Source organism: Leopardus geoffroyi, chromosome B2 (genome assembly GCF_018350155.1).
Source record: "Leopardus geoffroyi isolate Oge1 chromosome B2, O.geoffroyi_Oge1_pat1.0, whole genome shotgun sequence".
NCBI classification, from domain to species: Eukaryota; Metazoa; Chordata; class Mammalia; order Carnivora; family Felidae; genus Leopardus; species Leopardus geoffroyi.
Genome location: NC_059332.1, coordinates 100,031,235 through 100,102,953, shown reverse-complemented (window position 1 = coordinate 100,102,953; position 71,719 = coordinate 100,031,235). Strand labels below are relative to the sequence as shown.

The window sequence follows — 71,719 nt, the reverse complement described above, 5'->3', positions numbered from 1 at the left end:
AAAGCCAGGAGCACAAAGCAAGAGCTGGCAAGAATCCTCATCAAAAATTGTGATTTTGCACTTTCAGCCACCAGAACTGTTTGTTTTTTAAGCTACCCAGCACATGGTATTTTTTACAGCAGCCCAAGCAGACTAACATGATTGCCTTTGTAAAGCTATAGAAAGAGTCAAACATCATAAATTACCTGACCTACATGATCCCACAGTTTTGGGATCGAGCCCCATGTCGGGCTCTGCTCTGACATCACGGAGTCTGCTTGGGATTCTCTTTCCCCCTCTCTCTCTACTCCTCTCTCTCAAAATTAAAAAAAAAAAAAAAAAAAAAAAAAAGATGCACTAAATCTAAAAATAGATATACTGATTTTCTATAAGGAAAAGCAATACCACTAAGATTAAATAGAAATCTAGATAGTATTTAAGAAAGCAAAACAGAAGCAAAAAAAATTTAGTTCAGCATGAACTAAATGCACACCTGGCATAAAAACACTGAAGTTAATAACTTCACTTTTCTTTCTGGCCAATTACCAAAAAAAGAGAACTTCCTAAAAGGATGGAAGCCCTTGATAACATTCTCTTTCCCCACCACTCTACTTTACTTCTTATGAACACAAAACATACACCATGGAGTCTGCAGCTGGCTTACTTCATATTTACATTGAAAACACAACTGCCCTTGGGACCTGACAATCTCACTTCACTCCTCTACCTTCCTTCTTTCCCCAGATTCCTTTTTTGGTTTTCACTCCCTCCCCATCACCACTGCATTATGTGGTTATTCTTGCCCTCTAGTGGAAGCACAAAATAATAAAGTTTTTATAAAAACCAATTATACAAAAGCAAATGAAAGCCTTCTGTTATAACAAATATATACTGACAATTAACAATTATTATGGAACAACTGGAGGGAAAAAGGCAGAAAATCTGGGCCAATGGAGTACAAGTAATCTTAGCTAAAAACCATCCTTGATATTTTGGGGTATGTAATTTTGAAAAAAGGAAATGTTGGTCATTGTCTTTCATGTATGATTTTCTTTTTTTAACTCATCAAAAATTCAGGTAAGAACCTATAGCAAAGATTGCAATAAGTCAATTGAACAGACATCCAGATGGCCAACCGACACATGAAAAAATGCTCAACATCACTCATCATCAGGGAAATACAAATCAAAACCACAATGAGATACCACCTCACACCTGTCAGAATGGCTAACATTGGGGCGCCTGGGTGGCGCAGTCGGTTAAGCGTCCGACTTCAGCCAGGTCACGATCTCGCGGTCCGTGAGTTCGAGCCCCGCGTCGGGCTCTGAACTGATGGCTCAGAGCCTGGAGCCTGTTTCCGATTCTGTGTCTCCCTCTCTCTCTGCCCCTCCCCTGTTCATACTCTGTCTCTCTCTGTCCCAAAAATAAATAAACGTTGAAAAAAAAAAAAAAATTAAAAAAAAAAAAAAAAAAAAGAATGGCTAACATTAACAACTCAGGCAACAACAGATGTTGGAAAGAAGGCAAAGAAAGAGGATCTCTTTTGCACTGCTGGTGGGTTTGCAAGCTGGTGCAGCCACTCTGGAAAACAGTATGGAGGTTCCTCAAAAAATTAAAAATAGAACTACCCTACTACCCAGCAATGGCACTACTAGGTACTTATCCAAGGGATACAGGTATGCTGCTTCGAAGAGGCACATGCACCCCAATATTTATAGCAGCCCTATGGACAATAGCCAAAGTATGGAAAGAGCTCAAATGTCCATGGACTGATGAATGGATAAAAAAGATGTGGTATATATATATACAATGGAGTATTACTCGGCAATCAAAAAGAATGAAATCTTGCCATTTGCAACTATGTGGATGGAACTAGAGGGTATTATGAGAAGCGAAATTAGTCAGAGAAAGACAAACACGATATGACTTCACTTATATGAGGACTTTAAGAGACAAAACAGGGGCGCCTGGGTGGCGCAGTCGGTTAAGCGTCCGACTTCAGCCAGGTCACGATCTCGCGGTCCGTGAGTTCGAGCCCCGCGTCGGGCTCTGGGCTGATGGCTCAGAGCCTGGAGCCTGTTTCTGATTCTGTGCCTCCCTCTCTCTCTGCCCCTCCCCCGTTCATGCTCTGTCTCTCTCTGTCCCAAAAATAAATAAACGTTGAAAAAAAAAATTAAAAAAAAAAAAAAAAGAGACAAAACAGATGAACGTAAGGGAAGCAAAAATAATATAAAAACATGGAGAGGAACAAAAGATAAGAGACTCCTAAATATGGACAACAAACAGGGTTACTGGAGGGGCTGGGAGAGGGGGGATGGGCTAAATGGGTAAGAGGCATTAAGGAATCTATTCCTGAAATCATTGTTGCATTCATATGCTAACTAACTTGGATGATAAACAGATAGATAGATAATTAATTAATTAATAGGGGCGCCTGGGTGGCTTGCTTAAACATCCGACTTTGGCTCAAGTCATGATATTGTGGTTCATGAGTTTGGGCCCCGCGTCAGGCTCTGTTATGACAGCTCAGAGCCTGGAGCCTGCCTCCGAATTCTGTGTCTCCCTCTCTTCCTGCCCCTTGCGCCCCCCTCAAAATTAAACATTAAAAAAAAAATGAAAAAAAAATGAAGGGGACTTGTGAACACATAGGAAAGGATGTAGTCATTACATAAGTCCTTAGGAACTAGTGTAGTTCACCAAGAATAACTCATCTATAAGACAACCTTACAAGGTTGTGAGAATAAAACAATACATATAAAGCACCTAGTATATGCTTGGCATTTAGGATCGATCATTAAGGATAATAAAAAAAAGCTGTTGGGAAGTCACTGAAAGTTTTCTGGGAAAGAAACTTGATCTGAAACTTGCAAGAATGGAAAAAACTAGGTAAACGAGAACAAAAATCAGAAAAGACAATAGGAATGTGTACAATGTATTTTTAATAAGCCACTTTAAATGGAAAAAAGAGGAAGGAAATTGGGAGAGATAAAAAAAAAAGTTATAAGGGGTTAGAGTCTAAAAAACCTTGCCTATCAAGACTAAGAAAAATAGAGGTTTTTGAGTTGGAAGTGGATGATGTACAACAATCTTGAAAATTTAAGTTCTTAATTTTCTAAATTTAATGATGCCAATAATGACATAAAATGGGTGGAAGCATTTTATAAAGTGTAAAATGTTTCATATATAGGTTGACAATAAAGTTACTAGAGCATCAAAAAATAAAAATGATCAATGCATTATAACATCCATTAACTCTCCCTTACTGCTAGTGGGGAATAAAGAAAATAATGAAAGGGTGCCTGGGTGGCTCAGTTGGTTAAACGTCCAACTTCGGCTCAGGTCATGATCTCGTGGTCCGTGAGTTCAAGCCACACATTGGGCTCTATGCTGACAGCTCAGAGCCTGGAGCCTGCTTTGGATTCTGTCTCCCTCTCTCTCTGTCCCCACCCCCACCTCAAAAAAAAAATTAAAAAAAAATTTTTTTTTAAAAAGAAAATAATGAAAAGGGGGGAAGAAAGGAAAGAGATCAAAAAGAAAAAGATGTATATATACAGTGAAGTGGCAAAGTGCCACCAATGACAGTCTTAGATTGCCTACTTGAGCAAACGTGTGGAGAAGTATTAAAATACTTACCAATAAGAAGATTTTTTAGCCTTCTGTAGTCTTCTGTTACATCAAAATCATCACCAGCAAATATTAACATGGGTTTTGTTCCCTCAGGACATTTACTATTCTATGAAACAGAAAAAAAAATTATAATTATAAAATTATCAATTCTAAACTATTTGTAAGTTGATTTTAAAGTAGTCAATTCTTACACAGTGATTAGTTTTCATATTTTAACTGTCCTAAAACTATATTTATGAATACTGATTAAAATCTAAAGATTTAAAACTACAGTTGCAACTTTTAAACTAAAAAAATATTTTTTGTTCCACTCCCTTCATATCACCAAATTAATAAGTGGTCAAAGAATGATGTAAGCTATTTTTTAAAGTTATTCTGTACAAAGAATAAAAAGCTAAAATTGCTGCAAAACATACACAGCCTTTTAACAACCGACATCTCAGAGTCTAAACAAATTTAATTTCTTTAAATCATTTACTACCACTGTGCCTTTCCTACTGTGTCACATAAACAGTATTTAAATGAAAGCTAGATTAAACTACCAACTCCACAGTAACATGGGAAACAAGAGAATTTTATACAAGCTATAGAAAGTATGGGCAATCCTTACTCAGCATGGTTGAGGCTCTCACTAAAAAAAGTATTTTGTCCAGTTCTGGATTTTCCATACAAAGAAGAATGTGATGTGAATAATAATAACCTTTAAAAGCCACCAAAATAAAAGAAAAAAATCTAATAGAACTCTTTAACTGAATGATTAATTTATGACAGTGAACAAGTGTTAGTCTGAGCTTCCCATTGATTCTAGCACCTCTATTTTGGTATCAATCAAGGACTGTACACATCTAGAAACAAACAAACAAACAAAAAACAGGACAAGAAAACAAATATCCTCTGCCCTAGGACCAGAGGTCACCTGTTGCCTCTTCCTGTTCACTCTTGTTGACAGTCTCTGCTTCCTAACTCTGAACCTTAACTGTCTCTACTTAGGAGGTGTACCTAAGATCTGTGCCTCTAGGGCCTGAATGGACCTTCCAGGACCCAATGACTCTTCCATGTTCCATCTGTGCCTCCCTGACCCTGCTGCTGCTACCCCTAGGTCTATGGAGGCTATTTAAGTATACAGAAGGTAATGGGGCACTGGGTGGCTCAGTTGGTTAAGCGCCAGACTTCAGTTCAGGTCATGATCTAATGGTTTGTGGATTCGAGCCCCACATCAGGCTCTGTGTGGACAGCTCAGAAGCTGGAGCCTGCTTCAGATTCTGTGTCTCCTTCTCTCTCTCTCTCTCTCTCTGCCCCTCCCCTGCTAACTTGTCTCTCCCTCTCTCAAAAAAAATAAATATTTTAAAAAAAGAAAGTACACAGAAGGTAAGAGAAAGTGAAGCAACATCCTGACCACAATGTATAATAAAAAATATTATGTTACGTCATGACCCAGTACACACATCATAAAAATATAAATGAACAATGGGGCGCCTGGGTGGCTCAGTCGGTTGAGCATCTGACTTCGGCTCAGGTCATGATCTCGCGGTCTGTGAGTTCGAGCCCCGCATCAGGCTCTGTGCTGACAGCTCAGAGTCTGGAGCCTGCTTCCGATTCTGTGTCTCCCTCTCTCTCTGCCCCTCCCCTGCTCATGCTCTGTCTCTCTCTCTTTGTCAAAAATAAATAAACATTAAAAAAAATTTTTTTTAAATATATATATATGTAACTGAACAAGTTACATGAAACAGTATTTAACACGTAGGTCACTGATATTTTTCACAATGTGTAAACCCAGAACTAGAAGAAACTACAACAGATGAGCTTTATTTGAATTATCTAAAAGGCACTAAAAATTCAAAATATTACATAAGTACTGTCATATAAGTATACTAAAAACATTATAATTATGTAATGTCCTTGAACTAAATTTCTGAATTAAGTTTTTTTTTAAACAAAGGGAAAGAAAGGAAATAATTCTTTTCTTTAAGTGTATTTATTTCTGAGAGAGAGAGAAAAAGGGAGTGGGGGGAGGGGCAAAGAAAGTGAGGGACAGAGGATGTGAAGCAGGCTCTGTGCTGACCACAGAGAGCCCGATGTGGGGCTCAAACTCATGAACCGTGAGATCATGACCTGAGCCAAAGGCAGACACTTAACCAACTGAGCCACCCAGACACCCCAGAAATGTCTTATAAATTATAAACAAACTTTCCAATAAAATACTCCAAGGCACCTGCAATGTATCTTTTCCTATCTAAAATAAAACCATTGGAAAAAGTAAATAAAAATTTAAAAAACAACAACATTGGCCTTAAATTTTAATCATTTCATCCATTAAGGCTTATTTTATGTAAAACAACCATCCTAAGAGTTTGGCCACATCTTAGAAAATAAGCTCCCAGAATAATCATTCAATTTCCTGGTAGAACTGAATCACTTCTCACTTAAGAGTAAACAGGAGGATGAGGCTTGGCTTGGCAATAAAAGTAGGCAAGTGAGAAAAGAAACATCTGGCGAAGAGGTCTTAAAAATAAGGAGGTAGACGCAGAAAAGAAATAAATATGAAGAGAAAGTATAACAGACATGCAATTCCAAAACAAACTAAAAACAAGTTGTAATGGAATAACGAGGTAAAAGTGAAGCTCTGGCTAACAGTGTAGGTAGGGACTGCCAATGTAAGCATATGGTCATCAATTAGTGATTATTATAGTTATGGATATGCTCCATGAGTGAAAATTTAGTATTCAATTTAAATGGTGCTTGTTAAGCGTGAGACCTGACAAACGATAATGGTCTTGTGACCTGGTGGTTATAGAAGCTACCGAGGGCTAGCATGCGTGCATCAACCAGTGCTCACACCCACTACCTGGTGACCAAGCCAGATATGCTGCTCCTCTCCAAGGATTCATACACTGCCCTAAAGACAAACTGTAATAAAATGATAGCTTCCACCATAACAAGGCATCACAGTTTATATACTTTACCAAACACCTTCCAAAACATTATCTTCGCTGATAAACATTTTCACATATATTATCTCATTTGATATTATTATACCTATTTAATACTTGATTGCAATCTGAAGGTCAGGCAAGTAATCTATCAGGTCACAAAAGTCATCTAAATGGCCAACACAGGCCTTCAATCCAATTGTTCTGTCTCGAAATCCAATCTCAGGCCACTGTTCTACCCTGTACCTGAAGAAGCTGGTGTAGCTAAGTAACATCTGGGAAGAGCCTTTTTACAAACACACAACAAACTTGGAAGGCATGTCCTCTTTTTAGGGGAGACTAGGAAAAGGAGTCATGACACATTTTACAATTCTTTCAACTATACCATGACCTTCAAAGACCCATAAACAAGAACAATTATGTAACTTTCCACTGCAAACTTCAATATCCTTTCTTTCTAAGTTCTATATGACTCCAGATCACCAATGGAATTCCCCTGGGCCTCAATCTCCAACTTTATCCAATAGGAAAAGTAATTTTAGCCTTACACAGGGTAGCAATGAAATCTAAATAAAATAATTACTTGATGGAACATTTGATGGAACAGATTCTGCTAAAGTAGAGTTCTGAGGGTGAAGGGAAAGACTGAACTAGCATTTTGGTGGCCAGCAGCCAAAATACTGTAGGACCAGCCAAAGTATCGTAGGTTTAGAACAAGGCTCGCTTTCAAACTCTGGTATTTATTTAAAAAAATTTTTTTGTAATGTTTATTTATTATTTTTGAGAAAGAGACAGAGTACCAGTGGGGGAGGAGCAGAGAGAGAGGAAGACAGAACCTGAAGCCAGCTCCAGGTTCCGAGCTGTCAGCACAGAGCCCGACGCGGGGCTCGAACCCATGGACAGCGAGACCATGACCTCAGCCAAAGTCAGACACTTAACTAACTAAGCCACCCAGATGCCCCAGAAAACTCCAGTATTTCTGAGGTTCCATAAAATAGGTGCTGTGACAATTGAGGGAGAGGATAGCATTTAAACTATGAGCCTAGACAAGAGTTAAAAACCACTCTGAATCTAACTGCCAGAAGATCCAAATATGTGTTATATGGTTATATCTCTTTTTAAAGTAAAAATAAAATGAGGGAGTTTCCACAGCATGAAAAGGAACAAAAAATTTTAAATATAGTGTATTTTCCAGCTTCCTGTCTTTACACCAAAATAAAGTAGTGACACTCAAAAACATAAAGATAAAATGAAATTTACTTTTATCTCAGAGCACACTAGAATAAAAACAAAGTTAAGCTACAAACTGTAATAGTACTCTTCACCACAAGATGTCACTATTGCCCAAGAACAACATTACAAAATGCTTTTATTTTTATGATTAGTATCGTACCTTGATGTCTTTTAGAGAGACAAACTTCTCAATTCCTAATTCGATCATATCGAGCACGTGGTAGTCATACATACGACCTAGAAGGAAAATACATTTTCTTTTAAACATTTATTTTTCCCAAAGTGCCACCTTATATGTACCCACTTAATTTGCATGTCCAAAATGTTATTATCTCCCTTTTTTTTTTTCTCCTTATACCCCACCAAACATGTCCCCTTCTTTCTTAAACTTTCAACTCTACCTAGAATACAGTGTTGCAATCTTGGCCCTGAAAGGATCTTGGAAATCGTTTAACCAAACTCCCTTATTATATAGAAGAGTAAATAAAGGCCCATAAGAAGTAAAAGGGGTTGCCTAAGCCAATGACGATACCAAATTAAACGTCAATTCTTACTGGTGAAGGGTTAATTTATGTGGGTAGGTATGCTACTGTTTTTTTCTCTAACACTGATTTAAGATACATATATTTTATATTAGAAAAATATTGGCAACTTTTGGTAAAGTAGTATTTTTACATGCCTATTCTCTACCTGCAGTCTGATAGATTAAAAATTTCATTCAAAGGCACAAGAAAAATTTTTAAAAACCAGCTTAGAGCTTACTTGTTACTCCTGAAATCTCAACACCATCAATTAATCTGAGTCACAAAACAGACTGTAAACACAAACATTAGGAAAGTAAATTATATTTACCTATTACTAGATTATTTGGCCGCTTCTTATTATGGGAGCCAAACATGAATAAAGAGCAATCTGACTTCTTTGAAAAGAATTCCTATAAAACCAAAGAAATCCCAATTAATGCATAAATATAAGAACTTTACAAACTGTATTCTGGGGGCACCTGGGTGGCTCAGTTGGTTAAATGTCCAACTCTTGCTTTTGGCTCAGGTCATGATCTCAGTTCATAGGACTGAGCCCCACATCCGGCTCAGCGCTGACAGTGAAGGAGCCTGTTTGGCATTTTCTCTCTCCTTCTCTCTCTGCCCCTCCCCTGCTCGTGCACACATGCACATGCTCTCTCCTCTCTCTCAAAATAAACTTTAAACTTTAGTCATAGTTTTAAAAGTATGAAAGTCTTACTTCAAAAATAAACAGGGGCGCCTGGGTGGCGCAGTCGGTTAAGCGTCCGACTTCAGCCAGGTCACGATCTCGCGGTCCGTGAGTTCGAGCCCTGCGTCAGGCTCTGGGCTGATGGCTCAGAGCCTGGAGCCTGTTTCCGATTCTGTGTCTCCCTCTCTCTCTGCCCCTCCCCCGTTCATGCTCTGTCTCTCTCTGTCCCAAAAATAAAATAAACGTTGAAAAAAAAAAAAATTTAAAATAGTTAAAAAATGTTTTTTAAAAAAAAATAAATAAATAAACAAACAGGGGCGCCTGGATGACTCAGTTGGTTAAGCATCTGACTTTGGCTCAAGTCATGACCTCCTGATTTGGGAGTTCCAGCCCTGCATCGGGCTCTGTGCTGACAGTGGGGAGCCTGCTTGGGACTCTCTCGCTCTCCTGCTCACTCTGCCCTTCCACCCTGCCCCCCAAAATAAATAAACTTTAAAAATTAAGTTAATAAATCTTACTTCACTTTCACTTTACATCAAAATTCCCTCATATAGGATGATTTCGAATTCAAAACATCACAAATTACTAAAGGAACAGTAATTAGTCCAATCATGTATATGCTGTCTTAAATCAGAGTTTCTTGTACTCACCAATGATGTCTGATCCTCAAATGGTCTTGTAATGTTTTTCCTAAAAATATTTTTAAAAGATTACCTTAATTTTAATAATCTTAATTAGCAATTCACCCATAACAATTAAGTAATATATTAAAAAAAGATAATTTTGTAGATGATCAAAAATAAAGTTAGAGGGATATTCATTCATTCAAATATGTATTTAGTGCCTATTATGTGTCACTCACTGTTTTTTTTGTTTGTTTGTTTGTTTTAATTTTTTTTTTCAACGTTTATTTATTTTTGGGACAGAGAGAGAGCATGAACGGGGGAGGGGCAGAGAGAGAGGGAGACACAGAATCGGAAACAGGCTCCAGGCTCTGAGCCATCGCCCAGAGTCCGATGCGGGGCTCGAACTCACGGACCGCGAGATCGTGACCTGGCTGAAGTCGGACGCTTAACCGACTGCGCCACCCAGGCGCCCCAGTCACTCACTGTTGTATGAGCTAAGGATACTAGGAAACAAACAAGATCTTTGCTTTCATACAGCCTACATTCTAGTGGAAAAATAAAAATTTCAAACAGTAATTAACTGCAGTGACAAAAATAAAATAGGGTATTGTGTTAGTTATGAACAGTGGAAAATGACTATTTGAGCTGAGATGTGATAGATAAGGAATAAGCCATTGAAAAGTTTTGAGGCTGAGGTGCCTGGGTGGCTCAGTCAGTTAAGCGTCTGACTCTTGATTTTGGCTCGGGTCATAATCTCATGGTTTGTGGGTTTGAGCCCCACTCAGCATAGAGCCTGCTTGGGATTCTCTCTCTCTCTTTCTGCCCCTCCCCTACTCACACTCACACTCTCTCTCTCAAAATAAATAAACACTTTTTTAAAAAAAAGTTTTGAGGCTAAGGGTATTCTAGGAAGAAGGAACACAATAAGCAAAGATTCTGAGATGGAAACAAGCTTAGACTATTCAAGAAATGGAAAGAAGGCAAGTATCACCGAAGCTTAGCATGCAAAGGGAAAATGGTGGGGCATGAGGTCAAAGATGTAGGCATGGCCCAGATTATGTTGGTCAAGGTAAGGCCTTGTTGGTCAAGGTAAGGAATGTAAATATTAATATAGTAACAGGAAGCACTAAAGAGTTTCAGGCAGGAGAGTGACATGACTGAACTCAAATTTTCTTTTTAGTACTACTTTTTTAAAATCATAATCGTTTTTAAATTTTTTTTATTTTAGAGAATCTCTACCAGGCTCCCCGCTCAGCACAGGGCCTGATGCAGGGCTCAATCCCACGACGCTGGGATCATGACCTGAGCCAAAATCAAGAGTTGGATGCTCAACTGACTGAGCCACTCAGGTGCCCCTCAAATTTTCTTTTTAAAGGACTATTCTGTCCACTATGTGAAAAGGGAATGTAGTTATGGCAAGAGAGAAAAGAATTAGCAAGAAGCTATCACAGTAATCCAGGAGAGAAAGAAATAAATGGTGTATTGGACCAAGAACACTAGTAGGGGAGCTGGAGTAGAACATGCTATCTTTCATGCAAAAGGGAGAGAAATACGTATATTTTTCTTTGCTTAAATATGCATAAAGAAATTCTGGTAAAACATAAGAAACTATATGTTTTCACTTATAATCTCTGATTTCTCATCATGTAAATGAAGTTTCCATAAAATAGTTCATAATTTTTATGAAGCAAAATCTATGTACATGATCTTAATTTTGTTCAAAGAATAAAATAAACATACAGACATGAAAATATCTGTACACATGTGAAAATGGGTGAAGGGAATGGGAGATACAGGCTTCCAGTTATGGAATCAATAAGTCATGGGAATAAAAGACACAGCATAAAGAATATAGACAATAACATAATAATGACAGATGGTAGCTACACCTATGATGAGCACAGCATAATGGAGACACTTGTCAAATCACTATGTTTTACACCTGAAACTAATGTAACATTGTGTGTCAACCATACTCAAATAAAACCAATTAAAATATGTATATACACAGGGAAAACATGTCAGAATGTACATAGTGCTATGGGTGATTATTCTATTATCCCAATTATCTAAGAGTAGCATGTATTACTTTTATAATCAGTAAAAAAAAGAATTTTTTTTTTATGTTTATTTATTTTTGAAGGAGAGAGAGACGGAGTGTGAGTGGCAGAGGGGCAGAGAGAGAGGGAGACACAGAATCTGAAGCAGGCTCCAGTCTCTGACCTGTCAGCACAGAGCCCGACGCAGGCCGAACTCACAAACCGCGAGACAGGACCTGACCCGAAGTCAGACGCTCAACTGACTAAGCCACCCAGGTGCCCCAAAAAGAGTATTATTTTTAAAGATGCAAGGCAAACAAACTAAGAAAAACTACTGCAGCATTTATGATTAACAACTATCAGCTAACTATAAATCACAAATAAGCAAATATGACCTGCTGAAAACATGGAAAATGCAAGTTAAACAAAGTATGATTTTGACTTCTTAGCTTTAAAAACATAAACAAAAAGTGGGTAATGGTCTATGAAATTTGTATATTGCACTCTGCTAAAAGGACAACCTTTCCAAAAAGCAGTAATTAATATGCTTTATTGGGCATGAAGTAATCTCATGTCTAGAAATCTCACATAGGAATTAATTCAAAAGGATAATTCATTTGCGTAAAAATGGCCATTTTAGCATAATTTATAAGAATAGCAAAAAAGAAAAACCTACATTTTTAGCAATAAAATTGCTAAAATTTATAAGAATAGCAAAAAACAAAAACCATAAAATTAAGGTAAGTTATAAATAAATTTTGGTATAACCATTTAATAGATATTATATTGGCAATGAAAATAATACCTAGGGCACCTGGGTGGCTCAGTCCGTTAAGTGTCCAACTTTGGCTCAGGTTATGATCTTAGGGTTCGTGAGTTCAAGCCCTAACATCAGGCTCTGAGCTGCCAGCACAGAACCTGTAATGAATCCTCTGTCTCCCTCTCTCTCTCTCTCTGTCCCTCCCCCATTTTTGCACGCTCTCTTTCTCTATCTCTCTCAAATATAAATATTAAAAAAAAAAAAGAATACCTAAAGGATCACCTACTAATAGAAAAATTTTAGGGGCGCCTGGGTGGCTCAGTGAGTTAAGCATCCGACTTCTGCTCAGCACATGATCTCACGGTTTGTGAGTTCGAGCCCCATGTTGGGCTCTGTGTTGACAACTCAGAGCCTGGAGCCTGTCGTCATATTCTGTGTCTCCATCTCTCTCTGCCCCTCCCCTGCTCGCACTCTCTCTCCATCTCTTTCAAAAACACATAAACATTTAAAAAAAAAATTTTTTTAAGAAAAATGTTTATAATATAAATGAAAAAGGCTTGATATAAAATGTAATGTATGTTGGGGCGCCTGCATGGCTCAGTCGGTTAAGCGTCTGACTTCAGCTCAGGTCATGATCTCACGGTTTGTGGGTTCAAGCCCCACGCTGGGCTCTGTGCTGACAGCTCAGAGCCTGGAGCCTGCTTCAGATTCTGTGTCTCTCCATCTCTCAGTCCCTCCCCTGCTCATGCTCTGTGTCTGTCTCTCAATACTAAATAAACGTTTAAAAAAAAAAAATTTTTTTTTTAAATGTAATGTATGGCAAAAACAGATAATATTTTACTATTTTGCTAAAGAAAGAAGATAGACTCTGAGGCTATGTGTTGTATGATTCCATTTATGTAACATTCTAAAAAAGGAAAAACTATAAGGATAGCAAACAGTTCACTGGTTACAGGGGGGAGGGGAAACGGTGGCCCTCAAGAGCACTGCACAAAGAAATTTTTAGGATGATGATACTGTTTCTGTATCATGACTGTTTCCATATCATGTGGCAGACACAGCTCAATGCATTTTTAAAAACTCATAAAACTGTACACCACAAAGAGTAAATTTTACATACTTAAATTCAAACAACAACCATGAGAAAAGTGGAGAAAAACTCAAAATAGAATACAATCTAATAAATGACCCTAACTGTAGTTTAAAGTAATAACACAATCGGGGCGCCTGGGTAGCTCAGTTGGTTAAGCGGCCGACTTCGGCTCAGGTCATGATCAGGTCAGGATCTCAGGTCCGTGAGTTCGAGCCCCGCGTCAGGCTCTGTGCTGACAGCTAAGAGCCTGGAGCCTGTTTCAGATTCTGTGTCTCCCTCTCTCTGACCCTCCCCTGTTCATGCTCTGTCTCTCCCTGTCTCAAAAATAAATAAAACATTAAAAAAAATTTTTTTTAAATAAAGTAATAATACAATCACATTAAAGAGGCAGAAAAAAACCCAACCTAAGTTACATTTGAAAACAATGTTTGAACTGGACACCCTAAGGCTAAAGACAAAGACCTGTACACACATTCTATACTTTAGTTAGTAATTTTGTTTCTCACAGGGTTAGACATTCTGAAAGTATGCACGTACTAGAAACCTACAAATCAATAAACATATTATCAATCATGAAAGCCAGGTTTCTTACTGTCAGAAGAAGCAAAGTTACAAATAAGAAAAGAAGAAAGGCTGGAATGAAGTCTGTGGCACTGGACTAGAATTGGAAGTAGTATTAAGACTCATGATTTTTTTAGGAAGTATCAGTATGAACTCAGAGTTTTTTAAATATAAAATTAAATTAGATGTACATGTATGCATGGGTTAACATGCATAATACTTATTTTCAAGGTCTGTCTGCTAAGAGGATCTAGAGACAATGACACTTCCGTAGCAACTAAGCATACTTTTGTGCCCAGATGTCTGTTTTCTAAATTACCAGCCCCCAATATATGGAAACAGGGCTCCACAGAGAAGGGATTGATTCCAGAGCTTTAAAATACAAGATGAGCTTGGAGCATCGTGTGGCACCAAAAAGGAGGACTTAAACACAAGGGGCATGTTGAAAGAACATAGGAGCCACCCTGAAAGAGATCTTAATGGCAAAAGGTATAATAATTTGAGCAACAAAACAGTGACAGCATTGGATTATAACTCAAAGAATATAATAAGTATCTGTAAGTCCACACTGATATAAATGAGTAATTCAACAGAGGAAAGATTTTCCTTACAAAATTCCAATTAATAAATGTAGAAGGAATAAGACAGAAAACCACCATTAGAACACCAAGAGTAATCCCCTATGTAGACAACAGTCACTGATGCATGCTAAAATTAATAAGCAAAAGTGTGAGGAGAAAGAGGATTGTTTGCACAGTGTCTGCACAGTCTCCAAATATTTCCTCCAAACATTTACTAGTTACAAAGGGAAAAATAGTAAATTTATAGTGGAGAAACCAAGCAGACATCACTTTAACCGAGGTTAATGCTACCAACATAAGACATCCTGTACTCCCTGGTATCATTTATTGAGAAAAGCACATCACTTTTGTGGTACCCTTGCCAAAAACACATAAGGCTCAATCTATTCATGAGAAATGTAAAACAAATACAAACTGAGGTATATTTTACAAAATAATTAACAAGTACTCATCAAAAACATCAAAGTCATCAAAAAGGGAAGGACTGAGGAACTGTCACAAATGGGAGAGTAAGGAGACATGACAACTAAATGCAATATAGGATCCTGGAAGAGAAAAAGGATATTATTGGAAAACTGGTGAAACAAGTCAAGTCTACAGTGCAGTTAAAACATTATTGTACCAATGTTCATTTCTTACTTTTGATAATTGTACTATGGTTACATAAAACATAACATTAAGAGAAGCTGGATGAAGGGTATATGAGAACTCTACTATTTCTGCAACTTTTCTTTAAATCTATAATCACTCAAAATAATATACATATGATAAGATTACAACCATGTAAGAATATTCAATACAAATGAAAACACAAACTAGAAAGAAATAAGTTTTAAAAATACTAATGATAAAAAATAAAAAAATAGGGGCTCCAGGGTGGCTCAATTAGGTATCCAATTCTTGATTTTGGCTCAGGTCATGATCTCACAACTCATTAGTTCAAGCCCCAAGTCAGGCCATGCTGATACTGAGGAGCCTGCTTGGGATGCATGCTCTCTCTCTCTTCCTCTCTCTGCCCGTACCCTGCTCACATGCATGTGTGCACATGCATGCGCTCTCTCTCAAATAATAAATGTTCAAAAATTTAAATAAAAACATAAATAGATAAAATAAATAAGTAATGTTAATAGCTGTATTTAAGGAACTGTCATTTTCTTTTTTTTTTTTTTTTAATGTTTATTCGTTTTGAGACAGAGAGGGAGACAGTGCCCATGAGTGGGGAGGGGCAAAGAGAGATAGAGAGAGAGAAGGAGGGGAGAGAGAGGAGGAAGGAGGGGGGGAGAGGTGAGGGGGAGAGAGAGGGGGGACGGGGGAAGAGAGAGAGAGAAAGAAAGAGAGAGAGAGAGAGAGAGAGAGAATATCCCAAGCAAGCTCAAACCGTGAGATCATGGCCTAAGCTGAAACCAAGAGTTGGTTGCTTAAACAAATGAGCCACCCAGGCGCCCCTGTCATATTTCTTAAACAAAGTATTTTTCTAAATCTCCCATAAAGTAATTATTACTTTTATAACAGAATAATAGGAGTTAAAATAAATCACTACTTACTTTTTATACAGAACGCCATATGGTTTTTTCAATGCATACTGTAAAACATAATTTAGTTTTCAAAATAAATTACATTCTGAAAAGCAGAGATAAAAATTAAATTGTATTATATCAGTCATTATACAAGATTACCTGGTCCCTGAATCCTATTCTGAGGTCTTCTGCTTGGCTCTCTTTTGATCACTTATCTAAACCTGTAACATAAGCTTAATATTCTGACTTAGACTACACTTTCCCAATTAAAAGTTTCTATGCCCTGAGCACCTGGGTGGCTCAGTCGATTAAGCATCTGACTTTGACTCAGGTCATGATCTCACAGTTCAGGAGTTCCAGTCCCACATCAGGTGAGCTCAAGCCCCCACTTGATGTGAACACAAGCCCCACTTCAGGTAAAAACATGAGCCCCACTTCTCTCTCTCTCTTTCCGTCTCTCTGCCCACCCCCCAGATTCTCTCTCTCTCTCTACCCCCTGCCCTTCATTCACTTGTGCCCTGTCTCTCAAAAAAAAAGAAAAAAAAAGTTTCTATGCCCTTTCAAAAATCTATCCAACTTAAATAATTTCTTTCATTTCTTTAAATTCTACCTATTCTATTCTTTCCAGGAAAACAATTTGAGAGTAGAAAGAAAAGCAAAAGAAAGCAGATAAAAACAAATCCTATCGGGGCACCTAGATGGCTCAGTCAGTTAAGTGTCTGACTTTGGCTCAGGTCATGATCTCATGGTTCGTGGGTTTGAGCCAGCCCCATGTCAGGCTTTGTGCGGACAGCTCAGAGCCTGGAGCCTGCTTCGGATTCTGTGCCTCCCTCTCTCTCTGCCCCTACCCTGCTCGAGTTCTGTCTCTCTCTCTCTCAAAAATAAATAAACATTAAAAACATTTTTTTAATAAATAAATAAAACCTATCAAGAAAAGCTGACAAAATTGAAATAATGTTATCTGGAGATGAGAGAGCTGAGAAACAGTTACAATGAGGACAATAAGAACTAGAGTTTTTAAATTCAGCCCTTTAAAAAATTCCTGTCGAGGCACTTGGTGACTCAGTTGGTTGAGTGTCCAACTTCAGCTCAGGTTATGATCTCACAGTTGGCGAGTTCGAGCCCCGTGCTGACAGCTCAGAGCCTGAAGCCTGTGTCAGATTCTGTGCCTCCCTCGCTGCCCCTCCCTCGCTCACGCTGTATCTCTCTCTCAAACATAAACATTAAAAAAAAATTGTTTTAAGTTCCTGTCGTTCAGCCCTCTTTTCTTTTTTGTCTTATTTCTTTCCACTCATCCACTAATAATCAGTTGTTACCAGTATGATCAGTTCTGCTCTACTATAAGGAATAACAAAGATCTAAGGCATTACCTTACATTAGGGAAAGGAGTGAATGAGGGAAACAATGAAAAGGAAAATGACTATCAGAGCTGATAGATAAAGGAAATCCAGCAGTAAAACCTATCTTTTAAGTACTAAAACTTTTTTTTTCTTTTTTTAAGTTTATTTATTTGTTTTAGTAATCTCTACACCCAAACTGGGGCTTGAATTCATGACCCTAAGATCAAGAGTCGCATGTTCTTCTGACCAAGCCTGCCAGGCACCCCTTCAGTAGGAAAACTTTTTGGTAATTCTTGACCAAATATTTCCCTGCCTTGGTGTAATGCACACTAGCACAGTGACAACTCAAGAATCATCAATATGAATGTTAACTACTGTAATAACCTGTAACATTGTGCTATTCTCGGAACTTACTTAAATACAGGGCCAGAATCCTATCAACACAATGACACTGAGAAGGATGAGCATGTATTAGATTATTCAGCTATCTGAACTGACTATTGTGTTTAACAAACGTCAACAGTTTAGTCAAGTTTAAAAATCAATTATTTAGTTGATTTAACTCAAAGAATCTATCTGCTGTATCCAAGGCCTAAATAATCAGCCACTTGCTAGGTATCTCCATGGACTACGCCTTTCATTCACTGATTAAATATTTACTGAGCACCTACTGTGTGTCACACAAAGGGCTAGACATGAGGCTACAGAGGTAGGAAAAACATAAAGCTTTTAACTTCATCACTTATATTATAGGCCCTGAACTGAACATATTACTTTTCTCTTCAAACCTGCTCCACATGATATATTCTCTACTTGCCATTATCACTTATCAAGAACCCAACCCAGAAACCTGGGAAGTTCATACTTCTTACTCATGCCCAAACTCTTCTACCCTGATCATCTAGTCTCTCTGATGATCTCTCATTTTCACTGGCACCACCACATTCCAGATACTCATTACCCGGCTGAAAACAATGGCTGAATCAGTTGCTACATTTGCTCTGTTTTCCCTGGTCAAACTGATTAAAAGGACTGATCATACCTGCCACCTCCAATCTTTCAGCGGTTCCTCAGATCTTTTACAACAAAGCTCCAACTCCGTGTTGCTACCTGATCCCTGCATGTTCTTCTAGCTCCATCAAGCCCACTTTCCTTTAGCCATCCCCAATTATTTGCAGTTCCCCAAACACATCATATGCTCCTTCACGTTCCCTTTTGCACAAGTTTTTTCCTCAACCTTGGAAGACTTTCTGCTTCTCTTCCTCTCCTCCTCCTTGTTCTGACTCCTCCTTCAAAATGAAATGTCTCCTCTGGGAAGCCCATTCTGTGTATGGCTACCCCTATGGGATTTTAACTGCCTCCTATCCTAGCCTCTACATGCCTCCAGCACAGCAGTTAATTCAGTGTTATAATTTCTTATTTGCCTGTCTCCCTCATTAAGCTCACTGAAGGGACAGACGTGTCTTATGTAACTCTTTTTTTTTTTTTTTTTCCAACGTTTATTCATTTTTGGGACAGAGAGAGACAGAGCATGAACGGGGGAGGGGCAGAGAGAGAGGGAGATGCAGAATCGGAAACAGGCTCCAGGCTCTGAGCCATCAGCCCAGAGCCTGATGCGGGGCTCGAACCCACGGACCGCGAGATCGCGACCTGGCTGAAGTCGGACGCCCAACCGACTGCGCCACCCAGGCGCCCTGTAACTCTTAATCCTCAGCACCTAGCGCAGTGCTTGGCGTTGCTGACGGAATAAACAGATAGTGATATGCAGTTATTTCACTTTACAAACTACAGATGTTCCTTAAATGTGGGTAAACCAAAGTCCAGTCATTGAAATCAGTTCAAATTTACAAAAGGAACAACAGTAGTTGCTTTAAGGAAAACTAGTGGATACTGTCTTGCCATGGCAAATTATCTCCAACTTGAGCTTTTTTCTAAGGCAAGGCAAACTTACCCACGTATCCAGCAGCCCAAACTTGTATGCTGAAAATTTCCTAAAATGATTCCAATACCATTTAAAAAATAAATGTATAGGAACATCTGACTAGCTCAGTCAGTAAAGTGTGCTACTCCTGATCTCAGGGTTGTAAGTTCGAGCCCCACAATGGGTGTAGAGATTACTTAAAAAATAAAATCTTTCAAAAATAAAAATAAAAAAATTATTATATACATACCACATCTCTAAGTACTTGTGTCACCAGTAAATTTGCATTTCCCCCTTTAATCAGCATAGCATTTTTAACATTTTCACTAAGTTTCGGTTCTCTCTTCTCAAGGAATCTCTTGGCTCGCTTCGTTTTTGGCTTTCTGTTTGGAAAATCACAATTTGTAACAACTTAAAACATTTTCCTCATAGTACAAAATCATGACTTTACTAACATGCAAATTCTTAAAAATCAACAAATATTACATAACATTTATCAGTTAGGATTCCACCACTAAACAAAAATCTCACTTTTTAGGGAGATATTAACAAAAGGTATTCAGCTATTACTATTAAGTAAGTGTTAACTTTATTAGCTTTTGATTTTTACTTTTGATTTTTTTAAAAGGGTTTCATTTTTTTAATATCACTAACATTCCTTCATTACTGTTTTTTCTCTAAACCTTTCATAAAAAAAAAAAAAAGACTCAATGAAGACTGTTGCTATTTTTACTCCATCATTTTTCCTTCAGCCTTAGAGCAAACAGCACTCTTACCCTAACACAAAGCATTGCACACCAACTAGTGATCAATCTGTGGGCAGTTACCAAACACAGGGAGGCTACTCATTGTCTATCTTTCCTATAGGTTGTAGACCTACCGGGAAGTATACACTATCCCACTCCAACATCACAGCTGAAAAAGTCAAACATTATTGCTGCCAACGGGGAATAATAATGACTGACACTTTTATAGAGTTACCTTACTAAGGCTTATCTTCACCAAGACCCTACCACACAGGTAAAATTATTATCTTCATTTTACAGATGAGGCAATTGAAGCCAGAGAGGTAATTTGGCCAAGGTCACACAACTTGCAAGTAAGCCAATCTTCAAAATGAGCAAAATTTAAAAACTCATCTCGACCACTGTGCAAAATATGAAGGGAAAACAAATTCATTATTCTGACTTTATGATGTGACAGCAGGAGTAGAATGGTTTTATACAATTCTGTTCAGAGAAATTCTGTTCTGCTTCCACTATATCTTGCTTTTCCAACAGTTCTTGGCCATCTACTGAAAGAATTCCTCCTCTCTTAAATAACTACGACCCACCATCCTCCTTTCAGTCCTGTGGACACTTTGAGCAGGAAAAGAAAAACGCAATATACACACACTTCATTTATCAAGCAGAGTTTAAAAATTCTCCTGCAGACAAAGTGTTAAGCAATATAAAGCTTCCAATCACTTAGTTTGATAAAGATACACATTATTTATTAAATCAAAAAATATTTAGTATGTCTTATGGCAAAAAACAGTGCTCTACATTTCAAGTGGTTTATTACTTCTCACTAACCAACTAATGCAAATAACATCTTCTATGTTGTATCAGCTGTTTGTTCCCCAATCAGATCATAGTCTTACTCATCTTTGCAGTCCCCATACCTAGAGGGATACATAGCAGATGCACAAAATTCTCTGAATTAATGACTAAAAAACGAATTTGTTTTGATTAGATGTTAATCCAGGCAAATCCCAAGAAATAACAGCAGGACTATTCAGAAGACCAATAAATATTTTCTGAACGCATTTAAAACAAACATCAACTCAAGGGAACAAAAAAACTAACGAACATTTCTACGTGCTGTAGCAAAGGCTTTACGTACATACATTCTCGCCAGTAATCTTCATAGTTCAACGAAGTACGATTATTACGAACGCTATTATACAAAGTAAACTGAGGTTTAGGGGGATTAAATGGCGTAAAGTCACAAAGTTTTGTGAACGCGCCCGAACTGTCACCTACATCTGTCAGATTCCGAGGCCTTGTGCTCGTAACCATTCATTCGACCACCTTCCTCACGCTTCTCGGGAAACCAGAACTTTTCTAACTGGCTAGAATAAAAGCGGCGAACACCTCCGTGTTACCGCCTGGCAGCTCCCACCAGTGGGCTTCCCGGCACTTCATCGCCCAGGCTAGCGGATGCATCGACCCACCACAAGCCAAACAGCGGAAGGAACGAGAGGAGTAGCCTACGCGGAGAGGAGGTTTTTTTCACTCGCCCCCACCACACGAGTCCCACTCCCCAACGTCCCCCAGAGAAGGGGCCCAGCGCACTTACACAACTCGATCCAAAGCGTCCATGGCTACCGCAACACGAACCCGCAGAACACACGTGCACAGCGCAGTTACGCGAGATACGCCAGTGGCCCGGAACAGGCGGAACCGGAACTTGAGCGTGGCGTCACTTCCTGGGACCGCCCCATCATGGATGCCTAGGCTTTTTTTTTTTTTTTTTTCCCCTTTTCCCTTTAATGAAATTGCGCCCCTTTCCCTTAGTAACAGATTTTTGCTTTGGCTTTTAGCCGGAAATTAACACTTTAGGTAACATCGTCTATAGCAGCTTGATGGACGCGCCTGTGTGTATACCTGGAATAAGGTATTCAGGGACCAGATGTTATTCTTCTGGGAATCTCCCAGAATGTCAGAAAGGTTCACATGGTAGGTACTCACACAGTGAGTGAAATCAATGTGAAATATGCACTGTTGACTGAACTGTAAGCTCAATGAGGCAGAATTTATAAATACTGCAGTGCCCGACACATAGAAGGTGTGCATTGAAAGTTAACACTATGGATCTTCATTTATAGCCCCAATTTTTAAATTGCTATATAATTCATATGCCATAAATTTTACCCCTGTAAAGTGTACATTTCACTGTTTTTTAGTATATTCACAAAGGTGCAACTATCACCACATCTAATATCAGAACATCTTTATCACCCCAAAAGGAAACACCCACCCTATCAACCCAATAGTAGTCACTACCCATTTTCCTGTGCAGTAACACACAGGCTGTCAGCTACCTAAGCTTGAAGTCAAGCATGCCATGCCCTCTTTTGCCTCCTACAGAATTGACACAAACTTGGTAAGAAATCCCAAGCTCTTCAAGAGCTGGCTTGGGGTGCCTAGGGGCATCAACGTCTGTGGCCTGGCCTCTGCCATCACACTGATTTGCTGACTTCCTCTGGCCAAGCCAGACCATTACCCTACACCTTCTTTTTCTTCAAAGAGTTTTATAATTTCAGCTCCAAATTTAGGCCTTTGGCCCATTTTGAATTAATCTTTGTATATCGTATAAGATAGGAGATCCAACTTCATTCTTTTGTATATGGATATCCAGTTGTCCCAGCATCATTTGTTGAATAGATTATCTTTGGGGTGCCTGGGTAGCTCAGTGGGTTAAGCAATGGGACTCAACTTCAGCTCAGATGGTAGTCTCATGGTTTGTGGGTTGGAACCCCACATCAGCATGGATCCTGCTTAGGATTCTCTCTCCCTCTGTCTCTGCCCTTCCCTGCATGTGCACGCGCAAACTCTCTCTCTCTCTCTCTCTCTCTCTCTCTCAAAATTAATTAATTAATTTTTTTTTTAAAGATTATCTTTGCTCCATTTTATTGCCTTTGCTCCTTGGTCTTAAATCAGTTGACTATATTTACATGGATTTATTTCTGGGCTCTGTATTCTGTCTATTAGGTATTATCTATTCTTTTGCCAATTCTCACTATCTCCATTATAGTAGCTTTATCACAAGTCTTGAAGTTGGGTAGTGTCAGTCTTCCTACTTTGTTTTTCAATATTGTGTTAGCCATTCTAGGCCTTCTGCCACTCCATATAAACTTTATTTTTGTTATGATTCTTTTTTACAAAAGTTTATTCTTAAATGTACAAACGGATCTAAGACAACACTTGATTCTAGCTATAGGTGGCAACAGATACTATGACAAGGAATCCAAATGTTTGAACAGGAATGGAATTAAGGATCACATTGTCTCGGGGCGCCTGGGTGGCTCAGTCGGTTAAGCAGCCGACTTTGGCTCAGATCATGATCTCGCGGTCCGTGAGTTCAAGCCCCGCGTCGGGCTCTGTGCTGACAGCTCAGAGCCTGGAGCCTGCTTCAGATTCTGTGTCTCCTTCTCTCTGACCCTCCCCCGTTCATGCTCTGTCTCTCTCTGTCTCAAAAATAAATAAACGTTAAAAAAAAAAAAAAAAAGGATCACATTGTCTCAGGCATAAAAAAACAGCTTACTTTTTGTCAGACTTCTTAATTCCACCTGTGGCCAGGAGGCCCATCCCCATAGCCTTTGCTTTTAGCTCCTTGAGTTTCTTCTGCTCCCCTTTCTGTTTCTGCTTGAGTGCCTTATCTTCCTCATCTGTGTCCTTGGCCTGCTTCATGGGCTGCTTCAGGGGCTCCTTCTTGCCACCTTCATGGTCAGACATGGCACCTGACACCCCTTCCCCAGACCCTGCCACCAAAAGTTCCTCCATATAAGCTTTAGAATCAGTTTGCCAATATCCACACAATAACTAGCTAGGATTTTGATTGATATTGCATTGAATCTATAGAGCAAGCTGGAAAGAACTGATATCTAGACAATGTTGAGTCTTCCTTTCCATGAATATGGAACATCTTTCCATTTAGTTCTTCTTTGATTTCTTTCATCAGAGTTTTTGTAGTTTTCCTCATATAGATCTTGGATGTGTTTTGTTACATTAATACCTAAACTTTTCATTTTGGGAATGCTAATATAAATAGTATTGTGCTTTGTTATAATGAGCACTGGGTGTTGTATATAAGTGATGAATCACTGAATTCTACTCCTGAAACCAATATTGCACTGTATATTAACTAACTAGAATTTGAATAAAAATTTAAAAAGAAAAAAATAAAGCTTGAATTATTTAAAATAGTAATAGTATAAAAAACAAATAAAAAATAAAATATTAATAGTATTGTGTTTTAAATTTCAAATCCTATTTGTTCATTGCTGGTATATAGGAAAGCAATTGCTTTTTGTGCATTAACTTTTACCCTGCATCCCTGCTATAATTGCTAATTAGTTCCAGGAGTTTTTGTTTGTTTGTACATGCTATTTTCCACATAGATGATCACGTTATCTGAGAACAAACAGTTTTATTTCCCTTTCTTCTTTATTTGCATTAGCTAGGACTTCCAGTGTAATGTTAAAAAGCTGTGGTGAAGGGGGACATTCTTGCCTTATTTCTGATCTTAGCGAGAAAGCTTCAAGTTTCTCACCATAAACAAGATGTTAACAGTAGAATTTTTGTAGATAGTCTTTATCAAGTTGAGGAAGTTCCCCTCTTTCATTCCTGATATTAATAATCTGTCTCCTCTCTTTTTAATTAGTCAGCCAGGCTTGAGGCTTATCAATTTCATTGATCTTCTCAAAGAACCAGCTTTTGGTTTCATTAATTTTCTCAATTGATTTCCTATTCTCGATTTCATTGGCTTTTTTGTTCTCATTTGTATTATTTCTTTTTTCTGCCTACTTTGAATTTAATTAGCTCTTTTTTTCTAGTTTCCTAGCATGGAAACTTAGATGATTGATTTTAAATCTTTCTTATTTTCTAACATATGCATTCCATGCTATAAATTTCCCTCTAAGCACTGCTTTCACTGTATCCCACAACTTTTGACAAATTGTGTTTTCATTTAGTTCAAAATATTTTTAAATTTCTTTTGAGAGTTTTACTTGCCCGGTGTGATATTTAGAAGGGTGTTTTTTAGGGGCACCTGGGTGGCTCAGTTGGTTCAGTGTCTGACTTCGGCTCAGGTCATGATCTCATGGTTCATGGGTTCAAGACCTGTGTCGGGTTCTGTGCTGACAGCTTAGAGCCTGGAGCCTGTTTTGGATTCTGTGTTCCCTCTCTCTCTGTCTCTCCCCCACTTGTGTACTCTCTCTCTCTCTCTTTCTCTCAGAAATAAACACCAAAAATTAAAAAAAAAAAAAAAAAAAAGAATGGTGTTCTTTAATCTCTGAGTATTTTGGAATTTTCTGTCTGTTTATTGGTTTCTAGTTTCATTGTGGTCTGAGAGCAGACATTGTATGATTTCTATTCTTTTAAATTTGATAAAGTGTTTTTTGTCCCCAAATGTGGTCTCTCTTGATGAATGTTCCATGTGAGCTTGAGAAGAATGTATGTTCTGTTGTTATATGAAGTAGTTTATAGATGTCCCTTATGTCCAGTTGACTGATGGGATTGTTGAGTTCAACCATGTCCTTACTGATTTTCTACCTGCTTGATCGCTCCATTTCTGATAGAGAGATGTTGAAGTCTCCAACTATGTTAGTGGATTCATCTATTTCTCCTTGAGGTTCTATCAGTTTTTGCCTCATGTATTTTGGTGCTCTGTTGTTAGACACATACATGTTAATGATTAGTATGTCTTCTAGGAGAATTGACCACCTTATCAATATGTAATGCCCCTCTTTATCCCTGATAAATTTCCTTGGTCTGAAGTTGGCTCTGTATGAATTAATATAGCTACTCCTATGTTGTTTTGATTAATGTTAGAATGATATATTTCTCCATCCATTTACTTTTAATCTTTATGTGTCTTTATATATAAAGTAGGTTCCAGGTAGACAACATTTAGTTGGGTCTTGTTTCTTGATCCAGTCTGACAATCTCTGTTTTAATTGGTGCATGTAGAACATTGACATTCAAAATTATTGTTTATATAGTTGGATTCATATCTACCATATATATTACTGTTTTCTATTTGTTGCCCTTGTTCTTTGTTCCTATTTTTGTCTTCTATTATTTTTCTGTCTTTTGTGGGTCTGTTTTTTTAAAGATTTTATTTTAATGTTTATTTTTGAGAGACAGACAGAGCACAAGCAGGGGAGGGGCAGAGAGAGAGGAAGACACAGAATTCGAAGCAGGGTCTAGGCTCTGGGCTGTCAGCACAAGACCTGATGTGGGGCTCAAACTCATGAACGTGAGATCATGACCTGAGCTGAAATTGGATGCTTAACCAACTGAGCCACCCAGGCGCGCCTTAAGATTTTATTTCTAGGTAATCTCTACACCCAAGGTGGGACTTGAATTTACAATCCCAAGATCAAGAGTTGCATGCTTGTTGTAGTCTCTGGGTCTGGAGTTCTCTCTTGTCCAGCAAGGGAGCGGATGCAGGATTGAAATGCAAGAGAGGATAATGTCCAAGAGGAGACAAGAATCCCAAGTAAGAGTCCTTGCTCCGTTTTTATTAGGATCAGAAGGCTTACAAGCATGATGGACATGCACAAAGAGACAATGAAACCATGAACATTAACATGTGGGTGTGAGGGAAAGGGGGTTTTGAAGATATGCGGTGTTAGGGGTTTGTGTCAATACAAAACTAAATCCTGGGCAGAAGGTTGTTTACAGCAGACATGAGGCACCACCTCTGTTTACCTAAACTGGTCTAGGGGACAAGAAAGAGTATGCTACCTCAGGGTCAACAAGACACCTTTCTTTTGCTAATTAGCTCCTCTCCAGGCAACTTCCTCCTGCTGCAGTCTATAGCCCTGTTTACCTGTTTTTGTCCTTCCTTCCAGTGAAAGAAGCTTTCTGCTATTGTACTAAATTGGGGGGTGTTTCTGCCCTGAATACCTAATCTTGTTTACTAATCTTGGATGTTTTCATCCTGAGATTTCCTATTCCTATACCTTTGTCCTATACTGGAGGCCTTTGCCCTGTTTACCTAATCTTGTTTGCCTAGTCTTGGATGTGTTCATCCCATGGCTTTCTATTTCTTTATGTCTTGTTAACCCATCGGTGCAAATTCAGGGAATTCCTAACCTTATTCCCCGCACACGCTCTACTGACTGAACCACTCAGGTGCCCCTGTATTTTGTGATTTTAATTAACCATTTTATATGATTCCATTTTCTCTCTTTTCTCAGTTTAGTTGGTTAAAATCTTTAAGATTTTAAAGTAACCTCTGCACCCAACCTATGCTCAAACTCACAACCCTGAGATTAAGAGTCACATGCTCTACCAACTGAGCCAGGCAGGAGCCCGTACACTTTTTTCCTTTAAGTTTATTTATTTTGAGAGAGAGAGAGAGGGAAAGAGAGAATCCCAAGCAGGCTCCTTGCTGTCACCGTGGAGTATAATGCAGGGCTTGATCCCACAAACCATGAGATCATGACCTGAGCCAAGACCAAGAGTCAGAAACAACCAACTGAGCCACTCAGGCACCCCTGCACACTTCTTTATAAACACTTTTTAGTGGTTTCCCTAGAGTTTGCAATATACATTTACAATTAATCCACATCCATTTTCAAATAACAATATACTACTTCATGGGGTGTACAAGTACAAAAAAAAACTCCAAATTTCTCCTGCCAGTCCCTTGTATCATTTCTGTCATTAATTTCACTTATACATAAGCACATATGTCTTAGTCCATTCAAGGGGCTATATACCAGAATACCATATACTGGGTGGCTTATAAACAACAGAAATGTATTTCCCACAGTTCTAGAAGCTTTAAAGTCTAAGATCAAGGCATCAGCAGATATGCTGTCTGATGAAGGCCCATTTCCTGATTCGTAGACAGCATCTTTTCACTGTGTCATCACGTGGAACAAGGAACAAAGGAGCACTCTAGGGTCTCTTTTATAAGGGTACTAATACCATTCAGGAGGCCTCTACTCTCATGACCTAATCACCTCCCAAAGGCCCTAACTTGTAATACCATCACATTGAGGGGTTAGGATTTCCACACATGAATTTGGGAAGGACACATTCTGTCTATAGGAATCCATATATACAAAGGCATACATAATCAAATATATTGTTGTCGTTATTATTTGAACAGATTTTTCTGGTAGACCAATTAAAAATAAAAATAGGGCGCCTGGATGGCTCAGTTGGTTAAGTGTCCAACTCTTGATTTCAGCTCGGGTCATGATCTAACAGTTCATGAGTTTGAGCCCCATGTTGGGCTCTGTGCCTGCAGTGCAGAGCCTGCTTGGGATTTTCTCTCTCTGTCTCTCTCTCTCTCTCACTCCCCCGCTTTATGCTCTCTCTCTCTCTCTCAAAATAAAGTTAAAAAAGTAAAAGTAGAAGTTTTTATTTTACCTTCACGTATTCCTTTTCTGATGATCATCCTCTCTTTATGCAGATTTGAGTTTCTGACTCATATAATTTTACTTCTCTCTAAAGAACTTCTAACATTTCTTGCAAGGCAGGTCTACTGGCAACAAATTCCCTCAATTTGTGTTTGTCTATCTTTTTGAAAGTCTTTCTTTCTCACTTTTAAGGGATAATTTTGCAAGATACTGAACTCTACTTTAGTGTGTTTTTTCTTTCCACATTTTAAATATTACATTCTGGGGCACCTGGCTGGCTCAGTCAGTTAAGCATCCAACTCTTGATTTCCGTTCAGGTAATGATCTCAGAGTTTGTGAGTTCAAGACCCTCGTTGGGCTCTGGGCTGACAGTGGGGAGCCTGCTTGGGATTGTCTCTTCTCCCTCTCTCCCTCTTCCCCTCCCCCACTCATGCACTTGCTCTCTCTCTCTCCCTCAAAATAAATAAACTTAAAAATAATAATAATTCATTCCATCTGTCTTCTTGCCTGCACAGTTATTGAAGAGAAATTAGATGTAATTTTTATCTTTGCTCCTCTATAGGTATGGTGATTTTCCCCGCTCTGGTTCCTTTCAGGATTTTAAATTAATTGTTGATTTTATGTAGTATGAAAATGATATCCTGGAGTGCCAGGGTGGCTCAGCCGGTTAATCCAGCAATGGATTCTTGATTTCGGCTCAGGTCATGGTCTCACAGTTCTTGAATTTGAGCCCCGTGTCAAGCTCTGCACTGAGCCTACTTGGGATTCTCTCTCTCCCTGTGCCCCTCCCCAACTTGCATGTTCTCTGTCTCTCTAAATAAATAAATAAAATGATATCCCTAGATTTAGGGTTTTTTTGGCATTTATCCACTTGGTGTTCTCTGTGCTTTAATGCCTGATATTAATTTGGGGAAATTCTCAGTCATTATTGTTTCAAATATTACTTGTTTCTTTCTCCCTTTTTTCACTTCTTGAATTTCCACTACATGTATGTTACATCTTTTGTAGTTGTGCCATATTTCCTGATATTTTTTTTTTCTTTCAGCCTTTTTTCTCCTTTTCCATTTCCATTTTGGCAGTTCCTATTGAAATATCCTCAAATTCAGAGATTCTTTGCTCAGCCGTGTCCAGTCTACTAATAAACCTATCAAAGACATTCTCCATTCCTGTTATGTTTTTGGTTTCTAGCATTTGTTCTTGGTTCTTTCTTAGACTCTGCTTACATTGCCCATCTAGACTTGCATGCTGTCTACTTTATCCATGAAAGCCCTTAGCACCTTAATCGTAGCTTTAAATTCCCATTCTGACAATTCCAACATCCCTGCCATACCTGAGTCTGGTTCTGATGCTTACTCTGCCTCTTCAAACTGTGCTTTTTGCGTTTTAGTATGTCTTGCAATATTTTTGGTAGCTGGACATAATGTGCTGGGCAAAAGGAACTGCTGTAAATAGGCCTTTAGTAATGTGGTGGTAAGGTGTGGGGAAGGGAAAATGTTCTATAATCCCATGAGTTGGTCTCAGTCTTCTATGTGACTCTCAGTTTTTCTTCTTCTGTTTGGTGGGACAGAATGACTAGAGTGGACTGGAGTTGGGTATCTCTTTTCCTCAGGTCAGTTACCCTCTGATAAAACCCCAGCAGGTTAGGCTCTGGTTACATACTTTCTCCTGAGGGTAGACCTTGTTAAGAAGACAGAATGCTCTGAGATATTTCAAAACCATTCCTTTTGTCTTCTTTGTGGAAGCACGAGGAGATTTTTCTCCAACACTCACTGTAAGAACCTAGTTGAGCTCTTGGAGGCAAAATTGAAAAGTGAATGAGGACTTCTGATAACTGGGTCTTCCTGGAGTTTTTAACATTCAAAGTTATCCACATTGAACCTCTAGCAATTTATCGATTACAGTTCAATTTTTCCTATCCCATAACTGGTTCTCATAGAGGTTTGTGCTCGTAGGCTTCTGCTCCATTAAGTTCTGATCCTCTGTATTCATCTGTCTGTGGTTTGTCCTGTGACTTCACTTGTCTAAAGTGAAGAGTTATTGATAGGTCTTTTCAGTTCAGCTTTTTATTGTTACACTGGAGTGGCAATTTCCACCTTCTCAGCATCAGACCAGAAACCAGAAGTGTCTTTGATAGTATTTTGAGTGCCAGACATTGTGAATTTTACTTTGCTGGGTGCTGGATATGTTATTCTACAGTGTTGTTCTGAGATGCAGCTACTTGGAAACCATCTGATCCTTTCAGGTCTTCCTTTTCAGTTTTGCTAGGTGTGGCAAGAGCCTTATTTAGGCTAATTATGCTCTAAGGCAAAACCCTTCGGAGTACTCTATCCATGCTCCATGAAATATGAGATTTTCTACTCTGGCTGAGAACAGCACGCTGCAGGGATTGTTCAGACAGCTCTTTTCCCTGCCTCCACTATTTTTCTGGCACATATGTGATCAGTATTCCACTGAAGACTCCGGGAGGATTCTATATAGATCATTGAAGCTTTCTCTCTCTGTACTCTCCCCTTTCTGATATTCTGCTGTGCAAACTCCAGCTCTCTTGATCTTCTTGGTCTTCCAGTCCCATCTTCTCAACTCAGAAAGCTGACTGAATTCCACCTGGACTCCTCCTCCTTACACTGTAACCTGGTAATTCTCTCTAGGCAGTATTCTAGGGAAATCATGAGGCTACCTCACTTGTTTCCTGACAAGTTATGCACCAAAGTGTAGAATGACAGTGTGGAAGACAGAACAAGTTCTCTCTAAAATGCTCAGGTCCTACTCCCCAGAACCTGGGAATGTTCTATGTAAAGGGGCTTTTGCAGACATGATTCAGTTCAGGATTTTTTTTTTTTTTTTGTAATCTTTTAATGTTTATTTTTGAGAGAGACAGAGACAGAGAGTTAGCAGGGAAGGGGCAGAGAGAGGGAGACGCAGAATCCGAAGTAGGCTCCAGGCTCTGAGCTGTCAGCACAGAGCCCAACATGAGGCTTGAACTAACGAACCATGAGATTGTGACTTGAGCCAAGGTCTGATGCTTAATAGACTGAGCCACCTAGTCACCCCTCAGGATCTTTAGATAGGAAGGTTATCCTAGATTTTCTGTATGAGACAAATCTAATAACAAGGGACCTTTTAAGACGGACACAGGAGTGTAAGAATCAGAGAAAATGTGATGACAGAAGCAGGAGAGAGAGATTTAAAGATGTTACATTACTGATTTTGAAGATGGAGGAAGGGGCCTCAGGCCAAGGAATGCAGGCAGCCTCTAGCAGCTGAAAAAGACAAGAAAATGGATTCTCCCGTGGTATGTCCAGAAGGAATGCAGCCCTATCAACATCTTGATTTTATCCCCGTAAGACTTATTCTTGGAATTTGACCTCCAGAACTATAAGATAATAAATTTAATCGTGTTTTAAGCCACTAAAATTGTGGTATTTTGTTACAGCAGCAGTAGCAACCTAATACAATCACCAAATGAAAGCATGGGATATGAAGAGAATACAAGAGTTTGTGAAGACATGATAGTGAAGGAAATCTTACTTGGGATCTGAAAAAAAAGTAGGACCTTTGCTATCTTGACATCCTTATTCATACGTTAAGTATGGCAACGTTAAACCCAAAACAAAGTACCAGTTGTCCCCACCACACACACACCCAAAGAAAAAAATTTTTAAAGAAAAAAATATATATACCAGTATCTAGAAACTACATATTGTCATTAACAAAGGCATATATTTACTCTGTATTGAATCAATAAAATGTACCTCTAGACAATTTTATAAACAGAATTCTCTTATTCCATAAGGAAAGAACGGTGGGCTCAGTCAACTGAGCCTCCAACTCTTGGTTTCAGCTCAGGTCATGATCTTGCCGTTTATGAGTTCGAGCCCCAGCATCAGGCTCCGTGCTGACAGTGTGGATCCTGCTTGGGATTCTCTCTCTCTCTCTCTCTCTCTCTCTCTCTCTCTCTCCCTCCCTCCCTCTCTCCCTGCCCCTCCCCTGCTTGTGCATGCACTCACTCTCAAAATAAAAACTTAAAAAAGGGGCGCATGGGTGGCGCATTCGGTTAAGCGTCCGACTTCAGCCAGGTCACGATCTCGCGGTCCGTGAGTTCGAGCCCCGCGTCGGGCTCTGGGCGGATGGCTCAGAGCCTGGAGCTGTTTCCGATTCTGTGTCTCCCTCTCTCTCTGCCCCTCCCCCGTTCATGCTCTGTCTCTCTCTGTCCCAAAAATAAATAAACGTTGAAAAAAAAAAATTTACAAAAAAAAAAAAAAAAAAAAAACCTTAAAAAAAAAAAAAGAATGGTGGAAGTCATAAAAGAGAGACAGCAAGTCCATTTCTAGAATCAATGACATTTCTGGAGAGAACTGTATGCAAGCCTAACACATTAGGAAGTTTTTTCGGTTTCACATAGGAACAACAAAAAAATGAAAACAGTAGATTCTGGAAAATTATTAGCTGCTGCTAAATAGCTAACCACATAATATCAATAATTTCAGCTGACTCTGTCAACAAATTTGTTATGATCAACTATATAGTACATAATGAACAAATGTGTGGATTTCCTAACATTTCTATAATGGCCTTAAGGAGTAATTCCCCATGATGAACCTTAGCCATATAAAATCCTATTAAATAGAATACCATCAGGGCGCCTGGGTGGCTCAGTCAGTTAGACGTCTGACTCTTGGTTTCAGCTCAGGCCATGATTTCATGACTTCGTGGGTTCGAGCCCCACATCAGGTTCTGCACTGACAGTTGGAGCCTGCCTGGGATTCTCTCTCCCTCTCTCTGCCTGTCCCCACTAGCACTGTCTCTCTCAAAAACAAATCAAAACAGGGGCGCCTGGGTGGCGCAGTCGGTTAAGCATCCGACTTCAGCCAGGTCAAGATCTCGCGGTCCATGAGTTCGAGCCCCGCGTCAGGCTCTGGGCTGATGGCTCAGAGCCTGGAGCCTGTTTCCGATTCTGTGTCTCCCTCTCTCTCTGCCCCTCCCCCGTTCATGCTCTGTCTCTCCCTGTCCCAAAAATAAATAAACGTTGAAAAAAAAATTTAAAAAAAAATCAAAACAAACAAAGCCATTTTAAATAGAATATCATTATTTGTTAAGCAAAAGCCACCTACTGCATTCAGTGTCAGAAGCAGTATTGTGACAGCTACAAAGAGACTGTAGTTCCAAGATTCGTTTGTAAGTGATAGCAGTTAAATCAGTAAGACAGACCAATGGTGGAGAAATTAATTTGTGAAGTTCTAGTCTGACAAAACATTTCATAATTGAAAAATAAGATTCATTTTACTAAATTCCCAACATTTATCCTCATATCCTCATTTACAGGCAAGGAACTAAAAACACGTTATGTTCTTTTCAGAATATAAGACTTTATTATCCTCTTCAACTTAAGGTAGAACTACATCACACATCAGATGAGTTTCTTTGCAAGATTACAGGTCTCAAGAATTTTCCATTCTACTTCCTTACCCTTTTCTCCAGTTTTCTAAATGCATAATGTATTAAATAGGATTACATGTGGCTATTACAGCATGACTTAAACAAGAGGAAAGGTATTTCTCCCTCACACAAAAGGCCGGAGGTAGGTAGTTGCAGTGCCTTCCCTGCCTGAACAGCAGCAGTCACAGGTTAGGAATGACGTTCACACTCAGGACCCAATAGGTCTTCTGGGACTGAACCCGGCACCGGCTCACTTCACTTCATTGGAAACAGCACAACAGCATGAGGTTTGTTTCAACAGGAGGCTTTACTCTGGCACCCAAGCGTCAGATCAGGTGTAAGGGAACAAGATCATCTGGGTGGGTGCAGAAGCCATGCTGGCTTAGAAACTTCAGGCTGCCCAAGAACCAGTATCTCTTGAAACAGCCATGAATGTAGCTTCCAGGGATCTTTGTAATAGGAACCACAGTGCTTGAAGCACCTGGCTGGCTCAGTCAGTAAAGGACATGACTCTTGATCTCAGGGTTGTGAATTCAAGCCCCACATTGGGCATGGAGCCTATTTTTAAAAAAAAGAAAGAAAGAAAGAAAGAAAGAAAAGAAAAGAAAAGAAAAGAAAAGAAAAAAAGAAAAAAAAAAAAGAAAAAGAAACAGTGCTTCAGGAGGCCCAGTCCATATTTTCCGATGGGTATTTACAGTTGTCATATAGTCTTCCTGATCTAGATACCATTTACCAATAAGGGGTCATTTTTAATCATAAGCAATATTGCCTGACATCACAGTTGACATTCTATTATTTCATCTTGTAGATTTCCAGGGAAAACAGTGCCAAAAGTTAAATTTGAAGTCATTCTACCATGGAGAAAAAGAAAGGGTTCTATTATTAACCTTCTTTATTCGTGGCAGTCCAGGGCAGCATATCAAGATCCAATCTTCTATCTTGTTGCTTTGCCACTCGTGACTTCTATTTCCAAGGTTCCTTTCTAGTCCCAAAAGCCTGCTGAAGCTCTAGCCACCACATCCATGTTCCAGCAGGAAGAAAGAGAAAATGAACTGGCCCACTTCCCTTTATGTCTTAAAATTTAAGGAAACTTTCCAGAAGCATCTATCACTCAACACTTATAATTCCATGTCACTGGCCAGAACTTAGTCATATGGCCACATATATGCATACACATGGGCAAATTGATAACCTGAATAATTCTGGGATTGTTACAAAATGAAAAAAGAAAAAACAGATACTGGGTCAGGTAATTAGCAAGATGAGTCAGAAATAGTATGATGGAAGAAGCAGGAGAGACTCAAAGAGTGAGAGGGACTTGACCATTACTGGCTTTAAAGAGAAGAGGACCATAGCCAAGCAATGTATGCACCCTCTAGAAGGTGGAAATGGCTCTCAGATGATAGTAAGAAAATGGGACATTGATCCTTCAATTGTAAAGAACTGAAATCTGCCAATAACTGAATGAACAAGGAAATAAGAGTCCCCAACCCCAACCTCCAGTAGAGAATGAGGTCCTGCCAACACTCTGATTTTAGCCTAGCCCATGTCAGCTAGCTGACCTACACTTGTGTCATTTTAAGCCACTACATTTGGAGTCATTTGTGACAGCTGCAATAAAAAATGATACACTTACCTTAATAAAACCTCCAATTTAAAAGACTTACCAGAGAAGGGTCCCTATAGTCATTTACATCATATTTTTAAAAATTCAATTCATATCTGGCCCTTAATGACTCTGGTATATTAAACTGTACTACAATTGGAAATGTGTGTAGAGTCAACAAAACTAGTAAAATAGTGAACTGAAAAGCTACACAGTCAATTATTTTATATAAAAGCTCCAAAAAGTTTGTTACTAGTTACTATGAGAAACATTTCATCTAGGAGTGATTTCTAAGGCAGTATCTTGAGTTTCCATAAAAACAGAACCTTCTGACTCAGAAGGGATATCAGTAAGAGAACCAGAATTCTCTATCTCCAAGTTCAGTGGTTTCCCCTGTTCATAACTCAGGTTTGAACTATCTTTCATTTGAATCTCTTGCTCTTCCAGCTCCAAAGGTTTCTCTGAGGCTGGAGCTACCACATCGTCATCTTCACTTTCATGCAGAAAGCTACAAATCATGTTGGGTCTATAGGAGAAATCATTGTCCTTGATCTGCAGCCATTCCACACCACCTGGTAAGGGAGGGTGAGGGATGGGAGGACAAACCAAGAAAGAAACATGAAAAAGGAATTTCAGGCACTGAAGTATATTTCTCTTTAATTTAAATTTTCATCCTATGGATACACGTCAAAATAAAATCCCAAGGTAAACCAATGAACATGGTGCCCATAACTACTGATAAATAATCATGGAATTTCCATCTTATCTGGAGATCTTAGAATGCCTATAGTGTATGCAACATCAAAATCACTAAAAACGGAATATAGTCAATAATATTTTAGTAACTTTATATGGTGACCAGTGGGAACTACACTATATGGTGAGCACTTTGTAATGTATATAATTATCAAGTCACTATGTTGTATGCCTGAAACTAATATAATATCGTATATCAACTATACTGCAATTAGAATTTTATTAAAATTCAGACTGAAAATAAATCTCTAAAAAAAATATCACTAAAAGTAATTAACTTTAGTTACCATTCCAACCTCCTTTTCCAGAGTCCAATTCCCAAATCATCCTGAGAGATCACTGAGTTCTCACTGCCACCTCACACCTTATAGAAAATTCTGTCACTTCCATACGATTTTCTCCTCAGTTTTCGTGGATGATACCACCCTATCGTCTTTCAAGTCAACAGTAACATGTCATTTTGAGTTGGAACATCCAATGATGAAATAAGACACCTCTCCAAAAAAAACAAACAATAAAAAACAAAAACTTGAAAAAAATTGTTTTCCTTCTCGTACTTACAAAGCCCTAACCCAACAATGAACCCTCCACAATCAAGAACTGTTTCTGGCACAAAAACAGACACATAGACCAATGGAATAGAATAGAAACCCCAGAACTAGACCCACAAACGTATGGCCAACTAATCTTTGACAAAGCAGGAAAGAACATCCAATGGAAAAAAGACAGTCTCTTTAACAAATGGTGCTGGGAGAACTGGACAGAACATGCAGAAGGTTGAAACTAGACCACTTTCTCACACCATTCACAAAAATAAACTCAAAATGGATAAAGGACCTGAATGTGAGACAGGAAACCATCAAAACCCTAGAGGAGAAAGCAGGAAAAGACCTCTTTGACCTCAGCCGTAGCAATCTCTTACTCGACACATCCCCAAAGGCAAGGGAATTAAAAGCAAAAATGAACTACGGGGACCTTATGAAGATAAAAAGCTTCTGCACAGCAAAGGAAACAACCAACAAAACTAAAAGGCAACCAACAGAATGGGAAAAGATATTTGCAAATGACATATCGGACAAAGGGCTAGTATCCAAAATCTATAAAGAGCTCACCAAACTCCACACCCGAAAAACAAATAACCCGGTGAAGAAATGGGCAGAAGACATGAATAGACACTTCTCTAAAGAAGACATCCAGATGGCCAACAGGCACATGAAAAGATGCTCAACGTCGCTCCTCATCAGGGAAATACAAATCAAAACCACACTCAGATATCACCTCACGCCAGTCAGAGTCGCCAAAATGAACAAATCAGGAGACTATAGATGCTGGAGAGGATGTGGAGAAACGGGAACCCTCTTGCACTGTTGGTGGGAATGCAAATTGGTGCAGCCACTCTGGAAAGCAGTGTGGAGGTTCCTCAGAAAATTAAAAATAGACCCACCCTATGACCCAGCAATAGCACTGCTAGGAATTTACCCAAGGGATACAGGAGTACTGATGCATAGGGGCACTTGTACCCCAATGTTTATAGCAGCACTCTCAACAATAGCCAAATTATGGAAAGAGCCTAAATGTCCATCAACTGATGAATGGATAAAGAAATTGTGGTTTATATACACAATGGAGTACTACAGGGCAATGAGAAAGAACGAAATATGGCCCTTTGTAGCAACGTGGATGGAACTGGAGAGTGTGATGCTAAGTGAAATAAGCCATACAGAGAAAGACAGATACCATGTTTTCACTCTTATGTGGATCCTGAGAAACTTAACAGAAACCCATGGGGGAGGGGAAGGAAAAAAAAAAGAGGTTAGAATGGGAGAGAGCCAAAGCATGAGAGACTCTTAAAATCTGAGAACAAACTGAGGGTTGATGGGGGGTGGGAGCAAGGGGGGGTGGGTGATGGGTACTGAGGAGGGCACCTTTTGGGATGAGCACTGGGTGTTGTATGGAAACCATTTTGACAATAAATTTCATATATTGAAAAAAAAAAAAAAAGAACTGCTTCAATGATGCTAATCATTTCTTTTATCCTTCTGACCCTTTCAGTCAAATATTTTCAGTGGTTCCTCATTAATTTCTATAGCAAGCCTTAGTTATACCTTCAAAATGCCATTAGATATCTCTAAGATACCACAACCCATCTTGTCACCCCGTTCACACTTCCATCTGCTCCTATTCACCACCAGAAGCTAACTCTTCTGTGACTGTTTGTTGAACCATCCTTATGGCTGATGCCATGTCTTCTCATATGTTACTACTATAAAATCTCCTTCTGGGGCGCCTGGGTGGCGCAGTCGGTTGAGTGTCCGACTTCAGCCAGGTCACGATCTCGCGGTCCGTGAGTTCGAGCCCCGCGTCGGGCTCTGGGCTGATGGCTCAGAGCCTGGAGCCTGTTTCCGATTCTGTGTCTCCCTCTCTCTCTGCCCCTCCCCCGTTCACGCTCTGTCTCTCTCTGTCCCCCAAAAAATAAATAAACGTTGAAAAAAAAATTTTTTTAAATCTCCTTCTATCAAAAGTTGATTAGTCCTTTTCCCTCCAGCCAGCTTCAACCATTCTTTCATTATTTTTTTTCCTGCAATACCATCATTCGCATAGTCACCAGGTTCAAAATCTTGAAGCCATCCATCCTATTGCCTATTCTGTTATTTAGCTTAAATACTTGGCACATAACAGAAACTTAAAATAAGTTGAATGAAACGGGTATTGAGTCCCATTCACACATGTCTGTTTCAGTGTGATTGACTTTAGAGTGCAAACTCCCAGAAGGCAGGGCCCACATCTCCTTTTCTTTTGTTCTGCCTGCAGCATATTGCCATGTTTGGTAGCCTCCAAGATGGTCCCCAAAGATCTTCACCTTCCTGGTATTCATGCCCCTGTGTCGTCCCTTCCCATAATAAATAAGATATGGCAGAAATGACAGAATGTGACTTCTAAGGCTAGTTCATAAAAGATATTGTGGCTTCTATGTTGTTCTCACAGATCACTTGATCTGGAAGAAGCCATCTGCCATTGTCAGGAGCGCACTTGAACAGTACTATGGGTAGGCAAGGTCCTGAGGCATCCTGCTAACAGTCAGCATAAACCAGCCAGGCATGTGAGTGAGCCAACTTATATTCAGATGTTCCACATTACTCAAGCCTTCAGATCCCTTCTTCAGTCCAGCCAACATATTGACGGTAACCTCAAGAGAGACATTGAGCCAGAACCACCTGGCTAAGCTGAACCACCTGGCCAAATGCCTGATTCACAGAAACTGTGTAAAATATTTTTGTTGTTGTTTTAAAACCATTAAGTTTAGAGGGAATTTTTTATGCAGCAATGCATAACCAATATAGCCTTGAGCTAACTAACGTATTTGATTAAACGAAACATGCAAATCTTCCCACGGTCGACCTGGTGGTTTATTAAAGACTCTAGGAAAGGAAATTCTACAACTTCCTGCTTTAAAAAAATATATCAAAATAATAGCTAAGCTATCTGATATGTATCTGCCTTTCAAGTCCATTCTAGAACTTCAAGTACCTCTTTCTTCCTGTTATTTTATTTTATTTTATTTTATATTTTGTTTTATTTTAGAGAGAGAGAGACAAAGTGTGAGTGGGGAAGGGGCAGAGAGAGAGGGAGACACAGAATGCAAAGCAGGCTCTAGGCTCCAAGCCGTAAGCACAGAACCTGACGCGGGGATTGAACCCATGAACCATGAGATAATGACCTGAGCCGAAGATGGACACTTAACCGACTGAGCCACCCAGGCACCCCTCTTCCTGTTACTTTCACGAAATGCTAAAAATGGGGATAGTTTTGGGATATACATGTTAAGAACAAAGATTTTTTATGTACTTATATGTAACTGGTATAATTAATTTCTACATGATTAATGTGCCTTCATATGTTTATTCCTCAAATATAATAAATCAAGCCACAAATATTCATCACTAGGGTCATGTTTATCAGAGTTTGAAATATGTCTTTGAGCAATGAGCTTTTTTTTCATTAGTAAATTTTTTAAAATGGAAGAATAGATGACACACAATGTGACATTAGTTTCAGGTGTACAATACAGTGATTTGAAAAGTCTATATATTATGCCATGCTCACAACTGCAGCTACCATCTGTCACCATATACCATATGACACTATTACCGTACCATTGACTATATTCCCCATGCTGTGTCTTTTATTCGAGTGACTTACTCATTCCATAACTGGAAGCCTGTATCTCCCACTCCCCTTCACCCATTCTGCCCATCCCACCACCCCCACCCCTCTGGCAACCACCAGTTTGTTCTCTGTATTTATGGGCCTGTTTCTGCTTTTTGTTATTAGTTTTTTTAATTTTTTTATATTTAGATAAATGTGTGATTTCTCTTACTTCACTTATGAGCAATGAGCTTTTAAACTTCCAAGTAATGATTTGCTCATCTCCACAAATATGTGCCTGCTATGGATGGGTTCAAGAAGCACTAGTTCAAAGTCTCTACTCTGGGATGACCAGCAATTGGGGAAGGCTCAGCGGATGCAAATTAAGAATGAGATTTAGGGGCACCTGGGTGGGTTCTGTCATTAAGCACCCGACTTCAGCTCAGGGCATAATCTCACCATTCATGAGTTCAAGTCCCACATCGGGTGAGCTTGAGCCCTGATTCAGGAGAACACAAGAGCTGCATCGGGTAAAACAAGAGCCCTGGATAAGCCTTGCTTCTCTCTCTCTCTGCAGCTCGCTCATTTGTGCTCCCCTCCAACTCAAAAAAAAAAAAAAGAGTCTTCGGTCTAAAACCTGTGAGTCCTTCCCTCACATATAGAGCCAGCTTCTTCCAATTGTGAGCTTCTTGGGAAAGGTTGCCACCGCTGCCACAAGTTTCCAGGAGATCCTCTGGGGTTACACCTTGACGACACAGATCCTGTCGTCTCCATTTACAAAGAAGTTTTAATTAAGGGGATGGGGTGGGTAGCAGCTGCTGAATTCCCTAGGGGCTGAAAATCTATCAAGTTTCTTGACAGACTCCTCACAATTGTTTCCACGCAAAGCAGATAAAAGATTTCTTATACGTCTCTAGTGCCCTCTGCCACACCAGAGTTCAAATAAATTTTAAATCTATGTTTGATACTTTTCATGGAACACCCTCAATTTTCTTTTTTAAACTTTTTTTTTTTTTTTCAACGTTTATTTATTTTTGGGACAGACAGAGACAGAGCATGAACGGGGGAGGGGCAGAGAGAGAGGGAGACACAGAATCGGAAACAGGCTCCAGGCTCTGAGCCATCAGCCCAGAGCCCGACGCGGGGCTCGAACTCACGGACCGTGAGATCGTGACCTGGCTGAAGTCGGACGCTTAACCGACTGCGCCACCCAGGCGCCCCTCAATTTTCATATTACATAGCTATTACTACAAAGTACAGAAATGTCCTGGCAGCAATGTGTCATTATCAAAGCCGATACTAAATCACCTACTTTCAGAGAACTAAGTGAACTAACCTATGTTTTCTTCTCCTTCCTTCTTTTCTGTCAGAAGAGTTCTTGTCATGCTGAGCTTCTTCATTGTATGGCACTTATATTTTAACACCGTTCTATTACTGCCTTCTGCATCACCTAGAACATAAAATGAACTCAATTATTTTATTGTTGATGCCATCAAATAGTCATGTTAAGCCCCAACAATTCCGGTTCAGAGTCGCCTGGGTGGCTCAGGTGGTTGAGCGTCCAACTTCAGCTCAGGTCATGATCCTGTGGTTCATGGGTTCGAGCCCTACATCTGGCTCTGCACTGGTGGTGCTGAGCCTGCTGGTGATTCTCTCTCTCCCTCTCTGCCCCTTCCCCACTTGTGCTCTCTTTCCCTCTCAAAATAATTAGTAAACTTAAAAAAAAATTTGTTTTTTTTTTATAAATTTTTTTTTTCAACGTTTATTTATTTTTGGGACACAGAGAGACAGAGCATGAACAGGGGAGGGGCAGAGAGAGAGGGAGACACAGAATCGGAAACAGGCTCCAGGCTCTGAGCCATCAGCCCAGAGCCTGACGCGGGGCTCGAACTCATGGACCGTGAGATCGTGACCTCGCTGAAGTCGGACGCTTAACCGACTGCGCCACCCAGGCGCCCCCCAAAAAATTTTTTTTAAATAATAATTCCAGTTAAAGAATTAGACTAAACTACTTCCTGTAGAAATAGTGTAGTAAGTTCAAAATTTAACTCATCCCTCCTGCTCCCAGCACAGAGAAGTAACAGATAAAATACATAACAACTGAAGGCAAAACTGGACTCAAAAACAGCAAACATCTCCAGAGGACTAAAACACAAAACTGTGAGTGAAATTAAAGCTATAGGCCTGTTAGGCTCCAGCCCTGAAGTACAGAAGTGGGGCCAGGAAGCTGGCCTTACAGGGTAATAAGGTCTCAAATTCTACCACTCAAAATGAAGGACCGAAGTCAGACCTACTACCTGCAGCCAGAGACTGGAGTGAGGACATTCCCAATCACAAAAGAAGGCTCAGAAAAAAAGTTGCTGCCTGGGAGCACAGCTTTATAGGAAACCGTGGGCACGGGCAAGAGGGAGGATGAGGCTCTAAGCTACAGGTGTGAAGCACAATGAAAATTTGCACATGCTGTTACATGAGTGTAACCGATACTACCCTTTAGAAAGGATCACAGTCATATCTGTTTGGTTGAACCACATGAAACGGTCCATATTCAGCCCAAGCTGGTCACTTCATATGGTTAAACCTAACACACACTCAGCAATCTAGTAATTCCATTTCTAAGCATATACGTTAGAGACATTTTTACATACATGCACAAGGAGACACACAAATACTCATGGCCGCATTTCTGCAATGAGTTAATATGTATAATTAAGATCAGAGGCTCTGGACCAGACAACCTGGGTTCAAATCCTGGCTGTCGCACTTCGTGTATGACCTTTGGAATGTTACCTACCTCTCTGTGCTTCAGTGTTTTCAAATATAAAATGAAGACAGCAATGGTATCTACCTCACAGATGTGATGAGGATTAAATGAGTTAATACATGTGGCGTTTAGAACAGTGTCTAACAAATAGAAGGCATTCAATAAATGTTCAGAGTTATCAATATTTAATGGTAAAAATAAAAGTGATCAACCTGTCTAGTAACTGGAGAATAAATTGCGGTACGGTCACAAATAGAATACTAAGCAACAGGGAAAATAGAATTATACATACCGATATGTATAAATCTCAAAACCTATCTATAACTGAAAAGGGTTATAGAATGATACATGTAATTTATATCAAGTTTGAAAATATACTAAAAGAAAAGCTATTTATTGTTTGTGGATGGATGGATGTGTGTATACATATACATATATATATACATATACATATATACATATATATACATGTATATATATATAACAAAATCAAATACGGGAAAGAAATACATCAAATTCAGAATAGTGATTATCAAGACAGAGGAAGGGACATATGTTTAGAGAGAGGTATACAAGAGGCTTCAAATGTATCTGGAATGGTTTTTAGCTATCTGGCAAAATGGTAGGATTTGATACAGCTAGACAATGGATACATGAGATGTTTAAGTTTAACATTCACTGTACATAAGTTTGTAATATTTCACAGTAAAAAGATCTGAGTCAGCACTGCAAGCACTTACCATGTTCAACATTTTCTTCAAAAATAACACAGGTCCCAAGAGTGTCTGCAGAAAAGTTGAAAGCAACTTGTTGAGAAATAACAATGACTTTCTGTGAGAAGCATATAAAAAAAGAAGTTTCATCTATCTGACATCCTCCTACCTTCATACTCTCCAGCAAAGACATAACTGTCCACTTGCAGAATGGGCCTCTCAGTGTCAATTCCCTACAACAGAACACAGGATCATAAAAAAATCATCACTAGAAAAAGCCTTGCAGGGTTGGGTGAAATGAGTGAAGGCAGTCAAAAGATATAGACTTTCAGTTATAAAATAAATAAGTCCTGGGAATGTAACGTACAGCATGGTGATTCTACTTAATAATACCATATTGTACACTTGAATGTTGCTGAGAGTAAATCTTAAAAGTTCTCGTTATGATGGGATGCCTGGCCAGCTCAGTCTGTAGAGCATGCAACTCTTCATCTCAGGGTCCTGACTTCAAGCCCCACAATGGGCACAGAACTTACTTCGACAAACAAACAAAAACTCTATAAGAAAAAATATTGTAACTGTGTGTAGTGACGGATGTTAACTAGACTTCTTGTGGTGATCATTTCCCACCACACATACAACTATTAAATCATTATGTTGTACTCCCGAAATATAATGTTATATATCAATTTTATCTCAATTAAAGCCACAAAAGAAAGAGCACTCAATACATAACCTTGCTACCAAGGAGAGTGATCTCCACAACTGGGGAACCTCTGGAGCTTGAACTAGCAAGTACAAGATAAGCTAAAAATGCTCTGAATACAGCAGCTAAGGGCCTGAAGAACACTTAATTCATACCCAAGGAGTAACGTGTATTTCAATCAACATCCTCCTCAAGTTAAGGTAAGAGCAGTGTTGTCCACAATAGCTGAAAGATTTTAAAGTAAAGTGATAAAACAGATGGTAACTTATGACACCATAGCTCAAGTCAACAGCAGAGCTTGAGGTCTTATAAGTTTAGTACGAATCTTTTCTCCCTTCTCTAGGTGGCGTCTGCGTGCACATCTGAGCTCTCTTCGCTGCGTTTTTTCTCCCGCACTCACTATCTAAAACAATGTGGGTTTTTTTCAAAATGTATTGTTCCATATCAAAATGCTACCCCCTCTAAATCTTAAACTCTCGCCAGCCACACATTCAGACCCTCAGGCCGAGTGTGGCATTTTCTCCCACAATCCCTTTGTACTTCTACCTAATTGTCCTTAGAATTCAATGCTTTGTAACGAGGAATAGATCTTCGGGGATACGTATTTCTTTCATTCTTGTTTAAATGTAAGAAAACCTACAGGGGCGCCTGGGTGGCGCAGTCGGTTAAGCGACCGACTTCAGCCAGGTCACGATCTCGCGGTCCGTGAGTTCGAGCCCCGCGTCGGGCTCTGGGCTGATGGCTCAGAGCCTGGAGCCTGTTTCCGATTCTGTGTCTCCCTCTCTCTCTGCCCCTCCCCCGTTCATGCTCTGTCTCTCTCTGTCCCAAAAAAATAAATAAACGTTGAAAAAAAAAAAATTAAAAAAAAAAAAAATAAATAAATGTAAGAAAACCTACAAATATCCTCTAACTCTAGAAGACTCACCAAAATCTTGCATTTATTTTCACATTTTGATAGAAAGTCTGAGTCAATAATTCCGGACAATTCCACCAGAACCAACTGCTCCTGGTGGAAGAAAGAGGAGTTAACATGCTAGCACCGCAGTGTGCAGAAAGAGGCAGTTAACAAGAGAAGCCAAAACTCCCCAATGCAACGACCCCAGCCTTTGTGAACACTAAGTCCTGCTTTCAACGAGAGGTAGCAAGCGACGTTACCGAAAGCGACTGCCTCTACTTCCCCATTCTAACGACCGTGTGGCAGCCAGGGCAGGGGCCCGCCCTCCTGGCCTTACGCGCTGGGGACTCTGCCTCCCGCCGGCCGCATCCCGACTCCCTGCCCCACACGCCGCCTCCGCCGCACAGGCCGCCGCAATACCACTCACTGCCTCCTCTTCTTCCTCTTCTTCTTCCTCTCGGCTCCGCTCCTCCGTCGCCGCCATGATACGGCACCTTTTCGGAACCTCCGAGTCACAGGCCACGCCCTCCATGGCCGCCATCTTGAGTACGGGCGGCAGCTCCCGGTCCGGCTGCCGCTCTGACCCCGCGGACTGCTCCTGCCAGGACGCGAGATGGCCGCCTCCGTGCCCACGTGGAAGTCCGGTCCGAGCCTTCTCCTTGTTCCTTTCTGGAGAGCAGGCGCTGGGCTCTAGTGGCTGCTGGCCGGGGACGGCCTACGACCGAAGACGCCTTCGGACTCTGGGCCCCGGGTTAGGGGAGAGAACTGGGGAGGGAGAGTTGATAAAGCAGGTGCTTGCAAAGAAACCACTTTGTGGGAGGGAAACGGAGAGGCCTCGCTTTGCCCCGAGCCTACATTTCTTGGAAAGAAATTCTTTATAGCGTGTGAGCACTACCCCTCAATTCAAGTTCTCCGTGAGCCGAGTTAAGGGCACATTTCTTTTTTTTTTTTTTTCAATATATGAAATTTATTGTCAAATTGGTGTCCATACAACAGCCAGTGCTCATCCCAAAAGAAGGGCACATTTCAATGTAACGCGTAAGGAGCTCGCGCTGCTCAAAAAAAAAAAAAAAAAAACCCGCTAGAAGGGGGGCTTGGGTTTCAGGCAGGCCGGCTGCGTGGGATCTAGGGTAGAGAAAGGGACTCAGCCAATTGTACGTTAATCAGATCGCCATAGGTGCTGTAAGACAAACATTGTCCTGGGAATACGGAGACCTGGGGAGGTGGAGTTTTGAACAGGATTTTCTCAAACTCATGGTTTCTCTGATTGTAAAATAAATGATCTTTGTACATGAGACAGGATGATCTAGCGCTGAAGAGCATGAGCTTTAGGGTCTAATACTTGTCCAGTTCAGCAGCATTTTTAGCAGCAAAATCTTAGGCAAGTTGGTTATTGTGAGGATTAAATGAGACAATACGTGTAAAACTTAGCCCATTAAAGAAATTTGGGCATATATTAAGCACTGAACTGTATTTTATCTGTTAGTAGTGACATACAAAATTTTAGAATATTGACTTTTTTTTTTTCCAAAAAATTTTTAATGTTTATTTATGTTTGATGGTGGAGAGAGGGAGACAGAATCTGAAGCAGGCTCCAGGCTCTGAGCTGTCAGCGCAGAGCCCCACATGGGGCTGGAATCCAGGAACCGGCAGATCATGACCTGAGCAGAAGTTGGGTGTTTAACCGAGCCACCCAGTTGACCCTATAGTATTGTCTTTTAAAAAACACTTTGGGGTGGGGAGTGGGGGGAGGGCTGGTAGCTCAGTGGGTTGAGCGGCTGACTCTGGACTTTGGCTCAGGTCATGATCTCAAGGTTTGTGGGTTGGAGCCCTACATTGGGCTCTTTGCTGTATGCATGGAGCCTGCTTAAGCTCCTCTGTTTCTCTATCTGCCCCTTCCTCATTCGCGCTCTCTCTCTAAAATTTATATTAAAATTATATATACGTACATATATACATACACACACACATATCCTTCCTTTTTTTTTTTTAATTATAAACACCTTTTTTGAGGTAATCAGTTTGTATGTTTTAAACTCGTTTTCTCACCATATGTAGTATCATGGATGTTTATTCCAAGTTTTCCATGGTAAATACTGATCTACATCATAATTTTTAGTAATGCGTAATGTTTATTGTGTAATATTGATATTACACAACGCTTGGGGCGCCTGGCTGGCTCAGTGGGTGGAGCATGCTACTCTTGATCTCCTAGTGGTAAATTTGAGCCCCGTGTTGGGTTAGAGATTAACGTCTTTAAAAAATATATTACACAACACTTTAGTAAACATCTTTGTACTTTTCTACCCAGTTGCCCCATTAAAGAAATAGGATATCATAGCTTTACAAAAAAAAGAGCACTTGGCCTGTTAGAAGTTGTAGATTTGGGGATGCCTGGGTGGCACAGTTGGTTAAGCGTCCAACTTCAGCTCAGGTCATGATCTCACGGTTTGGGGGTTTGGGGGTTCCAGCCCCATGTGGGGCTCTGTGCTGACAACTCAGTCTGGTGCCTCCTTGGGATTCTGTGTCTCCCTCTTTCTCTGCCCCTCCCCCGCTCATGCTCTGTCTCTCAAAAACAAATAAACTTAAAGCAAATTCGTTTTAAATTGTAGATTTGAATTCTAGCTCTGAAAGGTAATAATTGTGATCTAGGACAAACTGCTACACTTTCTAAACCTCAGTGTTCTTATTTATTAAATTAAGATTAAAATATTTTATACTTATTGTCTATTTTGTATTTGAAGATTAGATCATGTTGTAACTAAAAGTGCTTTGTTGGGGTGCTTGGGTGTCTCATTCGGTTAAGCGTCTGACATTTGGTTGTGGCCCAGGTCATGATCTCATGGTTCACGGGTTCAAGCCCCGCACTGGGCTCTGTGCTGATATTCTCTGTCTCCCTCTCTTTGCCCCTCGCCAGCTAGGGCTCTCCCTCTCTCTCTTTCAAAATGCATAAATAAACTAAAAAATAAATAAAAGTGCCTCGTAAATTGAAAAATTACAGAAAGTGTCAGATTTTATTGGAGTAAAAGAAAGGGAAGATAATGAGGAGAAGGACAATCCAAGCTGAGGGAACAGCAGCCACAAAGACTTGAGGAATGAGAAATGTGTGTTTTGCAAGGTCAGTGTAACAATTCAAGAAGTCCCTTTCAAATAAATAGCTTCATATTTCTAATAAAGGTTATTCCTGTTTACTATTTATGAAGTAATTATTATTTTTATTTATTTTGAACAACTTACAAGAGGATATGGAGTGAGAAGTTATCTTTCCATCCCTGTTCCCCAACATCCTCTTTCTGTAGGCAACCATTTTTACCCATTTCTTATATGTCATTTCAGAGATATTCTATGTATTTACAAAATCATGGATACAAAATCTATATAAAGTAATTTTAATATCATAACTTAGCACACAGACTAGAAATCCATTCCCTTGGGAGGACTGGAGTCATTATAGTATTGGCTTCATAGCCTAGAGCTCAAGCTCTTCGAAAATTAGCTTAAAGTTTGAAACATCTTGGACAGTAAAACAGATATTTATTGGGCAGAATAACCTATCAGCATCAGCTTTGAAAGAGGGAGAAAGAGAAGCCTTTTGGTGATTGGGAGGAATTTCAATGGTTTGTAATTGGAGTCCATTCTTTTTTTTTTTTTTAAGATTTTTTTTTTTTTCAGTAATCTCTACATCTAATGGGGGCTTCAAATTTACAATCCCGAGATCAAGAGTCTCATGCTGTACTGATTAAGCCAGGCAGATGCCCCTGGAATCCATCCTTTTTTTCTTTTTCTTAAGCTTATTTATGTATTTTGAGAGAGAAATTGTGAGAGTGGGGGTGGGGCACAGAGAGAGAGAGAGAGATTGAATCCCAAGTAGGCTCCGTGATGCCTTCGAGGAGCCGGACTCAGGGACTTGAACCCATGAACCATGAGATCATGACCTGAGCCGAAATCAAGAGTCGGATGCTCAACAGACTGAGCCACCCAGGTGTGTGCCCCTTACCCCCCGCCGCCCCCCTCCTCCACCGAGTTCACTCTTAATTCGTTCTATTCTCAGGGTGCCTAGCTGGTTCAGTCAGTAAAGCATGCCACTCTTGATCTGTAGGTTTTGTAGTTCAATCCCTATATTGGCCATAGAGCTTACTACAAACAAACAAACAAAAAAACATTCTATTCTCAATCCTAAAAAAGATAAAAAGTCTCAGATCCCAGCTTAAAAAGACTAAATTATCTTTACTTCAATATAGAAGAGGGGCATCTGGGTGGCTCAGTCGGTTGAGCGTCCGACTTCAGCTCAGGTCATGATCTCACAGTTCGTGAGTTCAAGCCCCGCATCGGGCTCTGTGCTGACAGCTGGGAGCATGGAGCCTGCTTCAGATTCTGTGTCTCCTCTCTCTGCCCCTCCCATGCTCATGCTCTGTCTCTCTCAAAAATAAACAAACATGAAAAAAAAAAAAAAAGAAGCCAATACCTGCCTGGCACAGTCGATAGAGCTAGAGCATCCCTTCTGACTCTTGACCTAGGGGAGGGGAACTCGAGTCCCACCCTGGGTGTAAAGGTTGCTTTAAAAAAACGGAAGTGGGGTGCCTGGATGGCTCTATCAGTTGAGTGTCTGACTCTTGGTTCCAGCTCAGGTCATGATCTCACAGTTTGTGGGATTGAGCCCCGTGCCAGGCTCTACACTGTCAACATGGAGCCTGCTTGGGATTCTTTCTCTCTCTCTCTTCCACTCACGTGTGCTCTCTCTCTCTGTCAAAAATAAGTGAGTAAACATTTAAAAAAATGGAAGTAATAAACCAAAGGTGGCAGATCTATATATGGAATCTTATTTGCCAACAAAAAGGAATGCAGTACAGATACATGCTACAACATGGATGAACTTGAAAGCGTTACACCAAGAAGGCAGACACAAAAAGCCACATATTGAATACTTCCATTTAGTTATTTTATTTTAAGTAATCTCTACACTCAGTGTGGGGTCTGAAACTCACAACCCTGAGATAAAGAGTTGCATGCTCCTCTGAGCCAGGCAGGAGCCCCTTGAATGCTTCCATTTATAGAGATGTCCGCTAGGCAAGCCTATAGAGAGAAGTAGATTAGTGGTTGCCAAGGCCTCGGGGGAAGGGGAATGACTGCGGCTGGGTGTGTGGTTTGTTTGGTGGGTGATGAAAGATTAGTGGTGATGGGTGCACAACTCTGTGAATATACTAAAAACCCTGAGTTGTATACTTTAAAATAGTGGATTTTATGGTATGTGAATTATAACTTCATATAGCCGTTTTTAAAAACAACAACGATAATAGAAGCTGCTCATTTTAAATGGAACAGGGAAAAGAAATTGCTTAGATGATTAAGGAAAAAGCCACCTCTTTGAAAGCCACCTCAGGGCCAAATACTATGGCAGCTGCAGAGCAGAAATATAATTTGGCCCCGGATCCAAGAAGATGGCCTAAGAACCCATGCTGGAGGAGGTTGGGGGGAGTTGGTAAGGGTCAGGTGTCATTAGCTTGTTTTAACACTTTAAGCCTCGTGACAGTCTCAAGAGGTAATTATTATCAAGAATGATGTTCAAAACATGTCACTTACTTAACAGGATGACAGGAAAATTTAGTCTCTGTCCATTTGCTTTCTTTTATACACCCAGATATTACACACTATTTGGAGAGAACTTTCCAGTCTTTAGCCCACATTGGTTACCGCTGAAATTCCCATGGTGGAAGTCACACGGGTCCTTGAAATGCAGGGACTCTGTTTCCCAGAGCCCCGGAATCCCTGCTGTGTTTGGAAACCGTGATGTTTAGAGGGCTAGCCTTTCTAAGCAGAGTACAGATCTTGGCACCTGTTCAGGGTGCTGTGAGGGGAATGAAGACACACAGGTTTACACTCCTTCCCAGACTCCAGTTTTGAATAAAGGCACCCTCTCCCCCTTCCTTTCCTTGTCAGACATCTAGTGTGATTTTTTTTTTTAATTTTTAATGTTTATTTACTTTTGAGAGACAGAGACAGAGAGAGTGCGAGCAGGGGAGGGGCAGAGAGAGAGGGAGGCACAGAATCGGAAGCAGGCTCCGGGCTCTGAGCTGTCAGCACAGAGCCCGACGCGGGGCTCAAACCCACGAGTCCTGAGATCATGACCTGAGCTGAAGTTGGACGCTCAACCGACTGAGCCACCCAGGCGCCCTCTATCGTGATTTCTTTAGGGAGCTCAGACTCTAACAATGGACAGGAAAAGGCATGGTCTTCAAGTAGCTTCAGCTTTACATTCGTTAGATATCCAGACGATGGAATACAAAAGGCCTGGCTACCTGCTTGGAAGGGATAAAGAGGAATATGTAGGGTGTTAGTATCTCCATAAACTATCCTGTCGTACCAATAACATCTTTTTGAAAAAATCAAATCTTGTCTTGTTGGTTTTAAGAGTCAAAGAAATTTGCTCACATAATTATAACCTGTGAGCTTCACAGCTCAAAGCGCTAACTGGAAAGAGATTTGGTGGCAGTGTCTGTTCCAGTACAGTAGTTACTGGGACATTGCAAGAAAGGGGATGGTATGGGGGAGGAAAGGGTAGAGAAAGGGAGAAAGGGTAATGGTCTGGTTTCCGGGGCGCCTGGGTGGCTCAGTCGGTTGAGCGTCCGACTTCGGCTCAGGTCACGATCTCGCCGTCTGTGAGTTCGAGCCCCGCGTCGGGCTCTGGGCTGATGGCTCAGAGCCTGGAGCCTGCTTCCGATTCTGTGTCTCCCTCTCTCTCTGCCCCTCCCCCGTTCATGCTCTGTCTCTCTCTGTCTCAAAAATAAATAAACGTTAAAAAAAAAAAATTAAAAAGGGTAATGGTCTGGTTTCCTTCAGTCCCACAAAGGAAGAAAACGCCTTTCTAAGTGTTCTAAATAATGAGGTTCTACTGCTAAGAAGTAACAAAATGAAGGAAAATTTGTAAGTTGGTTTAAAAAGAGCCGTGACAGAGACAATTTACCTGATTTTCTATAGCCACAGAGCAAAGAGAGAAAAAAATCTATGGAATTTGGTGGGGAGGGCCAATTGATTTTAACTGCAGTTAATAAGAGGAATCTTATGAAAAAATCAGAAATATAATTTTTAAAAAATATAAATAGGGCGTTGTGTTCAATATTTAAAAGCCTGCCACTAGGAGGAGACAAATGAATTAAAAATTGTTTAATTGACTCTTTTTCCTCTAGAACACATGTTCTTAATTGAGAAGAGCCTGTACAAAAAAATATATTTAGTAGCAGAATTCTAGTAAAAAAGACTTTAGCGGAGGGGCGCCTGGGTGGCTCAGTCGGTTGAGTGTCCAGCTCCTGGTTTGGGCTCGGGTGGTAATCTCACGGTTCATGAGTTTGAGCCCCACATTGTGCTCTACACTGATAGTGCAGAGTCTACTTGGGATTCTTCCTCTCCCCTCTCTCTCTTTGCCCCTATCCCAGTCACGCTCTCTCTCTCTCAAAATAAATAAACCTAAAAAAAAATGTTTTTTAAAATAAAATAAAATAAAATAAAATAAAATAAATTTTAGGGGCACCTGGGTGGCTCAGTTGGTTAAGTATCCAACTCTCGGTTTCGGCTCAGGTCATGATCTCGTGGTTTGTGGGTTCGAGTCCAGCGTTGGGCTCTGCATGGACAGTGCTGATTCTGCTTGGGATTCTTTCCCTTCCTCTCTCTTTGCCCCCCCCTTCCGCCCCCCCCCCCACTGGTGCTGTCTCTCAAATGAACTAAAACCATATATATAAATAAAATCTTTAAAAAAAGAACAATTTACACTTAAATAATAGTTTATATTCCATTAAGTTCTTTTTAAAAAATCTGTATCTTACCTTGTTTTCAATCTGAAAACTAATGCTAGGTCAGTGGTCCCCAGCTGCATCAGAATCACCTAGAGGGTGGGGTCCTGGGTGGCTCAGTGAAAGCATCTGACTCTCTATTTCATCTCAGGTCATGATCTCAGGGTTCGTGAATTGGAGCTCTGCATCCAGCTCCACACAGGATTCTGTGCACTTAGGATTCTCTCTCCTTCCTCCCTTTCTGCCTCTCTCTCTTCTCTGCCCTCCCCAACTCATGCTTTTGTGTGCTCTCTCTCAAAATAAATGAACTTAAAAAAAAAAAAAAAAAAAAAAAGAATCGTCTGGAGGGCTTTTTAAAATGCAAATTGCTCAGCCCCAAGCCCAGAGTTCCTGATTAAACCAGTCTGGTGTAGGACAGGACAGAATATATGCATTTCTTTGTTTTTTTTTATTTTTTTATTTTAGAGAGAGAGAGAGAACATGAGTGGGGGAGAGGGGCAGAGGGAGAGAGAGAGAGAGAGAGAGAGAGAATCTCCAGCAGGCTCCACGCTCAGCACAGTGCCTGAAGTGGGGCTCGATCCCACGACCCTAAAATCATGACCTGAGCCAAAGTCAAGAGTTGGACACTTAACCGACTGAGTCACCCAGGCACTCCAGAATATATGCATTTCTAACAAGTTCCCAGGTGATTCTGGTTCTTCTGGTCTGGGGGACACATTTTTGAGAACCAGTATGCTAGATGACTGTGGAAGTAAGCCATTTGCCAACAACCAGATTCAATTAAATATTGAGAACATACTAACTAAACTACTTCAATTTGCAAAAAAGTAAGTATCAGAAATAAGATTCAAATTATCATTTTTTGAGGGCTTTGAATTCTTTTTTTTAATGTTTATTTATTTATTTAGGGGTTTTTTTTGTAATTTAACTTTATTTTTTAAAATTTACATCCATGGGGCGCCTGGGTGGCTTGGTCGGTTAAGCGTCCGACTTCAGCTCAGGTCAGGACCTCACGGTCCGTGAGTTAGAGCCCCGCGTCGGGCTCTGTGCCGACAGCTCAGAGCCTGGAGCCTGCTTCGGATTCTGTGTCTTCCTCTCTCTCTGCTCCTCCCCTGTTCATGCTCTGTCTCTCTCTGTCTCAAAAATAAATAAACGTTAAAAAAATTTTTTTTTAAATAAAATAAAATTTACATCCAAATTAATTAGTATATAGTGAAGCAATGATTTCAGTAGATTCCTTAATGCCCCTTACCCATTGAGTCCATCCCCCTCCCACAACCCCTCCGGTAACCCTCAGTTTGTTCTCCATATTTGTGAATCTCTTCTGTTTTGTCCCCCTCCCTGTTTTTACATTATTTTTGTTTCCCTTCCCTTATGTTCCTCTGTTTTGTCTCTTAAAGTCCTCATATGAGTGAAGTCATAGGATTTTTGTCTTTCTCTGACTAATTTCACTTAGCAGAATACTGAGGGCTTTGAATTCTAAAGAAAGCAGTTTACACTTAATTTGGTAGCCGGGCGGCCCTTTTGGAAACTACTGAAGTGGGTTGTAGGCAGTAGTGAAATGAAACAGCCACATAGACTGAGGGCAGAGAGACTAGGTAGAGTCTGCCGAGTCCTTCTCAAACCAGGACCCAGGTCCCCTGAGAGAAGCTCCTGCTAAACCAAAGATGTTCTCTAAATATCCATTTGGCTCACTGGCAAATAACTAAAAGCTTCTTTTATTTTTATTTTTATTTTTTGAGAGAGAGAGAGAGAGAGAGAGAATCTTAAGCAGGTTCTATGCCCAGCACAGAGCCCAGTGCAGAGCCCGACATGGGGCTTGATCTCACAACCATGAAATCATGACCTGAGCCCAAATCAAGAGTCGGATGCTTAACCAACCGAGCCACGCAGATGCCCTAACCTGCCTGTTTTGAAGATAACAGGAGTCTACCGAGATAAGTCTCCAAAGTGGGCAGAGGAAGAGTTAAAAGCTGCTAAGGGCTATAATCCTGAAGGACACCCTTCTCCTCACCCTTTATATTTTCTCTGCTGTTAGAGGTACTTTTTGGAAAAGTTTGAGAATACTGGTGTAGGTCAAAAATAAATGACAGTTTGGAACACCATGATGAATTCTATGGTTGAAGAGCCAGCTTCAGCCACCCCTGTGATGGGTGGCAGAATCTGTAGAATATGGCTTCATATTCTACATAGGATATGTAGAGGGGATAGGATAGGATAGGATGAGGGGAAGGGAGAGAAGAACCAATAGAAACATCTAAATTAGTATGAGTAAGAGAAGAGCCTGGGTGACTGGGTTAAGTAGGAGTTGTTTTTTGTTTTGTTTTTGTTGTTGTTAAGACCCAAGAAAAATGTGAGGAGGAGCTTGTAGGAGGGACCTTATGTTGAGGTTGGCATTAGACACTGAGCTCCTTGGACCAGTAAGGTGGAGCTACTGCTAATAGTCGAAATGTAGTCATGGAACTCAAGAGGGCTTGGGTTCTAGAGGTCTTTTGGGGGGGGGGGGGGGCCGGGGTAAATTCTACAGGTATTTTTATTTGTTTATTCATTCATTCATTTTTAAAGATTTTCTTTTTTTAAGTATTCTCGTCACCCAACGAGGCTCTAACTCACAACCTTGAGATCAAGAGTCACGTGCTCCACAAACTGAGCCAGCCAGGCACCCCCAGAGGTGTTTTCATTAAACAAACAAACAATCAAAAAACCAAAAAAAACCCAACGTTACAGCTTTTCCCTAAAATCTGTTCCCAAGAAATTTCAGATAGGTGGGTTCCTCAAGGGAAAGGGTAAGAGGTCATGATAGAAAGGAAATATCAGTGTGGGGAAAACAAGCATTTAAATATTATTGACTTGGGGAGCCTGGGTGGCTCAGTCAGTTGAGCTTCCGACTTCGGCTCAGGTCATGATCTCATGGTCTATGAGTTTGAGCCCTGCGTCGGGCTCTGTGCTGACGGCTCAGAGCCTGGAGCCTGCTTCGGATTCTGTGTCTCCCTCTCTCTCTGCCCCTTCCCAGCTCATGCTCTGTCTTTCTGTCTCACTCTCAAAAAAAATAAACATTAAAAATTTTTTTTAAAAAGAGACCTGAGCAGAAATCAAGAGTCAGACACTCAACCGACGGAGCCATCCAGGTTCCCCAAGAAGAAAGTTTTTTAAAATCTGCATTTGAGTCAGAAAGTCTGTTCAGAAGACTGCTATTGTTGACACGAGGCAGAGCCCCAGCTGCTCTATCCAAACAGAGAAAAGGGTCCGTAGTAACCAGGCCAGTGGTTTTTGAGAGTGGCCCCCAGATGTAGACAGCATCACCTGGGATTCTGCTACAAATGCACATTCTCAGGCCCTACTCCAGATACTAAATCAGAAATGCGAGGAATGAAGCTCAGTACTTTGTGGTTTCACAAGCTCTCTGGGTGATCCTGATGCCCACTTAAGTTGAACACTGAGCTAATAGGCCAGGTGGATTTTTTTTTTTTTCCTTTCAAGAATTTGAAGTGAGCTATGCAGAGAGAATCAGTCGGTTGATTGTGGGGAGAGAAGCTGAAAGTCGGTTCTAGAAAGACTATGAGTCAGCTGGAATTATGAGTAAGCAGAAGCTATAACTAAACGGGGTAGTCAGCAGGTAGTCATAGAGACAGGAAGAATGGTGTCACTCCTGTGGTTGGAGAAGACTTCATTCCTGCTGCAGCCAAGAGTGACAAGCGAGCCCAGCCTCTGCAAGTGTGTGCAGTTTGTCCAATTCCCTGTTTGTTTTCCTTCCCAATTGAAGCCCGATCATATTGCTATTCTTAGGTTCCTTTGATATTCTTATCTCTTTCGTAGTCATGTGCATCCTTAAAATAGCCAGGCTGCCCATTACTTTAGGTGACCCAAGTGAATCTGCATTCCTGAACCATCAAAAGCTGATCTAGCTTCAAAGTAGATGGAACAAAAGTTTAAATTAAAAACAAAAAAACCCAAAAAACAAAAAACAAAAAAACTCATGAAAAAGAAAAATTATGGGGGCACTTATTTTTTTATTCTTTTTTAAAAATAAAATAATCAATCATCTTAACTATCTTCTAAGTAGACACTGCCATAGTTAAGTATATTCACATATTTGTGCTACCAATGTCCAGACCTTTTCATCTTGCAAAGAAATACTTTTTATTTTATTTAATTTTTTAATTTTTATTTTTTAATGTTTATTTATTTTTGAGAGAGAGAGAGACAGAATGCGAGTGGGTTAGGGGCAGAGAGAGAGGGAGACACAGAATCCTAAGCAGGCTCCAGGCTCTGAGCTGTCCGCACAGAGCCTGACGCGGGGCTCGAACTCACGAACCGTGAGATCATGACCTGAGCCGAAGTCGGACGCTCAACCGACTGAGCCACCCAGGTGCCCCTCAAAGAAATACCTTTTTAAATTTTTTTTTTTTTCCAACGTTTATTTATTTATTTTTTTTTTTGGGACAGAGAGAGACAGAGCATGAACGGGGGAGGGGCAGAGAGAGAGGGAGACACAGAATCGGAAACAGGCTCCAGGCTCTGAGCCATCAGCCCAGAGCCCGACGCGGGGCTCGAACTCACGGACCGCGAGATCGTGACCTGGCCGAAGTCGGACGCTTAACCGACTGCGCCACCCAGGCGCCCCAAAGAAATACCTTTTTAAAAAAAGTTCATTTTGAGAGAGAGAGGAAGAGAAGGAGAGCACAAGTGGGGAGGGGCAGAGAGAGAATCCCAAGCAGGCTCCAGGCTCTGAGCTGTCAGCACAGAGTCTGATGCAGGAAAGAACACAGGAGCAAACTGTAAATTAATGACCTGAGCCGAAGTCGGACACTTAACCGACTGAGCCACCCAGGTGCCCCTCTGTAATTTTTATGTTTCATATTTTTCATATTGATCTTCTAATTGCATCCTCATGCAACACAGGTAGATCTGTGAACAGTAAGGATTCCAGCAACTGTTGGTTAGTGAGGCAGCAACCTAGCCTGGCATTGTCAGTGCCTTAGGACCCCGCTCTGCCTGGATCTTTGATCTCTCTCTCATCTGGTAAAACAGGGGCTGAATTGCAATAGATAATCTGTAAATTTTTTCCATCCATGACATTGCCTGTACCATTATATTTTGCTTTATCATCTCGATGGCATTTCCCTTTAGCCTATTTACAACACAATACTTAAATAGCTTGGTCTTATAGAATTAATGTTTTACTATCAATACGTTTCAAGAAAGGAAGCCAAAGTTCTAAGAACAAAACTGTCATACTTAGGGTGTTACAAGTGTTTTAATTTGTTATGACAGCTGGTTTGGTATCAGAACGTACCATACCTTATCAAACCTCACACTCTTCCTTTCCACCCACCAACTAACCCTTTCGTTCCAACCAAACCAATCTGTTGAAACTCTTACATCCTGCCCTTTTTTTTTTTTTCTTTTTGCCACAGGGCCTTTGCTAATGCCATTTGCTCTGCCAGGCTACCCACTGCCCCTCAGTCCATGCCCATTACTCCTCTCACTCCGAGAAACTGGTCCTGACTAGCTTACTGTAATCTTACATTTATTCCTTAAACATACATTTACTGAGCGCTTAATGTTTGCCAGGTCCTCCTTCCACTTTTCCTATGAGTTTCTGTATGCAACTGTTAAATTTAATTAAACAAGGAGCCCATTAGATTCAGGTGGTTGTAATGAACCCACAACAAGCAAACCAAAATCTAAGCCTGTAAATGCTTCAAGTCTACAAAGTTGAAACCTAAGGACAAGGAAGCACAAAAGCCAAATAGGCTTTAAGCTACAGCCAATCATGGGGCGCCTGGGGGGCTCAGTTAAGCATCCGACTTCGGCTCAAGTCATGATCTAGGGGTTTAGGGGTTTGAGCCCCATGTTGGGCTCTGTGCAGACAGCTCAGAGCCTGGGGCCTGTTCCGGATTTGTGTTTCCCTCTCTCTCTCTCTTCCCCTCCCCCACTCACACTCTGTCTCTCTCAGTCTCTCAATAATAAATGAATGTTACAAAAAAAAAAAATCTTAAGCTGCAGCCAATCAGTGAGTTCCTTGTGGTTCTTCCACCTTCTCTCTCTCTCTCCCCAGTCCTTGTGGAGCACTCCTAACTACTTGTGGCTTGGTGTTGTTTGATTCAAATCACTTTTTGCTCAAATAAACACCTACAAACCTTTAAATGCCTCGGTTTAATATCTTTAAGTTTATTTATTTTTGAGAGAGAGACAGAGAGAACAAGTGGGGGAGGGGTAGAGAGAGAGACAGAGAGAGAGGATCCCAAGCAGGCTCTGCAGTGTCAGCAAGGAGCCCGATGTGGGGCTCGATCATGACCTGAGCCGAAACCAAGAGTCTGACGCTTAACAGACTGAGCCCCCCAGGCGCCCCCTCAGTTTAATCTTTTAACACAACTTTAAATCACGTTGTTCACGTTCTGCTTTGCATTTGTTTGTGTGGGTGGATTTTTTTTCTCCCTCAACGTGATTTTAATTTTGGGGGCTTTTTTGTACAGTATCGTGGGTTCATTAAGATTACTAAATAAATGGAGAGATGAATTAAATAATGTAAAACAGCTTTAACTGAGAGGAATTTGAAAGAAATACTTAATTAGAATTTAAAAAGCATTCTAAGTCCAAGCAGCTTTGAGGGTTACATTGTAGGTGATTCAGTTGAGTGACCTATCTTTAGACTGTGTCCTCCACCTTAAGCATTTTTTACAGGAATCACTCATTTTTGACTCTTCATCATTCACCATTTATATTATTTCTTCTCTGTCAAAGTAAGTTGAACCAGTGACTAACAAATGTTAAACATTCAGAAGATATTTTTAAAATTTCTTTTCTAATGTTTATTTTTGAGAGAGAGAGACAGAGCATGAGAGAGGGAGACACAGAATCTCAGCAGGCTCTAGGCTCTGAGCTCTCAGCACAGAGCCCAACGTGGGGCAAAATCCAGGAGCCATGAGCTCATGACCTGAGCTGAAGTTGGACGCTTAACCAACTGAGCCACCCAGGGGCCCCTGCTGTAAGGATTAAATGAGTCAATATATGTAAGGTGCTTGGGACAGAGCCTGACAGTAGGAATACTGTGTATATGTTGGCCATTATCAGAATTATAAGTATCCACTTTCCAACAAATAGTACATTTCTGTACAAAGCCTGTCTTATTTAAGAAAATCTAACCCACAGAGTTTTTCCTTTCTTTTTCCTGTTCTGTTTTAGGAAAGTAAACATTTCAGGGGCACCTTGGTGGCTCAGTCGGTTAAGCATCTGACTTCAGCTCAGGTCATGATCTCATGGTTCCTAGGTCTGAGCCCCGAGTCAGTCTGTGTGCTGACTGTGTGGACCCTGCCTGGGATTCTCTCTCTCTCTCTCTCTCTCTCTCTCTCTGCCCCTCCCCCACTCACACACACTCTCGCTCTCAAAATAAATAAATAAACTTAAAAAAGAAAAAGAAAAGTAAACACTTCAAGACAGAATATTGCCTTATTGCAAGGTAAACCTGGACAAAGAAAGCTTCGATCTTTTACCACAGGCTGATGAGCCAGAGATCAGTACTCAGTCTTCTGTCCAGCTTCCCCATAATTAAAATCACGTAAAAAGGGCAGGGATTCAAATGAGTCTGACATGTTTTCTCACTCACCAGAAAGCGTTTGGGTAGCTACAAAGGGCAGCAAAACACAAAGCCTGTTGTAGCAACAATCCCATGGCCAAATCACCTCCTGTCTCAGGTCTGTTTGGAGAGCACGTTGACTCCAAGGCTTCTTCTTCCTCTTGTCTCCAGGAGGTTTGCTAGTCTCTGATAGACAGAAAACATTCCCAAGACCGAACTGGAGATTTTATAATTCCCCATCCCCCTCCTTTTATAGAGTGAGATGAGCTTTGGCAACTGATCCCTTGAGGTTGGATCCCTGACAGCAGGTGTATCTGGGAAATTTAGGACCGCTTTCCACAATGGGCTCCTTGTTGGTGTATATCCAGACTGGATATGATTAATTGACTCGTTTTAAATTAGGCTTTCTTTTTCTCATGCGACTTCTGGAAAGTGAGTTAAGATTAAAATTTCTATTTTCCCATTTGTAAAAAGGAACTTTTTTTTTTTTTTTGAGGGAACTTACATTTAGAATCTTTGTGCTACAAGGACATATTTTTAAGACAACTAAATATAATTTTTAACTGTTTCTAAAAAAGCTTGATCCAGAGGGGTTGAGGGACTTAAGGTCAAAGAGCTGATAAGTGGTTGGGTCAGGAATAAAGCCTGTAGAAGGTAGATAATTTTGCTACTAACAAAGGGCTAAAATTGAGGAACCACTGAAATCTTTGCTTGAAGCCCAAAAATTTAAATGCCATTGGTATTTTATGTCTTGGTATTAATTATTTCTGACAATTTAGCTCATGAATAAAAACATAAAAAATTATTTTCTAATGTACCTAATGAGAATACAACAGAAGCTTTGCTGTTAAACATAAGATACAGAATTTTCAAAGTTTCTGTAGATACATATTTTTCATAATAATTTGGGATCATAATTTTAATTGATGTTTTAATGAATCAATTAAAAAATTATTTCATTATGGGGCACCTGGCTGGCTCAGTCAGTAGAGCATGCTACTCTTGCTTTCTGGTTGTGAATTCAAGCCCCATGTTGCGTGTAGAGCTCACTTAAAAAAAAAGAAGAAGTGGGGTGCCTGGGTGGCTCAGTCGGTTGAGCGTCCGACTTCGGCTCAGGTCATGATCTCACGGTTCGTGAGTTCGAGCCCCGCGTCGGGCTCTGTGCTGACAGCTCAGAGCCTGGAGCCTGCTTCAGATTCTGTGTCCCCTTCTCTCTCCGCCCCACCCCTGCTTGTGCTCTGTCTCTGTTTTTCAAAAATGAATAAACATAAAAAAAAATTTTTTTTAAAGAATAAATTGCAGACATGATGCCCTTCTAACCTTAATTCTTTAGTGGAAAAAAATATACCACACCCAGTAACTGTAGAGTCATCTCCAGTATCGGTCTTTTCAGCAACACCCACTCAGACAGATCATAATCATTGGTCATATAGCATCATTTTCAATTTGTAGCATCTTCTGACTTGAACAATGGTAGATAAAAATCTAGCTGTAAGAACAATTAATATAGTCTTTGCTCAATAGAAATTTACCAAAGAGTACATTAGCACCCTCGTGGATGAAAGAATAAAACACGTCATATTATGTTCATTTTAGAGATACTGAGCTCAACAAAGATTTCTCTTTCTCTTTGTCTCTCTGCTTTATTTTCCCCTTATACAAACTGAAGCATTTTCCTTCAGGGTGAGAAGACGATGTAAACTATAAAATTGCATTTGCTTATAGATGAAGGATCAAAACATCAAATCAGAAATCTAAAATGAGCAGTTCTGAACTCTCTAAGAATTAGGTGTTGTTTTCAGCAGTTTCATTATTGTGTTGGCTGTTTCTGTTTTTGTTGAAGTTGGAATGAAATTGAAGGGTGTCAAACAGGCTTTAAGAAGTTTCTGTTCTTGCTTCTATTGCACTGTTTTCCAAATTATGTTAACATTCAGTGGATGCTTGTAGTGCTAAGGAAACCTTTCACCAGTCACCTTGAACACACATTCTAGCCGCTTTCCACGTGAACCCCAATTCCCCTGGCATCAACAGCCATAGATTTTGTGAGATCATATTAAGGATACAATGGACAATACAGGTGCCCTTATGTTTAAAACTGCCATAGGTGGGGCGCCTGGGTGGCTCAGTTGGTTGAGCATCTGACTTCAGCTCAGGTCATGATCTCACAGTTTGTGAGTTCGAGTCCCGTATCGGGCTCTGTGATGACAACTCAGAGCCTGGAGCCTGCTTCCGAGTCTGTGTCTCCATCTCTCTCTACCCCTCTCCTGCTCATTCTCTCTCTCTCTCTCTCCCAAAAATAAATAAACATTAAAAAATAAAAATTAAAAATTAAAAAAATTAAAAAAATAAAAATAAAATAAATAAACATTAAAAAAATTGATGTGAAACTAGCTTCTTACCATATTGTGAAGACACGGTCATCTTTCTAGTGCCAGTGTAGATTTTGGTGCCAATGTGGATTTTATTAATTAAGTTGTGAAGAAAAATACTTTATAATGTGAACACAAATAAAATGCACTTTGGTCTTGTTGTACTGATAGTCAAGACTACTAGTAAAAATCCCAACTAATCTCATTGCCTGCTGTGGAAATGTAGTGTCAGTAAATATTTATCAAGCACCCTTAGTATATGATACTTCTCTATGTATTCATGTGTGTGGAAATAAAAGGTTGATGATGCAATTTTGATTAGATTGCACTATGATTTATGAGGCTGTGCTTTTTCCACCAAGATAACGTATTTTTTTCCTACTTTGAGTGACACAGGATAGCAATTAGTTAAGGATAAGAGTATCCAAGATCAAACAAAAATCTTTCAGGTTACTTTAAAAAAAGAACGTGATTAAGTAGTTGGCATTGGATCTTCCTCTTACTTTGTTTCACTTCATTCTTTGTTTTGTTTTGTTTTGTTTTTCCTTTTCATTCTTTGTTTAAATGATGTTTTTAGAAGTGCCCAGGTGGCTCAGCTGGTTAGGCGTCCGACTTTGGCTTGGGTCATGATCTCACGGCTCATGATTTCAAACCCCGTGTCGGGCTCTGTGCTGACAGCTCGGATTCTGTGTCTCCCTCTCTCTCTGCCCCGCCCCTGCTCACGCTCTGTATCTCTCTGTCTCTCAAAAATAAATAAATATAAAAAAAAAAATTTTAAATAAATAAATAAATGACATTTTTAGGGGCACCTGGCTGGCTCAGTTGGTAGAGCATGTGACCCTTGATCTCAGGGTCATGAGTTCAAGCCCCACATTGGGCATAGAGCTTTCTTTAAGAAAAAAATAAATGGGGGACCTGGGTGGCTCAGTCAGTTAAGTGTCCGACTTCGGTTCAGGTCATGATCCCATGGTTTGTGAGTTCGAGCCCAATGTCAGGCTCTGCACTGACATCTCAGAGCCTGGAGACTGCTTCGAATTCTGTGTCTCCCTCTTTCTCTTTTCCCTCCCCCGCTAGCACTCTGTCTCTGTCTCTCTCAAAAATGAATAAACATTAAAAAAAATTAATAAAAAATTAAAAAATAAATAATAAACATATTTTAAAAAATAATAAAATAGGGGCACCTTGGTGGCTCAGTCGGTTAAGCGTCCAACTTCGGCTCAGGTCATGATCTCACGGTTCGTGGGTTCGAGCCCCATGTCGGGCTCTGTGCTGACAGCTCAGAGCCTGGAGCCTGCTTCAGATTCTGTGTCTCCTTCTCTCTGCCCTTCCCCCTGCTAATGCTCTATCTCCCTCTGTCTCTCAAAAATAAATAAAAGTTAAAAAAAATATATGGCCATTTTATCTTCAAAACATGGGTCATGTCCTCTCTTTTGGAGTAAAAATGGTTCTCAGGATTTAAATGAAGATGCCTTATATTTTAAAATAAGGAGCAAGCAGACTTAAGTAAAAAGAACTGAATTTTAATGTTATTTAAGATTAAGTATACAGAAAGCATCCTGCTTTGAAACCGCTGTTCTTTTCTACAATGACAATTTCATAGAATTAAAAGGGGTCATTAGCAGCCTGAGAATAGTTGTTTGAAGTCCATGGAGTAATTTTTGTGCTGATGATCATAGGTCATAACAGATCAGCTGTTTTCTCAATCCTGTCCCAAGTATCAACTTCCTGAGCTTTCCTTATAGGAGTTGCAAAGGTTCATTAGAAGATAAGAGATCTGTGTTTATCGAGTTCACCACTGAATCCCTACTCTGTGACATACACAGGTACTAATAAATACCCGTTAAATACAAAAACTAAACAAAGAATTTTAAGGCCATCCATGATCTTATCTAACTTCTCACTTTTCCAAAGCAATATTGACCAAGGGTTTATATGCCCTGGAAATCTGAGGGGAATTAAAACATTTAGGAGTGACCTCATATACAATTTTACGATGTTCATGGGCTATAAACAGAAATACTTGAGCATAAGGATATGTTGCTGTCAGCAGAAAGCCCCAAACTAAAGTAGGTGCAAAACATAATCCAAGATGAATATCCAGTATCCATCTTAAAAAAATGTTAAGGAAAAACGAAATTATGTTCTAAGCATTTAATATGTGTATTAAATCGTCAGGAAGATCATGTCTCATGTTGTAACAGTTCAATGATTTTTTTTTTCTCAATAATTCCTAGTGTTTCCCCTCCCACTTAGAACTATCTAGTATCTTTGAACACTATTAAGGACTTTTAAAAACAGTTTTAGCTTTAAAAAAGGATTATGTCAAATAAAACACATGTGTAGAAAAGGCCTAGAAGGTAGACCCCACTCAGATAAAGAGGGAGGATGTGGCAAGCATTCTACAACCTCTTTCAGGTGCCCGGCCTCCCTTCTAAGAAGCCACCATTATCATGGTATTTAAAGTAATCATCTCCTTCCATTATAAAAAATAGTTTTAGGGGCGCCTGGGTGGCTCAGTCGGTTAGGCAGCCGACTTCAGCTCAGGTCATGATCTCGCGGTCCGTGAGTTTGAGCCCCGCGCCGGGCTCTGTGCTGACAGCTCAGAGCCTGGAGCCTGTTTCAGATTCTGTGTCGCCCTCTCTCTGACCCTCCCCTGTTCATGCTCTGTCTCTCCCTGTCTCAAAAATAAATAAAAAAGAGTAAAAAAAAATTTTTTAAAGTTTTATCACCCAAATATGCATTCCCTAGACACTTCAGTTCAGTCTTATGCATTTTAAAAACAGGAGGTCTTTTAAGTCTCTTTTTAAACTATGGGCTCCTCTTTTAGCCCTTCACTTTCTTATAATTTATTTGTGGAAGAATCCAGGCCATCTGACCTGTAGAGTTTCCCACAGTCTGGAACTTCTTATTGCACACTCACGGGGCAATTCCACATGCTGCTTTGTCTCTGTGTTCTCTCTCAATCTCCTTACAAGACTATAGATAGAGGCTAGCAAAATCGTAAGGGGCACATGTCTGGTTATTGCTCTTCTGAAGATCTTAGCAGTTACTTAATGGTGGTTGTAAAACAGCGATATTCTAATTCTTTTTTCATTTAGTAGTTGGAATACTACCATAAAGAAACATCTCCCCTCATATATAAATTTTGTTTATTCAGGTATACAGTTCATATAGGAAAGGTAAGACAAATAATTGTTTCTCCTTTACCAGTTTATAAAATAAATTACTTTCCTATCATTTCCCAAAGGTGACCATTTAAAAAATATATATTAAGTCATGTATCTGAAGGATTTTAATCCACTGTATAACTATTGTTGAAGCTAAAATTGTCACATCTTAGTGTCTTCAAGTTGGCTCCTATGTCTTTTTTTTTTTTTTTTTTTAATTTTTTTTTTTCAACGTTTATTTATTTTTGGGACAGAGAGAGACAGAGCATGAACGGGGGAGGGGCAGAGAGAGAGGGAGACACAGAATCGGAAACAGGCTCCAGGCCCTGAGCCATCAGCCCAGAGCCCGATGCGGGGCTCGAACTCACGGACCGCGAGATCGTGACCTGGCTGAAGTCGGACGCTTAACCGACTGCGCCACCCAGGCGCCCCATTTTAATCTTTATTTTTGAGAAAGAGCACACACACAAGCGGGGGAGGGGCAAAGTGAGAGGGGGACAGATGATCCAAAGCGGGCTCCCCACTGACAGCAGAGAACCTGATGCAGAACTTGAATGCGTGAACCGCATGATCATGACCTGAGCCAAAGTTGGATGCTTAACCAACTGAGCCCCCCAGGCACCTCAGCTCCCAAGTCTTTTTTGACACGACTCAAGTAGTTTTTGATAGTTTCTCTGCTATTTCATATATTCTAAACTCACTCTTGTACATTTCGTGTCCTAGATCTAGAATCTGCATTTCTCCAAGAAGTCCTGCATTATTTTCATGAGCAATGATCTATCAAGAGAGAGCTTTACATACACAAAGTATCTCTTGAGTTCCTATTGAGATCTCCAATTCAAATTCAGGACTACAAAGCTCCTACTTAACTGCTTTCCTGTTCTACCTGTATCTCCTTTCTTCCACACATAAAATCCTGGCTGTCAAAGACACAGGCGCGACAATTAAAATATACCATAAATACCTGGTTTGGTTTTTTTTTTTTACTGTACATTATACGCATAACAGTCTTTGAGTACTAACGTTATTTATTATTACTAACACTAATGACCTGATTAATGAAAGCATTACAATTTTAATATATGCTCTTCCAGTTTTCCCCCTTTTAAAAAAGAGTTGTGCTGTATTTGCCTCATCAGAGCATATGACTTTTACACAATGCACTCTTTCTAAGCCCTTAGTTTTACTTCTACAGATACATTTACATTTAACATTTCCCACCAGTCCTTAATTTGACGTCTCACCAGTCATTTCAGTTGTCAGAAGTTCATGCTCTAGATTTCTCCGAAAGGGGTAAGAACATATTCTCCAAGTTCTTAAAAGTTATTAATAGTTCCTATGTGATCTTTTTACATGAAGGCCAGTTTGGCTGTATATAAAGTTAGTATAGTCTGGGGTGCCCGGGTGGCTCAGCCAGTCAAGTGTCCAGTTTCGGCTCAGGTCATGATCTCATGCTTCATGAGTTTGAGCCCCACATCGGGCTCTGTGCTGACAGCTCAGAGCCTGGAGCCTGCTTCCGATTCTGTCTCCCTCTCTCTCTGCCCCTCCCCCACTCATGATCATTTTCTCTCTCTCTTAAAAATAAACATTAAAAAAAAAAAGTTAGTATAGTCTGAAGACACGCAAGCAAGGGTATACTAAACACGTTATGCCATCCTTCCCCCGGCACTACAACATTGCTGTCAAAAAGTCTGATGCTAATCTAATTTTTACCTCTCAGAAGTAAAAAATTTCACAGAAGTGACTTTTTTTTAAAGGTGTCCCTGTCCCAAGGTTTTTTGTTGTTTTTTTTCTTTAGAAGCCAGTAATTCTACTAGGATTTTCCTTGATATTGCTCATTCTAGGACCCTGTCCTTAGAGAAGTGCTGTGGTCATGTAATATATAGTTTCAAATAATCTAATTTCAGGAAAATAAAGAAGTTTCTTGAATTACAGATTTTAGTATTTGTTCGATTCCCTTGTTTTGGTTTTCCTCTTCACAGATTCCTACTGTCCACATATCAGTCGCCTTTCCTCTCTTCAATATTTGACACTAGCTCTTGAATTTGTTTTACTTGTTTTCTTTTGGGTTTTAAACTTTTTCCTATTTGCACATTCTATTTCTATTTACGGCAGCATTATGGATTGTGTTTGATGCTACTGAATTCCTTCTAGTTTAGTCTTCATTGTTAAATAATTTTTTGGTTTATTTTTACATTTTTTCCCCAAGTTTTTTCCAAGTCTGTTTTGTTTGTTTGTTTTTTCGTGTCTTGTATATTTTTAATTTTTTAAACCTGTTTTGAAATTGTAGGCTATATTTGGGGGCACTTGGCTGGCACAGTTTGGTAGAGCATAGGACTCTTAATCTCAGGGTTGTGAGTTCAAGTCCCACATTAGATGTGGAGTCTACTTAAAAAAAAAAAATTAGAAATCATAGGTTACATTTGATCTGTCCTGTGGGCATATTTTCTGATGTGCTGTTATCATCTGCAGATATGTTCTTCTATTCCTTATTCTCATAATAACTTTGTATGAGATCAAACCTTGATACTTTCCTATTACTGTTTTTATTTAATTAAAATTTTTTTGTTATGGGGCGCCTAGGTGCCTCAGTCGGTTAAGCATGCTACTTCAGCTCAGGTCATGACTTCATAGTTTGTGGGTTCAAGCCCCGCCTCAGATTCTGTGCTGACAGCTCAGAGCCTGGAGCCTGCTTCAGATTCTGTGTCACCCTCTCTCTCTGCCCCGCCCCTGCTCACGCTCTGTATCTCTCTGTCTCTCAAAAATAAATAAATATAAACATTTTTTTTTAAATAAATAAACAAATGACATTTTTAGGGGCACCTGGCTGGCTCAGTTGGTAGAGCATGTGACCCTTGATCTCAGGGTCATGAGTTCAAGCCCCACATTGGGCATAGAGCTTTCTTTAAGAAAAAGACTAAATGGGGGACCTGGGTGGCTCAGTCAGTTAAGTGTCCGACTTTGGTTCAGGTCATGATCTCATGGTTTGTGAGTTGGAGCCCAACGTCAGGCTCTGTACTGACATCTCAGAGCCTGGAGCCTGCTTCGAATTCTGTGTCTCCCTCTCTCTCTTTTCCCTCCCCTGCTAGCACTCTGTCTCTGTCTCTCTCAAAAATGAATAAACATTAAAAAAATTTTAATAAAAAATTAAAAAATAAATAATAAACATATTTAAAAAATAATAAAATAGGGGTGCCTGGGTGGCTCAGTCAGTTAAGTGTCAGACTTTGGCTCAGGTCATGATCTCACGGTTTGTGGGTTCGAGCCCCGCATCAGGTGTGCTGACAGCTCAGAGCCTGGAGATTGCTTTGAAGTCTGCATCTCCCTCTCTCTCTGCCCCTCCTTGGCTCGTGCTCTGTCTCTCTTTCTCAAAAATAAATAAACATTGAAAAAATAAAAGATTTAAAAAAATAAAATGATAAAATAAATAAAATAAAATGACACCTTGGGGAGCCTAGGTGACTCAGTTGGTTAAACATCTGACTCTTGATTTTGGCTCAGGTCATGATCTCAGGGTTCATGAGATTGACTCCCATGCTGGGCTCTGTGCTGACAGCACAGAGGCTGCTTGGGATTCTCTTTCTCTCTCTGCCCCTCCTCTCTGCTCTCTCTCTCAAAATAAATAAGTAAACTTAAAAAAATAAAAATAATGACATGTTTACTATAAGCAAGGAACACCACTAAATACTGTCTTAACCTTTTTTTTTTTTAGTTCGCTTGTTTGTTTTAGAGAGAGAGCATGAGCAGGGGAGAGGGGCAGAAGGAGAGAGAGAGATTCTTTAGCAGGCACTATGCTCAGCATTGAGCCTGACTCAGGGCTCAATCCCACGACTCTGAGATCATGACCTGAGCCAAAATTAAGTCGGTCAGCGGATGCTCAACCGACTTAGCCACCTAGGTGCCCCGTACTGTCTTACCCTCTTAAGTGAATTCTCTCATGCTCTGTTTTTCAGTTTATATTTATTTTCTCAGATGTTATACACCTGGGTTTTTTCTTTTTTCTAAATCATTTGTTATTTTTAAGGAGGGAGGTGCTTGCTTCAATACTATAGAACTCCTACAATGATTCCTCACATAATTTTCTATGTAGAGGTCACTCTAGTAGGTTGGGATTGAGCATCACCAGTGGCTTTTCAGATGTCCTTGATAACTTTAGACAGAGCTTTAGGAAGAAGAAAGAATACTGCACTCACATTACGCCAAGTTAACAGCATCTCTTTATCCTTCATGAACTTGTGTTCCATGAAACACTGTCCAGAAGCTGGTAAACGATTTGAGAGTAAGAGGGCATGTGTCACTTACTATCATGTCCTTCCGTGTCAAGCTTAAAACAGCATACAGTGTAGGATATTGATATACACTTGATGAAATGAAGCAATTCATCATAAAATGCTGGTGTGTACATAAAAATTCAGTACATGAGGGCAAAAAAGGATTAACTTGGGGAAACAAAGTGACCTTAGTTATTCTAATGTTCCTAACATAAAAACCACATAGATTTCTGTTCAGAAATATGTTACCAAATCCAACTGGGTGTCATCTAAAGTTGAAGTTTGGGGAAAAAAATATAAAAATAGAATAAAAACTGAGCCTGGGTGGCTTGGTCAGTTAAACATCAGACTCTTGATCTTGGCTCAGGTCATGATCTCTTGGCTCCTGGAATCAAGCCCCTTGTAAGGCTCCGTGTGTTGACAGAGAGGAGCCTGCTTAGGATTCTCTCTCTCTCTCTCTCTCTCTCTCTTTCTCTCTCTCTCTCTCAAAATAAATAAATAAACTTAAAAACATACATATATATATATGGGTGCCTGGGTGGTTCAGTTGGTTAAGCATCCAACTTTGGCGCAGATCATGATCTCGTGGTCCGTGGGGTCGAGCCCTGCGTTGAGCTCTGTGCTGACAGCTCAGAGCCCGAGCCTGTTTCAGATTCTGTGTCTCCCTCTCTCTGACCCTCCCCCGTTCATGCTCTGTCTCTCTCTGTCTCAAAAATAAATAAACATTAAAAAAAATAATAAAATAAACATTAAAAAATTTTTAAAAATATATAACAAAAACTAATTTCAAATTTCTTGTGTATTGTTGTGTTTGATATTGTTGATGTTCTCTTGGAGGGATAACAAAGGTTCTTTTCTGACTGGCAGGGAAAGAAAGTATTGCAATGCTTGTAGGGACCCAAGGATGGGCAGCAGAAGTTGCTTAGAGCACTTAATCATGTTGGTGCTAACTTCCTTTTTGCCTTTTTT

General features: G+C 40.1%; 3 protein-coding genes across 5 annotated transcripts in view; all 3 read right to left on the bottom strand.

The window, feature by feature from the left end:
* The window catches only part of RPF2 (ribosome production factor 2 homolog), a 35,647-nt gene extending 13,772 nt beyond the window's left edge, over positions 1-21,875 (bottom strand). The window contains exons 1-7 of one of the 2 annotated variants that reach the window (XM_045499295.1): positions 21,760-21,875; positions 19,670-19,802; positions 16,186-16,223; positions 9,632-9,671; positions 8,622-8,703; positions 7,930-8,006; positions 3,613-3,712 (exon numbers count right to left, since the gene is read on the bottom strand). In XM_045499295.1, coding sequence (XP_045355251.1) covers positions 3,613-3,712; positions 7,930-8,006; positions 8,622-8,703; positions 9,632-9,671; positions 16,186-16,223; positions 19,670-19,802; positions 21,760-21,782 — 493 coding nt within the window. In that variant the 5' untranslated portion in view covers positions 21,783-21,875. Of the gene's footprint in view, positions 1-3,612; positions 3,713-7,929; positions 8,007-8,621; positions 8,704-9,631; positions 9,672-16,185; positions 16,224-19,669; positions 19,803-21,443; positions 21,549-21,759 lie in introns of those variants that run through there. The other variant, XM_045499296.1, reaches the window with a different exon arrangement.
* A 1,848-nt stretch (positions 21,876-23,723) lies between these two features.
* LOC123608859 (translation machinery-associated protein 7-like) lies at positions 23,724-24,054 on the bottom strand. Its single transcript, XM_045499294.1, has one exon. The coding sequence runs from the start codon at positions 23,964-23,966 to the stop codon at positions 23,724-23,726; it is 243 nt and encodes an 80-aa protein (XP_045355250.1). The 5' UTR covers positions 23,967-24,054.
* Positions 24,055-33,907: 9,853 nt separating this feature from the next.
* Positions 33,908-46,352, bottom strand: GTF3C6 (general transcription factor IIIC subunit 6). Of its 2 annotated transcripts, none has more exons than XM_045499292.1 (6): positions 46,008-46,352; positions 45,611-45,691; positions 44,149-44,212; positions 44,007-44,072; positions 41,842-41,955; positions 33,908-36,175 (listed from the first exon to the last, which is right to left on the bottom strand). In XM_045499292.1, exons 1-6 carry the CDS (start codon positions 46,119-46,121, stop codon positions 35,877-35,879), a joined length of 738 nt encoding a protein of 245 aa, XP_045355248.1. In that variant the 5' UTR covers positions 46,122-46,352; the 3' UTR covers positions 33,908-35,876. The 2 variants fall into 2 exon arrangements, with proteins under 2 accessions (XP_045355248.1, XP_045355249.1); XM_045499293.1 differs by having other exon boundaries at positions 44,007-44,051; positions 46,008-46,342.
* Positions 46,353-71,719: the final 25,367 nt, after the last annotated feature.

Excerpts from the sequence above, each read along its gene's own strand:
- LOC123608859 (XM_045499294.1), bottom strand. The coding sequence starts at position 23,966 with ATGGAGGAACTTTTGGTGGCAGGGTCTGGGGAAGGGGTGTCAGGTGCC.
- GTF3C6 (XM_045499292.1), bottom strand. The coding sequence starts at position 46,121 with ATGGCGGCCATGGAGGGCGTGGCCTGTGACTCGGAGGTTCCGAAAAGG. Across the intron at positions 41,956-44,006 it reads TGAAGAAAATGTTGAACATG|GTGATGCAGAAGGCAGTAAT; the intron begins GTAAGTGCTTGC and ends TTTATGTTCTAG. Across the intron at positions 36,176-41,841 it reads GGAAGGAGAAGAAAACATAG|GTGGTGTGGAATGGCTGCAG; the intron begins GTTAGTTCACTT and ends CTCCCTTACCAG.